Source organism: Phyllobates terribilis, unplaced genomic scaffold (assembly GCF_046119375.1).
Source record: "Phyllobates terribilis strain yellow unplaced genomic scaffold, ASM4611937v1 Scaffold_8__6_contigs__length_399053987, whole genome shotgun sequence".
Lineage (NCBI taxonomy): Eukaryota > Metazoa > Chordata > Amphibia > Anura > Dendrobatidae > Phyllobates > Phyllobates terribilis.
Window position 1 is genome coordinate 67,493,500 of NW_027362768.1, and position 72,089 is coordinate 67,565,588.

At 47.5% G+C, this 72,089-nt stretch overlaps 5 pseudogenes; all 5 read right to left on the reverse strand.

The window, feature by feature from the left end:
* Positions 1–22,095: 22,095 nt before the first annotated feature.
* Positions 22,096–22,266, reverse strand: LOC141160257 (U2 spliceosomal RNA; annotated as a pseudogene).
* Positions 22,267–23,132: 866 nt separating this feature from the next.
* On the reverse strand, positions 23,133–23,234 carry LOC141160378 (U2 spliceosomal RNA; annotated as a pseudogene).
* A 17,495-nt stretch (positions 23,235–40,729) lies between these two features.
* On the reverse strand, positions 40,730–40,835 carry LOC141160301 (U2 spliceosomal RNA; annotated as a pseudogene).
* A 10,699-nt stretch (positions 40,836–51,534) lies between these two features.
* On the reverse strand, positions 51,535–51,700 carry LOC141160308 (U2 spliceosomal RNA; annotated as a pseudogene).
* Positions 51,701–52,566: 866 nt separating this feature from the next.
* Positions 52,567–52,672, reverse strand: LOC141160310 (U2 spliceosomal RNA; annotated as a pseudogene).
* Positions 52,673–72,089: the final 19,417 nt, after the last annotated feature.

Sequence of the window (72,089 nt, forward strand, 5' to 3'; positions counted from 1 at the left end):
CCTGCAGAGATCCATCCCCTGCCCCTCCCCCCAACCCGCTGTACACTCAAACTGCGTATTAACATTAATTTTCATCATTACTGAGAAAAAATCCAGTTATGATTTTGGTGCACAAACAGTTATCGAACATAACCTCGAACAGCCGAATTTTTCTCAAAAGTTCGTGTTCGCCGGACGGCTCGAACACAGCCCAAAACAGCTCGAATTTGAGATTGGCGAACAGTTCGAGTAGAACAACGCTCATCTCTACTGGAGATCCTCTGCCTGATCGGAGGGGTGTAGAGACTCGGGGGTAACCTCTGCTTCGGAGAACACTAGGTCGGACTCACTGGATGAAGCGGGCGAGGTATCAGGTGCAGAGTATAGGGAAGTCTCTCTCCAATTGTCATCAAGTGGTATCACGGGGAATTCAGGAGGCAACAGGGGGTCCTCCGGTGTGGATTCTGGGTGGGCAGCAGTCTCTTCGGGCAGGAGAACTGTTGCACTACCCACGCACATTACCCGTTGGGGCTTCTCCGGGATACAGGGAGATGAAGCTTCAGTAGGAACTTCAAGGTTGGGGTCAGGAGGTCTTTGGGAGGACAGACCCTGGCGTGACGGCTTGCCTCTACGTCTAGCACGTCTGGACTGCCTCTTGAGGTTGGGAGAAGTATTCCGGAGAGAGTAGTCATCCAGAGAGGATTCTGGGTGGGCAGTAGTCTCATTGGGCTGGAGGACTATTGCGCTACCCACACACATTACCCATCGGGGCTGCTCCGGGATATTGGGAAGTGAAGCTTCAGTAGGAGCCTCCGGGTTAGGGTCATCGAAGACCATTAGAAAGGCCACCAGGAAGGCCATTATGTCCAGGACGATAGGATCCTGTGCGTCCCATAGGGGAATGATCCAATTCAAGGCATCACCCGCTAGGTAAGACATCATGAAACCCACCTTAGCCCGATCGGTGGGAAAACAGAGGGTAGAACTTGAAGTGTAGCATGCATTGCTCCACAAATGCACGACTCTGTCTTGGATCCCCATAATAACATGGCGGATCCGCAGGAACGAGTGCTGATAGATCCATCTGGACGGGTGCGTAATTCGCCTGGAACTCAGCAAAAGAAAAAAATATATATATATTTATTTATTTTTAATGCACGTATTCGCTGGAAAAAGTCTCAGAGAGCGAAGGCCGTGGGGCTCAACGGGAAACATGGCCTGAGCATGCTGTAATGCACACGCCCGGACTGACTGGCGTGTGCGTGTTTATGTAGTGATTCCACTGTGCCATGAACCGTAGAGTGCCTGGAGGGGCGTAACTAAGTATCTGCCCGATCCGACCAAGGTCGCACGACGGCATACGACGCCAGTGCACCAGGGAGGAACCAAGCAGAGGAACCAAGGTCTACTCCAGGTCAGACTCCGGACACGGCTGTTGACCCACACCGGAGAATACAGGAACAGACAGACTAGAGCGCAGGTTGGGTAGGGTCCAGTACAGACTGGGAGACAAATTCGAAACCGCAAACGCGGTGGACAGGGCAGAGCAAAGCGAAAACCACAGAAGCGGCGGACAGAGCAGAGCAAAGCGAAAACCGCAGACGCGGCGGACAGAGCTGAGCAAAGCGAAAGCCGCAGACGCGGCGGACAGAGCTGAGCAAAGCGAAAACCGCAGACGCGGCGGACAGAGCTGAGCAAAGCGAAAACCGCAGACGCGGCGGACAGAGCTGAGCAAAGCGAAAACCGCAGACGCGGCGGACAGAGCTGAGCAAAGCGAAAAAAACGCAGATGCGGCGGACAGAGCTGAGCAAAGCGAAAACCGCAGACGCGGCGGACAGAGCTGAGCAAAGCGAAAACCGCAGATGCGGCGGACAGAGCTGAGCAAAGCGAAAACCGCAGACGCGGCGGACAGAGCTGAGCAAAGCGAAAACCGCAGACGCGGCGAACAGAGCTGAGCAAAGCAAAAACCGCAGTCGCGGCGGACAGAGCTGAGCAAACCGAAAACCGCAGACGCGGCGGACAGAGCTGAGCAAAGCGAAAACCGCAGACGCGGAGGACAGAGCTGAGCAAAGCGAAAACCGCAGACGCGGCGGACAGAGCTGAGCAAAGCGAAAACCGCAGACGCGGCGGACAGAGCTGAGCAAAGCGAAAACCGCAGACGTGGCGGACAGAGCTAAGCAAAGCGAAAACCGCAGACGCGGCGGACAGAGCTGAGCAAAGCGAAAACCGCAGACGCGGCGGACAGAGCTGAGCAAAGCGAAAACCGCAGACGCGGCGGACAGAGCTGAGCAAAGCGAAAACCGCAGACGCGGCGGACAGAGCTGAGCAATGCGAAAACCGCAGACGCGGCGGACAGAGCTGAGCAAAGCGAAAACCGCAGACGCGGCGGACAGTGCTGAGCAAAGCGAAAACCGCAGACGCGGCGGACAGAGCTGGGCAAAGCGAAAACCGCAGACGCGGCGGACAGAGCTGAGCAAAGCGAAAACTGCAGACGCGGCGGACAGAGCTGAGCAAAGCGAAAACTGCAGACGCGGCGGACAGAGCTGAGCAAAGCGAAAACCGCAGACGCGGCAGACAGAGCTGAGCAAAGCGAAAACTGCAGACGCAGCGGACAGAGTTGAGCAAAGCGAAAACCGCAGACGCGGTAGAGACAGGGCTCTCTACACACGCAACAGACTAGAAGGGAAAGGCAGAACCAGATACCCACAGGGTACTTACAGAGAAGTAGCGAGTGGACCACAAACTCACAAACGGAAGTACAGTGACAACGAGCAGGAGTTAGGTACGAGATCAGACTCTGCAGAAAAAGGGAAAGTATGGACATAGAGAAAAACAAAAACAGGCTAGGAGAGTATTCAGACAAGAACAGACACAGCAGCAAGATACAGGAGCGGGTCTAGGTGAGCGGCCCATAGAAGGCGGAACAAACAGGCAGGAGCGAGTTCACACAGTCCTGGAAATACAGCCTCCAGGATAGGCAGAAGACAACAGGCTAGAAGATAATACAGACAGGACACAGTTCAGACACGGGAACTGATACCAAAGGCAGGAAACATAAACGGGACCTGGCATATCAGTAACCAAAGGCCAACTGACAGAACACAATGCTCAGGCCGGGATTCATTGGAGCAGCTGGGTTAAATACCAGATGGCAGACAGCAATAGGCTGAGGACGCACAAGGGGTGTGTCTGCAGCAGTCACAAAAACCAGGAAGTGATCGGGCGCCGCCCTTAAGCAGCAGACACAGAGGCAAACAGACAGCATGGAGGGAAGCCAGGCTAGCAGACTGGACTGGAGATCAAGTGCGCGCTCTTGCACAGTGGGAGATGGACCACTATGCAAGGACGCCGCCAGGTATGTTACAGTACCCCCCCTTACGCCCCCTCTTCAGGCCTGCCAGAATGTTCCGCAGGGAATTCGAGGGCCAATCCTTCACTTCAAGGAGATCACTTCCACTGTCCACAGGAAAAACTGGTCTCATCTGGGTAACTAGGATGCTACCTCCTATCCAGCCATCCTCAGCAACAGACGAAACGGGTGGAGTACCAGGAACAGCACACAAGGAAGTCTCTCTCCACTTATTATCAGGTAGCACCCCAGAGGGTTCAGGAGACAACTGGAAGTCCTCCGCCGGGTTGGAGGGGTGCAGAGACTCGGGGGTAACCTCTGCTTCGGGGTACCTCTTGTCAAGCTCACAGGATGAAATGGGCGAAGTATCAGGCACAAGGTGTAGAAAAGTCACTGTCTCTTGGTTATCTGGTGGGACCCCGGAGGATTCAGGAAACATCTGGGGGTCCTCCACCGGGTCGGAAGAGTGCAGAGACTCGGGGGCAACCTCTGCTTCGGAGTACACTAGATCGAACTCGCTGGAAGAAGCGGGCGAGGTATCAGGTACCGAGTATAGGAGAGTACCTATCCATTCGCTAACAGGTAGCACCCCGAAGGGTTCTGGAGACAACTGGAGGTCCTCCGACTGGTCGGAGGGATGTAGAAACTCGGGGATAACCTCTGCTTCGGAGTACACTAGGTCAGACTCACTGGAAGAAGAGGTCGAGGTATCAGGTACCGAGTATAGGAGAGTCTCTGTCCATTTGCTATCAGGTAGCACCCCAAAGGGTTCAGGAGACAACTGGAGGTCCTCCACCTGGTCGGAGGGGTGTAGAGACTCGAGAATAACCTCTGCTTCGGAGTACACTAGGTTAGACTCACTAGGCGAAGCGAGCGAGGTATCAGATCCAGGATATAGGAAAGTCTCTGTCCATTCACCACCAGGTGGCACCCCGAAGGGTTCTGGAGACAACTGGAGGTCCTCCGCCTGGTTGGAGGGGTGTAGAGACTCGGGAGTAACCTCTGCTTCAGAGTACACTAGGTTGGACTCACTGGACGAAGCAAGAGAGGTATCAGGTACAGAGTATCGGAGAATCTCTGTCCTTTCGCTTCCAGGTAGCACCCAGAAGGGTTCAGGAGACAACTGGAGGTCTTCCGCCAGGTCGGAGGGGTGAAGAGACTCATGGGTAACCTCTGCTTCAGAGTACACTAGGTCGGACTCACTGGATGAAGCAGCCGAGATATCAGGTACCAAGTATAGGAAAGTCTCTGTCCATTCGCTACCAGGTAACACCCCGAAGGGTTCAGGAGACAACTGGAGATCCTCCGCCTGATCGGAGGGGTGTAGAGACTCGGGGGTAACCTCTGCTTCGGAGAACACTAGGTCGGACTCACTGTATGAAGCGGGCGAGGTATCAGGTGCAGAGTATAGGGAAGTCTCTCTCCAATTGTCATCAAGTGGTATCCCGGGGAATTCAGGAGGCAACAGGGGGTCCTCCGGTGTGGATTCTGGGTGGGCAGCAGTCTCTTCGGGCAGGAGAACTGTTGCACTACCCACGCACATTACCCGTTGGGGCTTCTCCGGGATAAGGGAGATAAAGCTTCAGTAGGAACTTCAAGGTTGGGGTCAGGAGGTCTTTGGGAGGACAGACCCTGGCGTGACGGCTTGCCTCTACGTCTAGCACGTCTGGACTGCCTCTTGAGGTTGGGAGAAGTATTCCGGAGAGAGTAGTCATCCAGAGAGGATTCTGGGTGGGCAGTAGTCTCATTGGGCTGGAGGACTATTGCGCTACCCACACACATTACCCATCGGGGCCGCTCCGGGATATTGGGAAGTGAAGCTTCAGTAGGAGCCTCCGGGTTAGGGTCATCGAAGACCATTAGAAAGGCCACCAGGAAGGCCATTATGTCCAGGACGATAGGATCCTGTGCGTCCCATAGGGGAGTGATCCAATTCAAGGCATCACCCGCTAGGTAAGACATCATGAAACCCACCTTAGCCCGATCGGTGGGAAAACAGAGGGTAGAACTTGAAGTGTAGCATGCATTGCTCCACAAATGCACGACTCTGTCTTGGATCCCCATAATAACGTGGCGGATCCGCAGGAACGAGTGCTGATAGATCCATCTGGACGGGTGCGTAATTCGCCTGGAACTCAGCAAAAGAAAAAAATATATATATATTTATTTATTTTTAATGCACGTATTCGCTGGAAAAAGTCTCAGAGAGCGAAGGCCGTGGGGCTCAACGGGAACCATGGCCTGAGCATGCTGTAATGCACACGCCCGGACTGACTGGCGTGTGCGTGTTTATGTAGTGATTCCACTGTGCCATGAACCGGAGAGTGCCTGGAGAAGCGTAACTAAGTATCTGCCCGATCCGACCAAGGTCGCACGACGGCATACGACGCCAGTGCACCAGGGAGGAACCGAACAGAGGAACCAGGGTCTACTCCAGGTCAGACTCCGGACACGGCTGTTTACCCACACCGGGGAATACAGGAACAGACAGACTAGAGCGCAGGTTGGGTAGGGTCCAGTACAGACTGGGAGACAAATTCGAAACCGCAAACGCGGTGGACAGGGCAGAGCAAAGCGAAAACCGCAGACGCGGCGGACAGAGCTGAGCAAAGCGAAAACCGCAGACGCCGTGGACAGGGCAGAGCAAAGCGAAAACCGCAGACGCGGCGGACAGAGCAGAGCAAAGCGAAAACCGCAGACGCGGCGGACAGAGCTGAGCAAAGCAAAAACCGCAGACGCGGCGGACAGAGCTGAGCAAAGCGAAAACCGCAGACGCAGCGGACAGAGCTGAGCAAAGCGAAAACCGCAGACGCGGCGGACAGAGCTGAGCAAAGCGAAAACCGCAGACGCGGCGGACAGAGCTGAGCAAAGCGAAAACCGCAGACGCGGCGGACAGAGCTGAGCAAAGCTAAAACCGCAGTCGCGGCAGACAGAGCTGAGCAAAGCGAAAACCGCAGACGTGGCAGACAGAGCTGAGCAAAGTGAAAACCGCAGACGCGGCGGACAGAGCTGAGCAAAGCGAAAACCGCAGACGCGGCGGACAGAGCTGAGCAAAGCGAAAACCGCAGACGCGGCGGACAGAGCTGAGCAAAGCGAAAACCACAGACGCGGTAGAGACAGGGCTCTGTACACACGGAACAGACAAGAAGGGAAAGGCAGAACCAGATACCCACAGGGTACTTACAGAGATGTAGCAAGTGGACCACAAACTCACAAACGGAAGTACAGTGACAACGAGCAGGGGTTAGGAACGAGATCAGACTCTGCAGAAAAAGGGAAAGTACGGACATAGAGAAAAACAAAAACAGGCTAGGAGAGTATTCAGACAAGAACAGACACAGCAGCAAGATACAGGAGCGGGTCTAGGAAAGGGGCCCATAGAAGGCGGAACGAACAGGCAGGAGCGAGTTCACACAGGCCTGGAAATACAGCCTCCAGGATAGGCAGAAGACAACAGGCTAGAAGATAATACAGACAGGACACAGTTCAGACACGGGTACTGATACCGAAGGCAGGAAACATAAACGGGACCTGGCATATCAGTGACCAAAGGCCAACTGACAGAACGCAATGCTCAGGCCGGGATTCATTGGAGCAGCTGGGTTAAATACCAGATGGCAGACAGCAATAGGCTGAGGACGCACAAGGGGTGTGTCTGCAGCAGGTACAAAAAGCAGGAAGTGATCGGGCGCCGCCCTTAAGCAGCAGACACAGAGGCAAACAGACAGCATGGAGGGAAGCCAGGCTAGCAGACTGCACTGGAGATCAAGTGCGCGCTCTTGCACAGTGGGAGATGGACCACTATGCAAGGACGCCGCCAGGTATGTTACACTTTGCAATCTATATGGATAATTGCGTGATTGGGCAGAGGATGAGTGATGATATCTGACATCTTTCACTGTTACAAAATTAATAATTGCTAGATCTGTGCCAATCTATGCATATACATCAATCAGGTGGTGAATAGTCGTGCCCCAAGGCAGACTTATACATGATAGTGGAATATTTTGCTATTACAGCAACTAACTTCATATATCGTATTGGATTTGCACAATTGATCCACCTGACATCCATACTGAGGCTATTACAATATATGGGGATATCACATACAATCGACCTCGGTCCTATATTAGAGGGACTGGACTGAGGTGTCCTAAATTTGCCCTACACTACATTAAGCCGGATTTATTAGTGGGTGTAACGGGTCTGGGAGGCGGAACCTCTGAGCTACTATACAAGGGGGCGGCCCTTGTAAGGGAGCGGGTGGCAGTCTCTGGATGAACGGACAGGGAGATACGGCAAGTGATCAGGGCAGTCTCTGGGTAAAGGGTAGGTACGACCTGTGATGGCAGAGCCTCCGGGTAGGCTAGCAGGCAGATGGTAGATGTGTGCTCCCAGGTGAGCAAGCGAGAGTCTCTGGAATAACAGGTGGTCACGGCACGTGACGGCGGAACCTCCGGGCTGGCAAGCAGGTAGGTAACGGAGAAGCGCTCCCAGGTGAGCGGGCAAGAGTCTCTGGAATAGCTGGAGGTCACCGCACGTGACAACGGGACCTCCGGGCTGGCAAGCAGGCAGGTAACGGAGATGCGCTCCCAGGTGAGCGGGCAAGAGTCTCTGAGATAGCTGGTGGTCACAGCACGTGACAACGGAGCCTCCGGGCTGGCAAGCAGGCAGATAACGGAGAAGCGCTCCCAGGTGAGCGGGCAAGCTGGTCCATAGACAGACTGACCGGAGTAGTAAGGCAGACCGTCGGACCTCAGGCAAGCAGGCAGGTAGCTGATATGTGCTCCCAGGTGAGCGGGCAGGCTGGTCCTTTAGACAGACTGACAGGAGTAGTAAGGCAGACCGTCGGACCTCAGACTGGCAGACAGGTAACAAGTATTCAGGCAGGAATCAGGCAGGTAACTGGCAGGTAACTGGCAGGTAACTGGCAGGTAACTGGCAACGGGACCTGAGGGCTGAAGCACAGGTGAGACACAGGTGCAAACAACATTGCTCGGGCACCTCCATTTTGGAGGAGGTGCCTTAAATATGATGAAGTCCTCCGGCCATTGGCCGGGGACTCTTTAGGGCGGCGCGCGCGGCCCCTTTAAGAGGAGGGGAGCGCGCGCGCGCGCGCCCTAAGCACAGGGGCCGGGAAGGAGCGCGCGCTGAGAGCAGAGCAGGAGGAGGACGCCGGGACGGAGCGCGCGCTGACAGCAGAGCGGGGGGAGGAAGCCGGGCACGGAGCAGAGCGGTGAGGGGAGCAGCGTCCCTGCCTAGCAGAGGGCAGGGACGCCGGCACTACAGTGGGTACCATCTTTATACCGAATAAATGGTTACCTTATATGCATCTATAGATGCATGAGCAATTTTATATTTAAAGGATTTTAATAAATTAATAAAGTTTTTGAATTTTAAAAATTTATTTATATCCACACTTTTCCTCTTTTCCCCTTCCCCTACCTAACTTGACCTAGGGCCCGCAATCCTTGGCGTCGGGAGGACGTGTTCCATCCCAAGGTCTGACTGGGTCCCGGCTTCCATTTTGTTAACCTAGTGTTCTGTCAGCGAGATGCACCATCCCTGCCCACAAACACTTGTCCACGTGTCCGTTTGACGGAGAAAAAAGAGTTTTAAATACCTGGCCTGTAGGTAAGTAGTTTGAACAGCAAACTGCGGTGAATTGCTTCAATGACACACTAAAGGAAATTTTTAATGGAGGCCAGAAATGGCAGTATTTTCTGACAACGTATATGTGATCCGTTTGACGGAGAAAACACAGTTTTAAATAGCTGGATTTCTAGCGCTGTAATATGGAAAGGACCTGGCTGTATTCTGCAGAGCCAACAAGCAAATGGCACAGAAAAAGTGGTGTTCTCTGGATTGCTTTTTAAGCAAATAATGAGGATTAAGATCCAAAGAAAAGTATTCCTGGTCCCTGAGACCTGGGCCTTTGTATAGAAATATCTAACAGCAGCAGAAGGCAAAATTGGAATGGAGCCTCTTGTGCTATAGGCATTGCAGTCTGCTCTATAAACTGCCTGCCTATACACCCTGCCTGCCTGATATCTCTGCAGATGGATTAGTCCTCAGAAGGACTGTTTGTAAGATGGATAAGTGTAATGTATGGTTTTTCTCCCTAAACTACCTAATACACAATCAAATCTGTCCCTGACGCAGCAGCAGCTCTCCCTACACTGTCTGATACGGAGTGACTGTGACGAGCATGGCAGCGCCAGGTCTGATATAGACCTGATGACGCTGTGCGGCCAGCCAGACACTGTAATGCCCACAACCAACATGGCTATAGCATTACAGTGCATGGCAGGCAATCCCTGCATGTTCATTGGCTCTCTAAAGAGCGCCAAACATGCAGGGAGGGGACCCGAGTTCCCGCACGAGCACCCCGGAAATACTCGGCTAGCGCTGAGCATCTCAAGCAGTGAGATGCTCGGGCGAGCACCGAGCAGTAGCGAGCATTCTCGCTCATCACTAACAGACACCTTAATACCCACAACTTTACTGCTTGTCGCATTTCTAATATGCATAAGTCTGCCTATTTTCACACATTCGCCCCCCCCCCGCTGTCCCACGCGCCTCAAGACAAGGGGATGGAGAGAGGATAACTAATTAGTGAACAAACAAGCAGTGGTCCACCTTCTTCCTAGTCTGCAGGCTCCCTGCAGACTGAAGCTAACGGCAGCAGCACAGCCAGATAAAGGCCAGGAGCCCATTATGACACGTGCAATGATGTTCCATTCTTCCATTCTTCCATTATTCCATTGTCCCATTCTCTTGCATTATTCCATTGTTCCATTCACTCATTACATCTATTGCAAGTAATCTATCTGCCTGGGAGAAAACCAATAGGATGCTCTGATTGACAGGCATAGGCAACACTTTAAAACAACATCTCAGACCAAACTTTTTTATTCTTTTTTTTCATCCACAGATAGAAAATTAAAGAAGTCAGTGCTCCACCAGAGGGAGCCAGAATTTCACGAAAGAAATAGTAGCTGCCCTCAATTTTTTTTTTACATGTGTGGTACTCAGCAACACCCAACTGATGGGACTGTTGAGTTAAAAGAGCAGCAGCTGATAACAAGGCCACTGACTAGGTATATGGTGTGTGTGCAACAGTGTAGCAAAGGACAAATGCATTATTGCAGCTTTTCTCAGGAAGGATGGGATAGATAGATAGATAGATAGATAGATAGATAGATAGATAGATAGATAGATAGATAGATAGATAGATAGATAGATAGATAAAATTAGAATTAGTGTTGAGCGAGCACCGTGACCAACGAGCCCAAGGTTAGTCTATGGGAGACATGAGCATTTTTGCTGCGGCACCCCCGGCAGTCTGTAGAAAGCCTAAAAAGTGCCCAAAATGATAGTGACAATGCTCAAATGACATAGGGACAGCATGGGGATCTCTCCAGGAAGCATTTCTGACCCCCAGATCACTGCTGTCAACAACGTGGTCAGAGGTATTAAGCCACTTTTACGGGCTCACAATAAAACGTTCAAAAACAAAACTGAAACTGTTTTCCTGTGAAATATGCTAAAGAACATCCTTTACAGGGTAAAGACTTGTGTATAAGGTAAAATAAATAACCAAAACCAAAAATACTCCTCCACATCTTGTGCTATGTTCCCAAGCATCATTTTTTTATGCAATTTTGCACTTTTGTATTGCTTTCAACAGTGACAAATGCATTCACCGGGAAATGTCATTTTAACATTTTACAACCTGGCTATGTGCTGTGTGACACATGCATACAGTGCTGAAAAGACATGAGAACAGCATGAGGAAGACCCCTGGAAGCATCTCTGACACCCAGGTCACTGCCTAAAAGTGTGCCCATCAGAAGTGATCCTTGCCGCATCAGAAGATGCAGACTTGCAACTATCCCCGTGCAAGTCCTTGTCCCAGGACAGTGTTCAATTGTACATCCCCCATTACTTGCAATGCAAGCGCAAGTATGCAGCCTGTCACCCACCCGCCCCCAGGCTGCAATACCATACTGCTTGCTTGCTTGCACTTGAAATTGGGCCTTTTAGGCATGTGGAGGCAGAATCTGGCCACCACATCATGGCTGCGTCGTCGGCCTGGCATCCATACTCAGTCCCCAGCCGCCCAGCGGCCGGGTGTCCACGCTTGGTCCCCAGCCGCATGGGGGCGGCCAGATGTCCATAAACGGTCCCCAGCCACCCCTATTTGTCCCTGTGCACCTTATACACAAGCACACATACCAAAACATTACCTGTGTCCTCCCCAGTGCATTTATTGGGGAGGACAGACTAACCACAAACACGTGGACAAGTGAATGTGGCCAGGGATGGTCCATCTCACTGACGCCTTCACACTGGGTCAATATTGTGGAAGCCGGGACACAGTTGGACACTGGGATGCAACACGTCCTCCAGACATAGAGGATTGCGGGTCCTGGGTCAATCAGGCTTCAACACAAAGTTAGGAAGGTAGACAGCAGCAGTGGTCGGCCTCCTACACAACGAGTAAATTATTCATGATCATGAGGCCATCCATCTCCTTAGCTTTCTGTTCCTTGGAATGCAAGCACATGTATATAGTAGCGGCTAGGTCTGAGGTGGTCAGCGTTTTGGCGCATATTCTACCTCCTCCGAAGATTGCTGGATGTTTTCCTGCTACTATCCCAGTTCTATGACTCCCGTTAAAACAAAGCTTCAGGTGATGAATGATGGATGAGGTGGTGGCAAAGGAGAAAGAGCAGGAGGAACAGGGACCAATCACATCAAAATCAGGCCAGTCAACCACACATGTTTTGTAGGATATGTTTCTGTACCAAAAGGAGCGGTTGGGCTACACAGTTATGGGGCATACAGTGAGTGCAATGCCTACCAAAAATTTTGAGTGCAATGCCCCTTGGAAGTGACATGGAGGTCAGAGGGCCCTAACGAAAACCCTTTTTTCCATTTATAGCAACTGGGTATCCTGTACACTGTTGGCCTCAGCAGTGAATGGAAGTCTTTCCAAAAATTATGAGGAACTGCAATGCCCCTTGAAACAGACGTGGATTACAGAGTACTAAAAACCAAATGACATAGGAACAGCATGGGGATCGCCCCAGGAAGCATTTCTGACCCCCAGGTCACTGCTGTCAACAACGTGGTCAGAGGTATTAAGCCACTTTTACGGGCTCACAATAAAACGTTCAAAAACAAAACTGAAACTGTTTTCCTGTGAAATATGCTAAGGAACATCCTTTCCAGGGTAAAGACTTGTGTATAAGGTAAAATAAATAACCAAAAACAAAAATACTTCTCCACATCTTGGGCTATGTTCCCAAGCATCATTTTTTATGCAATTTTGCACTTTTGTATTGCTTTCAACAGAAAGTGCAATGCCCCTTGGAAGTGACATGGAGGTCAGAGGGCCCTAACGAAAACCCTTTTTTCCATTTATAGCAACTGGGTCTCCTGTACACTGTTGGCCTAAGCAGTGAATGGAAGGCATTCCAAAAATTATGAGGAACTGCAATGCCCCTTGAAACAGACGTGGATTACAGCGTACTAAAAACCTTCTACCCATTATTGGGGAGTGGGTCTCCCTTAGTGTTCGCCTGTGCATTGAAAAGCAAAAGCTGACTAAAATTAGGAGGAAATGCAATGCCCGTTGGAAGAGTCGTGGAGGTTGTAGGTAATTAAAAACAACATTTCAATGCCCCTTGGAAGAGCTGTGGAGTTCAGAGTGGTTTAATGAGACGGTTTTAATGCCCCTTGGAAGAGACGTGGAGGTCACAGTAGCTTAACAAGACAGTTTTAATGCCCCTTGGAAGAGTGGTGCAGGTTACAGTGGAATAAAAAGACAATATCAATGCCCCTTGGCAGAATGGTGGAGGTTAGAGTGGAATAAAAAGACAATATCAATGCCCCGGGGAAGAGACTTGGAGGTCACAGTAGCTTAACAAGAAGGTTTTAATGCCCCTTGGAAGAGCTGTGGAGTTCAGAGTGGTTTAACAAGACGCTTTTAATGCCCCTTGGAAGAGTAGTGGAGGTCACAGTAGCTTAACAAGATGTTTTTAATGCCCCTTGGAAGAGTGGTAGAGGTCGCAGTGGAATAAAAAGACAATATTAATGCCCCTTGGAAGAGTTGTGGAGGTCGCAGTGGAACAAAAAGACAATATCAATGCCCCTTGGAAGAGTGGTGGAGTTTGCAGTGGAATAAAAAGACAATATCAATGCCCCTTGGAAGAGTGGTGGAGGTTACAGTGGAATAAAAAGACAATATCAACGCCCTGTGGAAGAGACGTGGAGGTCACAGTAGCTTAACAAGACGCTTTTAATGCCCCTTGGAAGAGTGGTGGAGGTCGCAGTGGAATAAAAAGACAATATTAACGACCCTTGGAAGAGACGTGGAGGTGACAGTAGCTTAACAAAATGATTTTAATGCCCCTTACAAGAGCCATGCAGTACAGCATATTAAAAACATTATTCCCATTATTGGGGAGTGGGTCTCCCATAGTCTTTGCCTATGCCTTCCAAGCAAAAGCTGCCAAAAATTTAGACGGAGGAACATGCAATGCTGGCAACACGGACCACGGTCACCCTGGTGGTATAGTGGTGGTGGAGGCTGAGAATAAGGAGAAGAGCAAAAATCAGCTGAAATGAGGAAGCGTATACCCATGTGTGGGTGTGAAGCGGTGCATGGGAATACACCTCCCGAAATAATACAGGGGATTTGACTTTATGTTACTCTGCTGTCATTTGGTGGTGATGAGAAGTCTGGCTCAATCCAGCCCTTGTTCATTTTGATAAGGGTCAGCTTATCAGCATTGTCAGTTGACAGGTGAGTGCGCTTATCAGTTATAATTCCCCCAGCGGCACTAAAAACACACTCCGATAACACGTTAGCAGCAGGGCAGGCCAGGACCTCCAAGGCGTACAGAGCGAGTTCATTCCAAGTGTCCAGCTTGGATACCCAATAATTAAAAGGCACAGAGGAATCACGGAGGACGCTGGTACAGTCGGTTAGGTACTCGCTCACCATCTTTTGAAACTTTCCACTCCTTGTGAGAATACCCCGCGCCTCAGGGCCTGTAAGCTGAGCGGGTCTCAGAAAACTGTCCCAGAATGTTGACAGTGTTCCCCTGCCTCTGCTGGATTGGAGTTGTGTCTCTCTCGCCTGTACGCCTTGGTTGGGCAATGAACTGTGACCTCTGCCTCTAGCGTGTTCAGATGGAAATTTTTTTAACAATTCTGCAGCAAGGGCCTTCTGGTACTGCCCCAATTTTGTAGCCCTCTCCACCTCAGGAATAAGAGAGTGAAAGTTCTCTTTGTAGTGGAGGTCTAACAGTATCACCAACCAGTAATGACTGTCACAAAAATTTTTGACAACGCGAGGGTCACGGTTAAGGCAGAGTAACATAAAGTCAGCCATGCGTGCCAGACTGGTAGCGGGCAAGACTTCCGTGTCCTCACCAAGATGACGACTGACCATGCTCTCCTCCTCCTCCTCCTACCCCCTGTTCTCAGGCCACCCACGCTGAACAGACGGTATGACAGTGGAACAGGTACTAGCGTCTACAGCGCATGATAACAGCTCCTGTTCTTCCTCCTCCTCCTCTCCCTCATTGTCCCCAAATGCACGTTGGGATGAGATGAGGCTGGGCTGTGTGTAATCGCCCGCTCCGGCTTCTTGATCCATCTCATCATACTCTGATTGCAATGCCTCCTCTTTAATTCTCTGCATAGAGCTTTGCAAAAGACAGACAAGTGGGATGCTGATGCTAATGATGGCGTCATCGCCACTCATCTTTGTCAGGATGGTACATATGTCAGACATCCAGGTCCACTCATGAGGTCTTATGTGTGGAGTCTGACCTGAATATCGACGGCCTTGTTGCAGCTCGTACTACACAACTGCTCTCTTCTGCTCACGAATACTTTGCAACATGTGGAGGGTAGAGTTCCAATGTGTGGGGACATCACACATCAGTACATGTGTGATCTCGCCTCGCCTCAGAGCCTCCACCAGGTTACGGCCATTGTCACACACACCATGCCTGGATGTAGGTTCAGCAGTCTCAGTCACAGATCTGCCTGCTCTTTCACAGCTGTCCACAACTCACAAGCAGTGTGAGGTTTATCACCTAAGATTATGAGTATCAGCACAGCCTGTTGTCGCATGGCTGAGGCAGTACTGCAGTGCTTCCTGCTTGTAGACTGAAAAAAGATAATTAGCTCATATCACCTGATACTCACAGGAATCCCAGGCTCACGGATTAGTGTCCAGCATACACTTGCAAGGATATATAAAGAAGGTAAAATGCGGTGCCACATGCGATAAATCCTTTTATTCCAAAATTAAAAATCACAACATGTGCCTAGGAGGGGAACAACTGACGAATAAGGGGCTGTGTCCTCGAAACACGTCCAGTTGTTCCCCTCCTAGGGACATGTTGTGATTTGTAATTTTGGAATAAAAGGATTTATCGCATGTGGCACCGGATTTTACCTTCCAGCTTGTAACTAATGTGGTGATATCTGAGATGGAGGCTGAACATGAGGAGGAGGAGGATGATGCGCAGGAGCTGTACACTGTGGGGGCAACTCTGACTGACATAGGGCCCGCAATCCTCAGTGTGGGGAGGATGTGTTCCGTCCCAAGGTCCGACTGGGTCCCGGCTTCCACTATGTTTAACCAGTGTGCCGTCAGGGAGATGTACCGTCCCTGGCCACAAGCACTTGTCCACGTGTCCGTTGTCAGGTGAACTCTCCCAGTAACTGCGTTGTTGAGGGCACGGCATATGTTTTGGGACACGTGCTTTTGTAGTGCGGGGATGGCACACCGGGAAAAATAGTGTCGGCTGGGGAATGAGTACCGAGGGACGGCCACCGCCATAAGGTTGTGGAAGGATTCCGTCTCCACCAGCCTAAAAGCAGTCATGAAATGTGCGAATTTAGGACTGTGGCCTGTGGGATGTTGGCTGCGAATTTGCACTTTCGTTCAAAAAGTCTGGGATATGGACAATTGAACACTGAGGTGGGACCTGGAAGTGGACGTTGATGTTGTTTCTTGAGAAACTGCCATAACAAGTGAAGACTGAGAGGAGGGGGCATCTTTTCATGCAGTATGGACAGGGGATTGCCTTGCACGCAAACAGGGGGTTCTATTACATGCACAACAGCGGAAGAAGCAGTGGTGACACCCGCAGACACTGGTCGTTGACCCTAGGGTTCACCCCACAAAGTCGGGTGCTTTGCTGACATGTGCCTGATCATGCTGGTGGTGGTCAGGCTGGTAGTTTTGTCACCCCTGCTGATGCTGGCCTGGCAGGTGGTACAAATGGCCTTTTTGGTGTTGTCAGCAGAGTCTTTAAAAAAATTCCAGACTCTGGAAGACCTACCGTTTGTACTGGCAAATTCCCTCCTGTTGGTGTTAGGGGGAACGGTTGCCCACCTTCTGTCGGCGGCCACCCCACTGCTTCTTCCTGCCTGTTGGGGTACTCTGCCTCCCTCCCCCTGTGTGCTGCTGGCCTCGCTCTGTGTGTCCTCCTGCCACGTTGGGTCAGTTACTAGATCATCCACCACCTCCTCCTTTTCCACTTCCGCACCACGATCCTCCTCCTCACTTCGTGGGAATTGTGTCTCGTCATCGTCAACCTCTTGTGACAAATTGCCAGAGTCACCTTCCTGAAGCCATAGCTGTTCAAATATTTGGCCATCGCTACATGGGATCTCCTCTTCCACCACTTCAAGTGGAGCAGTCGAGAGGCCCAAATATGGAAATGGACCAGTGAACAGCTCTTCAGAATGTCAAACTGTGGGATCAGTTGCTGTCTGAGGACACTCAGCCTGGTTGAAGGAAGGAGCATCAGGGTGAGGAGGAGAATGCGGTCAAGACTCACGGCTACTAAGACTTGACCGTGTGGAAGACAGACCGGAGGTGGTGGTGCCCAGGTAACTGGAAGTATTATCTGCTATCCAATTAATAACTTGTTCACACTGATCAGTTCGCAATACTGGTGTTGTTGTGTGCTTCCCTAGTAATTCGGTCAAGAACTGGGAGCGAGTAGATGTGGCTGTTGGTTGTGGCACATTTTCACCTAGGCCACGGCCCCGTCCTCTGCATGCACCATCACCAGAATGTCCAGTTCCACGTCCTTTGCCACGCGCCTTGCCCATTGTAAATGAAGTAAAATATCTTACACTCGCACTATCAATGGCAAAAGAGTAATAGAAAGGAGATTAGAACCGTGGAAGAGGAAAACCACAGTTCTATTTCCCTGGCCTGCACCAGAATCTTATAAACAGATATATTTGTGTCTGAACAGTCAGCGAGACACTCAAACTGTTTTTTTTTTATGGAAAAAAGGCAAAAAAGTGGATAATACAGAGATTTGAACCATGGAACTGCAAAACCACAGTTCTTACATAGTTACATATTTACATAGTTAATAAGGCCGAAAAAAGACCAGCGTCCATCCAGTTCAGCCTATTTCTTGTGCACTGGATCTATTCCGCAGCGTTGATTCAGGGGAAGGCAAAAAAAACCCATGCGGTATAGGCCAATTTACATCATTGAGGAAAAATTCACTACCCGACTCCAATCTGGCAGTCAGATTAAATCCCTGGATTAATTAACTATCACTAAGCATAAGATGTAATTTTATTGTTCTCAAGAAAGGCGTCCAGGCCTCTCTTGGACTCATTAAGTGAGTTGGACATCACCACTTCCTCTCCCAGAGAGTTCCAGAGTCTCACGGCTCTGACCATAAAGAATCCCCTTCTATGCTGGTGCAGGAACCTCCTTTCCTCCAGACGCATAGTGTGCCCCCTCGTCTTTGTCACCATCCTTGGTATAAACAGGTCATGGGAGAGATCTCTGTACTGCCCCCTGATGTATTTATACATGTTTATGAGGTCTCCCCTAAGCCTTCTCTTTTCCAACGTAAATAGGCCTAATTTTGATAACCTCTCTGGGTATTCTAGTCCCTCCATTCCCTTTATTACCTTAGTCGCCCTCATTTGTATCCTCTCTAGCTCCAATATGTCTTTCCTGAGCACCAGAGCCCAGAACTGTGCACAATATTCTAAGTGCGGCCTTACCAGCGCTTTATACAGAGGAAGAACAATGTTCTCATCATATGCCCCTATTCCTCTTCTGATGCATGCCATGACTCTATTTGCCTTCGCAGCTGCTGCCTGACACTGGGCACTCCAATTTAATTTGCTGTTAACCAAGACGCCCAGGTCCTTCTCCATGTCAGATTTCCCCAACGGTTTCCCATTTAATATGTATGGGTGACTGCTGTTTTTCTTTCCCATGTGCATGACCTTACAATTATCGGCATTGAACCCCATTTGCCATTTTTTGGCCCAACTCCCCAATTTATCTAAATCCTCCTGTAGCTGTGCCCTATCCTCATCTGTATTAACTACTTTACAAAGCTTAGCATCATCAGCAAATATTGCTATTTTACTATGCAACCCTTCCACTAGATCATTAATAAATATATTAAATAATATAGGGCCCAAGACAGACCCTTGAGGCACCCCGCAAGTAACCCTGACACACCCTGAGCTTACTCCAGTGATAACCACCATCTGCTTTCTATCACTCAGCCAGCTATTAACCCACTTGCACACATTATCCCCCAGACCAAGCATTCTCATTTTATATACCAACCTTTTGTGTGGCACGGTATCAAACGCTTTGGAGAAGTCAAGGTATACAACATCCACTGACTCTCCCCGGTCCAGCTGTGAGCTCACCTCCTCGTAGAAGGCGATCTGGTTTGTTTGGCAGGAGCGATCCCTCATGAATCCATGTTGATATGGAGTTAGACAGTTATTATCATTAAGATATTCTACAATAGCATCTCTAAGAAATCCTTCAAACAATTTACCCACAACAGACGTTAAGCTTACTGGTCTATAGTTCCCAGGGTCACTTTTAGACCCCTTTTTGAATATTGGTACCACATTTGCTTGGCGCCAGTCTAGTGGGACAGTCCCTGTCCATAAAGAGTGCTTGAATATAAGATACAGCGGTCTGTCTATCACATTACTTAATTCTTTTAGTACCCGGGGGTGTATGTCATCTGGGCCTGGTGACTTGTCTATTTTGATATTATTTAGGCGTTTCTGAACTTCCTCCTGGGTTAGGTGGGTGATATTTAGCGGAGGGTTTACTTTATCACTCTGCATTTCCTCTGATAAATTGTTTTCTTTTGTGAAAACAGTGGAGAAGAAGCTATTGAGTAGGTTTGCTTTACCCTCATCGCTCTCTATGATTTTACCAAGGTTATTTTTCAATGGGCCAACTCCATCAGTTTTAATCCTTTTACTGTTTATATAGTTAAAGAACAGTTTGGGATTTGTTTTACTTTCCTTGGCAATTAGTCTCTCTGTCTCCTCTTTTGCTATTCTTATTTGTTTCTTACAGATAAGATATTAGCGCTTCCTCGCTGCCTTCATGTTTAAATTTACTGAAAGCCCTTTTTTTGTTTTTCATTGCCCTCTTGACTTCCTTATTTAGCCACATTGGCTTCCTCCTATTCCTAGCCCTTTTATTCCCATAAGGTATGTACCTTCTACAGTGACTATGTAGGACTGTTTTGAAAATTTCCCATTTTCTATCCGTGCTTTTATTACTGAAGATACTATCCCAGTCTATAAGGGGAAGAGCATCTCTTAGCTGATCAAACGTTGCCCTCCTGAAGTTCAGTGTTTTTGTGACTCCCTTGCTGGGCACCCTACTGAAGCACATGTGGAATTGTATAATGTTGTGGTCACTATTTCCCAGGTGCCCCCCGACCAGCACCTCAGTTATTCTGTCTGGCCTGTTAGTTAATATTAAGTCTAAAAGGGCCGTCCCTCTAGTTGGTTCCTGCACAAGTTGTGACAAATAATTGATAATTGACAGAAACCTGTTTCCTTTCTGAGATCTACAGCTTCCGGTTTCCCAGTCTATATCGGGGTAGTTGAAGTCCCCCATAATAATCACCTCAATATTTTTTGCTACTTCGTCTATTTGTCTCATTAATAGACTTTCCGTGGCTTCTGCTATATTTGGTGGTTTATAACAGACTCCTATGATAATTTTATTATTGTTTTTTGCCCCATGTATCTCCACCCATAAGGACTCGACCTCCTTATTTCCCTCCCATACATCCTCCCGTATTGTAGGCTTTAGACACGTCTTTACATATAGACAGACTCCACCCCCTTTCCGATTTCTTCGATTCCTTCTAAACAGTTCTAATTTCCTGGCGTTAACCAGACTTTTTAAAATAGATATATTTGTGTCTGAACAGTCAGCGAGACACTCAAACTGTTTTTTTTTTATGTAAAAAAGGCAAAAAGGTGGATAATACAGAGATTTGAACCGTGGAACTGCAAAACCACAGTTCTAGTTTCCTGGCGTATACCAGACTTTTTAAAAATAGACATATTTGTGTCTGAACAGTCAGCGGGACACTCAAACTGTTTTTTTTAATGGAAAAAAGGCAAAAAGGTGGATAACACCCAGATTTGAACCGAGAAAGAGGAAAACCACAGTTCTATTTCTCTGGCCTACACCAGAATCTTTTAAACAGATATATTTGTGTCTGAACAGGTCAGTGAGAAGCTCAAACTGTTTTTTTTTATGGAAAAAAGGTGGATAACACCCAAATTTGAACCGTGGAAGAGGAAAACCACAGTTCTAATTTCCAGGCATATACCAGACTTTTTTAAATAGATATATTTGTGTCTGAACAGTTACCGAGACACTCAAACTGTTTTTTTTTTGTGAAAAAAAGGCAAAAAAGTGGATAATACAGAGATTTGGACCGTGGAACTGCAAAACCACAGTTCTAATTTCCTGGAGTATACCAGTCTTTTTAAAATAGATATATTTGTGTCTGAACAGTCAGCGAGACACTCAAACTGTTTTTTTATGGAAAAAAGGCAAAAAGGTGGATAATACAGAGATTTGAACCGTGGAACTGCAAAACCATAGTTCTAATTTCCTCACGTATACCAGACTTTTTAAAACAGATATATTTGTGTCTGAGCAGTCAGCAAGACACTCAAACTGTTTTTTTATGGAAAAAAGGCAAAAAAGTGGATAATACAGAGATTTGAACCGTGGAACTGCAAAACCACAGTTCTAGTTATCTGACCGAAACCAGACTCTTTTAAACAGATATATTTGTGTCTGAACAATCACAGACACACTCAATTTTTTTTTTTAGGGGGGGGGAAATACCAAAATGTTAATAAGACTGGTATTTGTACAGTCTGACTTAGAAAGAAAAAAAGAGGATTTAGATGAAAAAAAAAGGATTTTTCCTGGCCCCTGAGACCTGGGGCTAAGTCTGGCAATTTGAGCAAAAGCAGCACACAGGACTGTAATGCAGTGTTTGTTGGTATAACCAACATCTGCATCTCCTATACAGCCTGCCTGCCTGCCTGATATCTGGGATGGATATTAGTCCTCAGAAGGACTGTTTGTTTGATTTGGCAGGCTTTAGAGACCCTACACTATCTATTTTGCAGTATAAATCTCTCAATAACTCAGCAGCACTGTCCCTACACTGTCTGAACCGGAGCGACTGTGTCCAAGATGGCAGCGCCCGGCTTTAAATACTCACGGTGACGCTGTGCGGCCAGTCAATCACTGTAATACCCATGACCAACATGGCTTCGGCATTACAGTGACTGGCTGGCAATCCCTGCATGTTCATTGGCTCTGTAAAGAGCGCCAAACATGCAGGACGGAAACCCGAGCTCCCGCCCGAGTAACCCGAAAATGCTCGGTGCTCACCGAACATCGCGAGTAGTGAGATGCTTGGGCGAGTACCGAGCAGTGTCGAGCATGCTCGCTCAACACTAATTACAATACAATATATTGGTATAAGCAATGCACATATGCTAAATGAGAACAGATACTACACTTGATGTTAGCCAAAAGGCCGAGAAGCGATAACCTGAATTGGTTTTGGCCTATGACTGCACCCTGGCTTCAAGAAGGCATCCATTGTAGGAATGGGGACAAAGACTCCCCCTAGAAAGACATGTTGTTCATCAATAGACACCTTAAAACCCACAACTTTACTGCTTGTTGCAGCTGCAGCCCACGCACGCATTTTTAATCTGCATAAGTCTGCCTATTTTCTCACATTCTCCCCGCCCCCCCGCTGTTCCATGCACCTCAAGACAAGGTGATGGGGAGAGGAAAACTAATTGGTGAACAAACAAGCAGCAGTCCACTTTCTTCCTAGTCTGCAGGCTTCCTGCAGACTGAAGCTGACTGCAGCAGCACAGCCAGATAAAGGCCAGGAGCTCATTATGACACGTGCAATGATTTTCCATTCTTCCATTCTTGCATTATTTCATTGTTCCATTGTCCCATTCTCTTGCACTATTCCATTGTTCCATTCACTCATTGCATCTATTGCAAGCAATCTATCTGCCTGGGTGAAAACCAATAGGATATTCTGATTGACAGACATAGGTAGCACTTTAAAACAACATCTCAGATCAAACTTTTTTATATATTTTTTCATCCACAGAAAGAAAATTAAAGAAGTCAGTGCTCCACCAGAGGAAGCCAGAATTTCACTAAAGAAATCGTAGCGGCCCCCAAATTTTTTTTAAATGCGTGGTACTCAGCAACACCCAACTGATGGGACAGTTGAGTTAAAAGAGTAGCAGCTGATAACAAGGCCACTGACTAGGTATATAGTGTGTGTGCAACAGCGTAGCAAAGGACAAATGCATTATTGCAGCTTATCTCAGGAAGGAAGGATAGATAGATAGATAGATAGATAGATAGATAGATAGATAGATAGATAGATAACATTACAATACAATATATTGGTAAAAGCAAAGCACATATACTAAATGAGAACAGATACTACACTTGATGTTAGCCAAAATGCCGAGAAGCGATAACCTGAATTGGTTTTGGCCTATAAATGCACCCAGGCTTCAAGAAGGCACACATTGTAGGAATGGGGACAAAGACTCCCCCTAGGAAGACATGTTGTTCATCAATAGACACCTTAAAACCCACAACTTTCCTGCTTGTTGCAGCTGCAGCCCACACACGCATTTTTAATCTGCATAAGTCTGCCTATTTTCACACATTCTCCCCTCCCCCCCACTGTTCCATGCACCTCAAGACAAGGGGATGGGGAGAGGAAAACTAATTAATGAACAAACAAGCAGCAGTCCACCTTCTTCCTAGTCTGCAGGCTCCCTGCAGACTGAAGCTGACTGCAGCAGCACAGCCAGATAAAGGCCAGGAGCTCATTATGACACGTGCAATGATGTTCCATTCTTCCATTCTTGCATTATTCCATTAGTTCCATTGTCCCATTCTCTTGCATTATTCCATTGTTCCATTCAATCATTACATCTATTGCAAGTAATCTATCTGCCTGGGTGAAAATCAATAGGATGCTCTGATTGACAGACATAGGTAGCACTTTAAAATAACATCTCAGACCAAACGTTTCTATATCTCTTTTTCCATCCACAGATAGAAAATTAAAGAAGTCAGTGCTCCACCAGAGGGAGCCAGCATTTTACTAAAGAAATCGTAGCGGCTCCCCAATTTTTTTTAAATGGGTGGTACTCAGCAACACCTAACTGATGGGACAGTTGAGTTGAAAGAGTAGCAGCTGATGACAAGGACACTGACTAGGTATAAGGTGTGTGTGCAACGGTGTAGCAAAGGACAAATGAAATATTGCAAGTTATCTCAGGAAGGAAGGGATAAATAGATAGATAGAAAGAAAGATAAATAGATAGATAGAGAGAAGGCTAGATAGATATATGAGTAGATAACATTACAATACAATATATTGGTAAAAGCAAAGCACATGCACTATAAAGTGTTGAGCCACCCCCGTAGTGTTCGAGTTCGGTTCGGTTCGTCGAACACCCGTGTGTTCGCCGAACTGTTCGTCGAACTGTTCGTCGAACACCTTCGAACACCGTTAAAACCAATGGCAGGCAAACAAAAACACATAGAAACACATAGAAAACACCTTCAAAGGTGTCCAAAACCTGACAAACTGCTCAGAAGACATAACTAACACATGGAAAAGTGACAAGTACATATAGTCATGCGAAAAGAAAACAGGTGGAGGAGTAAAAGGAGGGGGAGACACAGATATAGGCATGTCATGCCCTTCTAAAATCCAAAAAGTGAGAAGCCGACACGGCCAGTCAGTTCCTGCCCGTGCCACCTCCGTGTCGCCAGGTTTGTGCCAGAGCCGCGGTGGACCCTGACGGCCAGCACCCCTCTCCCAATACTGGTGCCTGTCCGCTGGTGGGTCGAGCGAGCCCCCTGTGGTGGAGGCAGCTCTAAGCTTTTTAATTTAAATTGTCTCTAATTTGAATGAATACACTTTTACAAGGATCTATTGGAGGGCAAGTCTCATGCCAGCAGCTGCGTAATTCCAGCTCCAGTAGCGTCCACTAAAGCTGCTGCAGTTAAAAAGCTTTTATAAGGATCGAGCTCGGCTGTCCACCTCAAGGCATCCTACCGTCAGTCCCAGCCCCTATGCCTTGGGGTGCCTCCTGATGCTCTTCACTGAGTATCCCGTGGTCCCGAAGTATTTCCTTTGAAAAAATTAAGTGTCCAAACTACAGGTGGTGTAGCTTGCTTAACAGCCGGGATAATCCGCTGACTAGCAGACACTGCTACAAGGCACAAAGTATTTCCTGGGCTGGATGCAGTTAAAAATTTGTAATTAGATACTCTCGTTGGATGCTGAGAAAGCATTCCATAGAGTCTCCTGGCACGCCATATATTATTCTCTTAAAAAGCTTGGGGTAGGGGTCTAGGGGACCATTTTATAGCCAAAATCACGGCCCTGTATCGCAATAAGTCACCTAGGCTGAAGATAAATGGAACTGTAGCACCCTGAGGGCTCGGTTGCTACAGAGGTATTGCACCTCACCCAGAGGTGTGATATCTCACTCTCAGGTAAGGATGGAGTGTGAATCAGGACCCGACACCTGCATGCATTATACCACATTGCCGTGGGGCAGGGCGACCAATATGCCCCTGAGATGGGCACGACAGTCGCTGTCCCTGGCTGGAGTGGGGGGAGGGAACACTGAGGAAGGGGAACCCTGTAGTGCAGGAGCAGGGAGGAAGCAGTTCCTGAGTGCATTGAGAAGGGAGTATAAAAGGTGGGCACCATCTTAGTTCAGTGCAGAGAAGTCTGAGCAGAAGAGACAGGGAGCAGGGGTTCTGCATGAGCTCTGCTCTCGAGGCGGGCCTAGTAACAGAGGCCCAGGCCTGGAAGAGGGAGAAGGAAGGAAGAGGCGCGGAGAAGGCTCCAGGAACGAGGAACGAAGGGATCCCAGGGGTGTGGACAGCGAGTCACCACCGCATGCCCGAATCCACCTGTGTGGAGGGGACAGGCCAAAGGGGGAGACCGGTCCCCGAAACTAGTGGAGGCAGGAAACGACCCTCAGCTAGAAACCGGAGGCTGTGACATTTTATGTGGCCCAGCCCCTCGCTACACCCGCTAGGAAGGCACCACATAGGGTCAGGGAAACTGGCGCCAAGTTTACCAAGAGGAGGCCCGAGGCAGCCGGACAGAAGGGTTGGTAAGAAAGGCCAGACAAAGGACACACAAAGGGGGTCCTGTGAAGCGCTCCAAAGTTATCTGGGAGTTGTCTGAGCCCCTCACCTGGTGAGCACAGTACGACGTGGGCAGCCGTTACCTACAGAAGTGGTCTGAATAAAAAGAACTGTGAGTAAAGGCCCTGGACTGCATCACTGACTCCGTGTCGAAACTGCTGCTGCCCTGCACCATCACCCCCATCCTCCGCATACACTGACCTGAGGCTATACTCCTCCTGTGGGGAGTTATGCTACGCTCTGCTGCACCCACAACACCAGCCTCAGAGGTCTGCCCTGCAGCGGCGGTTCACTCTGACCGCAATCCACGGGTGGCGTAGTCGGACATTTAAACATCAAAACCACATAAATAGTTCCGCCACTGGTTTGACCGACCTGAGCTACGGAACCGGGTCGCCGCCACGGAGACTACAACCACCAGCATCCACCAAAAGGGGTCCGGCTCCGGGTGTCCCAAGGTCCAGGGGGCACATCAGAACATTTTCATCACCTTTCATAATCACCAATGGGACAAGGCAGGGAAGTCCTCTGTCCCCTCTCTTATACATCCTAGTGACGGAGCACCTGCTCTCATCAATTCGCCATAACCCCAATATTAGGTGGATTGAGGTGGGAGGCACCGAGTACAAGTGCTCTCTATTTGCTGATGATGTCCTAGTATATATCACTCAATCACATATATCCATCCCTGCTGTTATGGCTGAAATAGATCACTTTGTTACATGGTCAAATTTTAAAATCAATGCAGCGAAGTCTGAGGCCCTCGATGTCTCCCTCCCCAAATCCATACAGGATTCCATCCAGTCCAACTTTCCCTTTGCCTGGCCCTCACAGGGTATCAAATACTTAGGAATTCCTATTCATAGAGACCTCTCCCGTCTATGTTATCTTAATTTTGAGCCCTTTATTGAACAACTTCATACAGACCACGGTTGGCAAGTTAGAACTGTAACATTCACTATGTGAACCACTGGTGTTTTGTGGAAAAGCACATGTACACTGTGTTCCAAATTATTATGCAAAAAGTGTTTAGGAGTGATAAGGGAAGAATTTGTTTGTTAGTCAGTTAAACTCATTGATGGTGATGTGTGTCAGGGCTCTTTATATCACTGTAAGCAATTGCAGACACCTGTGCTAATTAGTTTGGAAGGTGTGTCCAATGAAAGGCAAGACTACTTAAGAAGGCTGTCCCACATTATTAAGCAGCCTACATTTTCTGCCAAAATGGGAAAGAAAAAGGATGCCTCGGCTGCTGAGAAGCTACAAATTGTGGGGTGGTTAGGTCAAGGCATGACTACAATCAACATTGTGCGATGATCAGGATGAAGTGTCTTGGCAATCAAGAAGTATGTAGCTGATTCACAGTACACACGTGTGCGTGCTGATAAGGGCAAATTGAGGACTCTTTCCTACAGGCAATTACGTCAGGTTAAAAGAGCAGCTGCAAAAAAGCCTTGTCATAGCAGCAGACCCAGTTTTTGAAGCTGCTGGTGCCTCCAATGTCCCCCGAACAACAAGATGCAGGGTCTTTCAGAGGTTTGCAGCTGTGCGTACGCCATCCTGTCGACCACCTCTATCCACTGCACACAAGCAGAAACGGCTCCAGTGGGCCAAACAATACATGAAGACTGATTTCAAAACTGTTTTGTTCACGGATGAGTGCCGTGCAACGCTCGATGGTCCAGATGGATGGAGTGGAGGATGGCTGGTTGATGGACACCCCACGCAAACACGGCTACAGCGCCAACAAGGAGGAGGTGGAGTAATGTTTTGGGCTGGAATCATGGGGAGAGAGATTGTCGGCCCCTTTAGGATCCCTGAAGGGGTAAAGATGAACTCCATAATGTATGTGGATTTTCTCAAACAGCACTTCCTGCCATGGTTCAAGAAGAAGAACCGTGTATTCCACAACAAGATCATTTTCATGCATGATAATGCACCATCTCATGCTGCACATAACACATCTGCATCTCTGGCTGATATGGGCATAAAAGGGGACAAAGTTATGGTGTGATCCCCATGCTCCCCTGACCTCTACCCCATTCAGAACCTCTGGGCATCAATAAAAGGAGTGTCTATGATGGCGGGAGGCAGTTCACATCTAAGCAACAAATCTGGGAGGGTATTCTGTCCTCATGCAAAACAATTGAAGCAGAAACCATCCAAAACCTGACAAATTCAATGGACGAGAGAGTTCAGAAGCTCCTTTCGAACAAGGGGTCCTATGTGCAAATGTAACATCACCTAGAATAAAGTTTTGAGTTGAAAACTGTTTGATTTCAGTTTCTAATAACCTGCTAATGCTTATAATTTCAAAAATGACCATATTTATTAAAATGAAAAAGTTGATCGAAGAGTGTGGGGGATCTAAGAGTGTGGCAACCCAGTAGTCAGGATTACTTCGAATTCTGACAATCTGAGGGTCATGTTGCAGGTAGTGAAGCAAGAAGGCACTTATGTGTCTTGCGCATCTCGGAGCCCCAAAATTATTTTCCGGGCTAGACGCAGCTAAAAATTATTATTAATTTTAAATCTGGTGGAGCTTAGTATAGATGGCCTAATAGAATCAGTACTGCACACTGCTACAAAGCCCAAATTATTTTCCAGCCAAGATACAGATAAACATGATTAGTAATTTTAAATCTGGTGGAGCTTAGTATAGATGGCCTATTAGAATCAGTGCTGCACACTGCTACAAAGCCCAAATTATTTTCCCGCCAAGATACAGATAAACATGATTAGTAATTTGAAAGCTTAAAACGGTTGGTGAGGTGATTTTAACCAATCATCAAGCTTTTACTCTCCCCAGGATGACACAGGGGTACAAAAGTCGTTTCGGATCCATTATTTGTTCATCTTTATGAACGTGAGTCTGTCTACATTATCAGTGGAGGGCTGCGTGCGCTTATCTGTCAGCACACCACCAACAGCGCTGAACACACGTTCAGACAGAATGCTGGCTGCGGGGCATGACAAGATCTCCAAGGCGTAAGTGTTAGAACCTTGCTGTTAGGTTTTTTTTCCTTTGCTGGTCACATGACTTTGTTGGCCTATTTAATCCTGCTCCGCCCTTCTGGCTTTGCTGGACTTCATTGTATATCTACTTTCTAGCTAGCCTGTGCTCTGTATCTAACTCTGTTAGTTTGCTTGGTCTACGGACCTCTATGTTCTATCTATTTTGTTTGTTCGTCTGTCTGCTACTATTTCTGTTAGGAGGTGTCCCATATTCCTCCCAGTCCTTAGTACTTGTAGGGATTCCCTCCCCACATCTATAGGTCTGATCGCAGGATCAGGTTCCCTGTTACATCGTAGGGGTTCAGCTGAGTCTTATAGTAGGGACAGATCTCCTCTCTTTCCTTAGCTTTGGTAGCAGAACATAACAGTAAGTCCAGCCTGCAAATTCTCTAAGGAAAGATTTTTCTGTTCCATCATGGTGTCGGTTCAGGATTTGGCTCATCGCCTGCAGGGACTCTCTCTGGAGGTGGCCGAACTCTGTCAGCACGTGAGTAACTGTCCTGGAGCACATTTCTTGGAGCCTAAGGTATGTTTGCCGGATTTATTTTTTGGTGAACACCGAGAATTTTTTTCATTTAAAAATGCTTGCTTATTGTATTTTCGTTTGAGACCTAAGTCCTCTGGGGATGAATCCCAGCGCGTAGGGTTCATAATGTCACTTTTGCGCAAAGAGCCTCAGGAGTGGGCCTTTTCTTTGCAACCTAGTGATTCATGCTTCAGATCAGTGGATAGTTTTTTTTCTGCTTTGGGACTATTATATGATGATCCTGACCGTGTCGCATCAGCTGAGCCTGAGTTGAGACGTCTAAAACAAGGATCGGGTAATGTGGAAAAATATTGTACACATTTTCGTCGTTGGTCCACTCAAACAGGGTGGAACGATTCTGCTCTGAAAAGTCTATATCTTGCTGGGCTCAGTGAAAGGGTTAAAGACCTGCTAATTGCTTATCCTACACCTGAGGATTTGCAACAGGCTATGCAATTAGCTATACGGGTGGATAGAAGACTGCGTGCTAGGGTTAATGAGAGCAAATCCTCTGCTATGTCAGTTTCTGGTTATGATAATGTGTGTACTAACAGTGGTGAACCGATGGAGATTGGATCGGTGGCACCTCGCTCTCAAGAAAAAGACCGTCGTTTTTCGGAAGGCTTGTGCTTGTATTGTGGAAAATCTGGTCATTTGATTAAAGGCTGTGAGCTTCGGATGAAGAAAGAAAAAAAAATGGTCAGTCACGCCCGTATTGCCTGTTTAAATTCCAAGGGTATATTTTTAGCTGCTTCCACGATTGCTCAGAAAAAATTAATGGAATTTCGGGTGTTTGTTGATTGCGGGTCTACACTGAATGTAATTGATGGGGGATTCGTGGAAAAACTCAATTTAAAACCTGAACCTTTATCATCCCCCATTGCTGTGGTTTCTGTGGATGGCTCCCCTTTGAAGAATATTACTCTCAAGGTCAGTGAATTTCCTCTCACTATTAATGGTGTTCACCATGAGAAATTGGATTTGGTAGTGTTGAATAACTTGCCTTCTCCAGTAATATTGGGTTTGCCCTGGTTAAAATTTCACAATCCTGTACTGGATTGGTCTACCAGTGAAATTAAATCCTGGAGCCATAAATGTTATGACAAGTGTTGTAATGGGCGTATTGCAGCTTTGGATAGGGGAGAATTGCCTGTTCCTATTCAGGATTTTTGGAGAGTTTTTTCTGAGAAGGAATCGCAGGTTTTGCCTCCCCATAGAGACTATGATTGTTCTATTGAATTTGTCCCTGGAGCGACTCTTCCTAAAAGTCGTTTATTTAACCTTACTATTCCTGAGAGGAAGGCTTTGGAGGAATACATACAGACAAGTTTGGCCGCCGGTCACATTAGGCCCTCTAAGTCTCCTGTGGCGGTTGGATTTTTTTTTGTAAAAAAAAAGGACGGCGGTTTACGTCCTTGTCTGGATTTTCGTGAGATTAACAAAATTACGGTACGCAATCCTTACCCACTGCCATTGATTCCTGATCTGTTTAACCAGTTATTGGGGGCCAAGTGGTTCTCTAAAATTGACCTTAAGGGGGCATACAATCTGTTGCGCATGAAGGAGGGTGATGAATGGAAGACTGCTTTTAACACTCCTGTGGGTCATTTTGAGAATCTGGTTATGCCTTTTGGTCTTACTAATGCTCCTGCATTTTTTCAGAATCTGATTAATGACATCCTTAGACCTTTGATCGGTAAAAATGTGGTTGTGTATTTGGATGACATTTTGATTTATTCGCCAGATCTGGAGTCTCATTGGCGGAGCGTGCGTGAGGTATTACAGTTATTAATGGACAATTCGCTTTTTGCTAAGCTGGAGAAATGTGAGTTCGCTGTACAGAGAATTAGTTTTTTGGGCTACATTATCTCCAGCAAAGGTTTTGAGATGGATCCGGTTAAGGTTCAGGCTGTGCAGGAATGGCCTAGGCCTATTGGTTTGAAATCGATACAGAGGTTTTTGGGTTTCGCCAATTACTACAGAAAATTCATAAAAAATTTTTCTAGTATTGTCAAACCTCTGACTGATCTCACCAGGAAAGGTGCTGATGCGGTTCAGTGGTCTTCTGAGGCCATTGAAGCTTTTGTGTATCTCAAGGAGAGGTTCACCTCTGCTCCCATCCTTATGCAGCCTGATGTTACTAGGCCGTTTTTGGTTGAGGTTGATGCTTCCTCTGTGGGGGTTGGCGCAGTATTGTCTCAGGATAACGGGGATGGATTACATCCCTGTGCCTTTTTTTCAAAAAAATTTTTGGAGACTGAACTGAATTACGATATTGGTAATCGGGAATTATTGGCTATTAAACTCGCATTTGAACACTGGCGCCACTTCTTGGAAGGTGCGGAATTTCCCATTCAGGTTCTTACGGATCATAAAAATCTGATATATCTTGATGCTGCCAAGCGCCTGAATGCCCGTCAGGCTAGGTGGGCACTGTTTTTCTCGCGGTTTAATTTCTCCGTTACTTACATCCCTGGTACTAAGAATGTTAAGGCGGATGCCTTATCTCGCAGTTTTTCTCCCATAGTCGGTGCTGAGAAAGAGGAAAACATTTTACAAGAAGGTGTTGTGATAGCTGCTTTAGACTCCGTTTTGGAAGATGAGATTCTTAAAGCTCAGGAGAATGCCCCATCTAACACTCCTCATGGGAGGTTGTTTGTGCCTGGGACCTTTAGGAGAGATTTGTTTGTTGAGTGTCACGAATCTCGGTTGGCAGGTCATCCCGGAATCTCTGAGACCAAGAGACTGGTGGGTCGCAGTTTTTGGTGGCCTGGATGGCAGAAGGAAGTCATTAAGTGGGTGCGCCAATGTACTATATGTGCTAGATCTAAGTCCTCACATACTCCTGCTGCGGGGTTGCTTTGTCCTTTGGAGGTCCCCAGTGCTCCTTGGACACATTTGGCTATGGACTTTATAACTGACCTTCCCCCCTCTGAGGGTTTTACTGTCATCTGGGTGGTCGTGGACCGTTTTAGCAAGATGTGTCACTTGGTTCCCTTCGTCAAACTGCCCTGCGCTAAAACTCTCGCTAAGGCCTTTGTCAAGGAAATTGTCAGACTTCATGGCGTTCCTACTGACATTGTTTCTGATAGGGGTCCTCAGTTCGTGGCTCGTTTTTGGCGTGCCTTTTGTGACAGGTTGGGAATTCATTTGTCGTTTTCGTCCGGATATCATCCTGAATCTAATGGCCAGACAGAAAGGAAAAACCAGGATGTTGAGCAGTTCTTGCGTTGTTTTGTGGCAGACAATCAAGAGGGGTGGTCTGAGTTTCTGCCACTTGCCGAATTTGCTCTGAACAATCATATATCTTCTTCTGCTGGTTGTTCGCCTTTTTTTTGTTGTTCTGGGAGACATCCGTCGTTTGGGTCGTTCTCCAAGTTGGGATCTGCCGTGCCTGAGGAGGAGAATTTTTCTGGTGATTTGGAAAGAGTTTGGACGGATGTGCGTGGTAATCTTCAGGAGGCCAACAGAAAATCTAAAGACTACTTTGATAGGAAACGACAGGAGGTTTTGTTCGCTGTTGGTGACATGGTTTGGTTGTCCTCTAGGAATCTGCGGTTGAGGATTCCTTCTAAGAAATTGGGTCCCAAGTTTGTAGGGCCCTTTAAGGTGCTTCAGGTTGTCAACCAATCTGCTGTTAGGTTGGAGGTTCCTACCTCCTGGAGAATTAATCCGGTCTTTCATGTCTCTCTGTTAAAAAAAGCTGTTGTGTCGGATGGTGACGCCTCTGCCTCTGTTCCTCCGGTGGTGGAGGACGGGGAATATGAAATTTCTCGCATCCTTGACTCTAGACGGTATAGAGGTAGTTTGCAGTATCTTGTGGCCTGGAAAGGTTTCGGACCCGAGGATAACTCTTGGGTGAGGTCAGATGATGTTTCCGCGTCCAGACTTATCAGAGCGTTTCACAGGAGATTTCCTGATAAGCCTGGTCCTAGGGGATCCAGAGGATCCTCTTAGAAGGGGGGGTACTGTTAGAACCTTGCTGTTAGGTTTTTTTTCCTTTGCTGGTCACATGACTTTGTTGGCCTATTTAATCCTGCTCCGCCCTTCTGGCTTTGCTGGACTTCATTGTATATCTACTTTCTAGCTAGCCTGTGCTCTGTATCTAACTCTGTTAGTTTGCTTGGTCTACGGACCTCTATGTTCTATCTATTTTGTTTGTTCGTCTGTCTGCTACTATTTCTGTTAGGAGGTGTCCCATATTCCTCCCAGTCCTTAGTACTTGTAGGGATTCCCTCCCCACATCTATAGGTCTTCGTACAGACTAGATTAGGACTTTAGCAGGTCTGATCGCAGGATCAGGTTCCCTGTTACATCGTAGGGATTCAGCTGAGTCTTATAGTAGGGACAGATCTCCTCTCTTTCCTTAGCTTTGGTAGCAGAACATAACAGTAAGTGGCTAGCTCCGGCCATTTATCCAGATTGGAAGCCCAAAAAGAGCAAGGGTCCAGTGACACAGTCATGGCTTCAATGTTTACTTGGAGATACTCCTGTACCATCGTCTCTAGGCGTTAACTATGTGTCAGACTTCTTGTCTCCTGTGGCCTTGCAAAGGATGGGCTAAAAGAGTGGTGAAATGATTCCGCAAAATTGATGTTACCAGCAGATACTGTGTTTCTGTTACGGTTTGAGTGCTGAACACTCGACGGTCCCACGGTTGGCAAGTTGGAACTGTGAGATTCACTACGTGCACCGGGGATCTAACAGTGTGGCAATCCAGTAGTCAGGATTATTTCTAATTCTCACAATTCGAGGGTCATGTTGCAGGTAGTGCAGCAAGAAGGCACTCATGTGTCTTGCGCATCCAGGAGCACCAAGTCCCTGTTGTGTTGGTGGTGAGGTAACAATTATGCTTCCTTCCTCTGTCCTCTCCCCCCAACCTCGCACAACAGAAATGTGATCAAGGTCTCCCTCATCTGATGAGTCTTCCATCAGTTCGTCCTCCACTTCTTCCTGGGATCCTGCACCTTCCTCACTAGTTTGGCTGCTACCATGCGCCCTGGTAAAACCATCTCCCCCACCCTCACATACCTGCCGCCTTGGTGCTGCCGACCATCTGGACCTTGCAGATGTTAGCCCTTCCGCATACAACTCCTCCTCCTCTACTTCCTCCACCTGCTCTTGTGCCACCACCTGACTCCGAATTCTGTTTAACATGTGCTCCAGCATGTAAATCACCGGAATAGTCATGCTGATAATGGCATCGTCAGCACTAAACATCTTCGTCGCCATTTCAAAACTGTGCAGAAGAGTGCATAGGTCCCTGATCTGAGACCACTCCTCCAGCGTGATTTGCCCCATCTCTGGATCTCGTTGGCCCAGGATATACGTCAGAACGTATTGCACCAGGGCTTGTCGGTGCTGCCACAGTCGCTGCAACATGTGCAGAGTTGAATACCACCGAGTAGGCACATCGCATTTTAGCCAGTGAAGTGACAGGCCCAACGACTTCTGTAGTGATGTAAGTCGCTGAGCTGCGGGATGCGAACGGCGGAAGTGAGCACACAGCGACCGTGCCCTCTGCAGAAGGCCATCTAGTCCGGGATAGTGGGCTAAAAATTGCTGAACAACCAGGTTCAACACGTGAGCCATACAAGGCACGTGTGTGACATTGCCCCGGCGAAGGGCCGCACCCAGGTTTGCAGCATTGTCGCACACAGCCTTCCTGGTTTCAGGTCCAGTGGAAACAACCATTCATGAAATTGGTTCTCCAGAGCTGACCACAACTCATCAGCTGTGTGACTCACATTTCCCAGACATTTCAAAGTAAAAACCGCCTGATGACGTTGAGCCCTACTGCCAGCATAGTAAGGAGGTGTGCAGGATCCCTTCTGCGCAGTTAGAAAGCTTGTGGCATGACCAGACAGGCTTTGGGTGCATGTGGAGGACCGAGAGGAGGTTGAGGAGGCAGAAGCAGTGGAGGAACTTTGAGATAAAGAGGATTGACGCACAACTCGTGGGGACAGCAAGACTTGGACAGCAGCCCCTTGTCCTGCTGTCACCATAGTTACCCAGTGCCCAGTCAGCGACATGTAACGCCCCTGTCAATGCCTACTCGTCCAAGTGGTGTCTGTGGTGAAATGCACCCTGTCACACACAGAGTTTCTCAAAGATGCGGTGATGTTGTGTGCGACATGCTGGTGGAGCGCAGGCACACCTTTCTTTGAGAAGTAGTGCCGACTGGGCATCTGGTACTGGGGCACTGCGACGGACATAAGGTCTCGAAAATCCTCTGTGTCCACCAGGCGGAAAGGCAGCATTTCTGTAGCCAAGAGCTTGCAGATGGTGAAATTCAACCTCTTAGCTTTCTCATGGCTAGGAGGAAATGGTATTTTACTTGTCCACATCTGAGGGACCGAGGGCTGGCTATTGTGCTTAGACGGGGTTGACAAGGGTGTCCCCAGCAACCTGCCGGTCTGTGAGGAAGATGCAGGCGGACATGTTAGGTTGCCTTGATCCAAAGGTGGTGCTATCGATGTCGGACTGCGCTCAACATCAGCTGGTGTTACCACCTCCAAAGAAAATGATGACCTGACAATCATGCTGGCTGTTGCGGGTAAAGAGGTTGCAGGTCTGCGTCCCAAAACAGGTGTGACTGCTGTCCCCCCAGTCACAGAGGATGAAGAGGCTGCGGATGCACAAGATATGGCAGACGGTGGTTGGCCCGGCTGGCTAGGCCGCATTGTAGCACAGTGAGCTTCCCACTGCAACTTATGCTTCATGTCCATGTGCCGGTTCATGCATGAAGTACTCAAACTATGTATTTTTTGGCATCTACTTAGCTTTTGCTGACAAATGTTACAGATAACACGAGTTGGGTCATCTTTATTGATCTGAAAAAATGCCCAGGCTATGCAAGGCTTAGCACCCATGCGACCTGAAGAGCCACCACGACTTGTGGTGAGAGGCAGAGTTGTGTTTGAGGATGCAGTTGTTGACGTGCTTCCAGTACTACGTCTCTGTCCAGGAAGGCGCAACCTGACCTCGTCGTCACTAGCATTCTCCTCCACCTCCTCTGCTGACCTCATCTCTTGGCTGACTGTGGGTTGACAGTAAGTGGGATCTCCAACCTCATCATCATCACCCTGTGCGTTATCACACCCGTCGTCCTCAGAGCCAACCTGTTCCTGCCCTGACAAAAAACTAAAGTTGACGCTCCAATCAGGTATTTGAGTCTCATCATCGTCTTCCTCATTGTCTCCACCAACAGGAGTTACAGTTTGGGAATGAGGGTCTACATTATGGTCAGAACCTTCAGCGTCTGGTCCTGGATCCGACTCATAAAGATTCTGGGCATCAGTGCAGATCATTTCCTCGTCTGGATTCACAGAAGCGCTGGAGCCGACCTCTGATTCCCAGGCTATAGTATGAGTAAACAGCTCTGTAGACAGGCAGCTGGAGATTTGGGAGCTGTGAGTAAGCAAGTGCGATTGGGGTGACACCTTTTAGGACTGGAGTATTTGTGATGTTGAAGTTGATGTGGAGGAGAGCCCACTTAAAGGAGCACTTGATATCCGTTGAAGCACCTGCTGTTTTTGTGCCTCATCTGGAATTTGTAGCGATTGGCGTGGCCGTAAGAAAGGGATCTTATCACATTGTCCGCTAAAAGAAGTAGACATTTTAGTTTGGCTGGAAGATGGTCTTTCTTCTGCAGATGTTACTTTTGCTTTAACACCTACCCCACGGACACAACCTTTTTTCCCCTTCCCAACACGCCTATTCCCCTTTCCACCAGCAGCAGGCCTTTTTCCACTCATTTTGGTGGTTAACCAATTCAGTTGTTTGCACAAAAAAACAATGGATGGGAACCGAGCAGAGCTGAGTGGCCAAACTGTGGTATTAGGCGAAAAACCATTGGCTGGGTTAGATGCAGAAAAAAATTATATTCAATTTGCAACCTGATGGAGGTCAGTATAGATGGACTAATAGACCAAGTCCCACACACTGCTAGAAGCCCAAATATTTTTTCAGAGCTAGATGCAGAAAAAAATTATATTCAATTTGCAACCTGATGGAGGTCAGTATACATGGCCTAATAGAACAAGTCCCACACACTGCTAGAAGCCCAAATATTTTTTCAGAGCTAGATGCAGAAAAAAATTATTTTTAATTTGCAACCTGATGGAGGTCAGTATAAATGGACTAATAGACCAAGTCCCACACACTGCTAGAAGCCCAAATATTTTTTCAGAGCTAGATGCAGAAAAAATTTATATTCAATTTGCAACCTGATGGAGGTCAGTATAGATGGACTAATAGACCAAGTCCCACACACTACTAGAAATCCAAATATTTTTTCAGAGCTAGATGCAGAAAAAAATTATATTCAATTTGCAACCTGATGGAGGTCAGTATAGATGGACTAATAGAACAAGTCCCACACACTGCTAGAAGCCCAAATATTTTTTCAGAGCTAGATGAAGAAAAAAATAATTTTTAATTTGCAACCTGATGGAGGTCAGTATAGATGGACTAATAGACCAAGTCCCACACACTGCTAGAGGCCCAAATATTTTTTCAGAGCTAGATGCAGAAAAAAATTATATTGAATTTGCAACCTGATGGAGGTCAGTATAGATGATCTAATAGACCAAGTCCCACACACTGCTAGAAGCCCAAATATTTTTTCAGAGCTAGATGCAGAAAAAAGTTATTTTTAATTTGCAAGCTGATGGAGGTCAGTATAGATTGACTAATAGACCAAGTCCCACACACTGCTAGAAGCCCAAATATTTTTTCAGAGCTAGATGCAGAAAAAAATTATTTTTAATTTGCAACCTGATGGAGGTCAGTATAGATGGACTAATAGACCAAGTCCCACACACCGCTAGAAGCCCAAATATTTTTTCAGAGCTAGATGCAGAAAAAATTATATTCAATTTGCAACCTGATGAAGGTCAGTATAGATGGACTAATAGACCAAGTCCCACACACTGCTAGAAGCCCAAATGTTTTTTCAGAGCTAGATGCAGAAAAAAATTATATTCAATTTGCAACCTGATGGAGGTTAGTATAGATGGAATAATAGAACAAGTCCCACACACTGCTAGAAGGCCAAATATTTTTTCAGAGCTAGATGCAGAAAAAAATTATATTCAATTTGCAACCTGATGGAGGTCAGTATAGATGGACTAATAGAACAAGTCGCACACACTGCTAGAAGCCCAAATATTTTTTCAGAGCTAGATGCAGAAAAAAAATATTTTTAATTTGCAACCTGATGGAGGTCAGTATACATGGACTAATAGACCAAGTCCCACACACTGCTAGAAGTCCAAATATTTTTTCAGAGCTAGATGCAGAAAAAAATTATATTCAATTTGCAACCTGATGGAGGTCAGTATAGATGGACTAATAGAACAAGTCCCACACAGTGCTAGAAGCCCAAATATTTTTTCAGAGCTAGATGCAGAAAAAAATTATATTCAATTTGCAACCTGATGGAGGTCAGTATAGATGGACTAATAGAATTATGCTATGCCCAAAAGGTTTTACTTCACTAGGTGCAGTAAAAAAATTGGTATTCTATACACAGGTGGTGTAGCTTGCAACACAGATAGGCTACTCCACTGACTAACACACTCTGCAATTGCCCAGAAAGGATTAGCTTTGCTAGATTTAGCCAAATGCTGTGAAAAAAACTTGCACAGCACTGGCACAGACCTGCCTGGCAAAAACTGATAGGAACTGATGTAACTTAGTCCTGAAAAGGACTGCAATTACAATTAGTCTTTACTCCCAACCTATCTATTTAAGAGCATAGACCTGCCTGATAAAAGTCGTAGGAAATGCTGTAACCTAGTCCTTAAAAGGACTGCAATCACAACTATTCCCTACTCCCAAGCTATCTGTAGATTTGTGCGAAAATTGGCTTGAAATTAACAAGGTATAGCGCACACAGCAACAGCGGTGCCGTCTAACACGCAGCTGCAGCAGTGAGAAAATGGTGGCGACGGGGAAAATGGCTGGGTCTTATAGGGCAAGGACATGTGACATACACTGCCAATGACACATGCCCTTGCTTGTATGAAAAAAAGCACTTCGCTCCGTGTGTGCGCTGCTGATAGGCTGACAGATTGCACCTCCCCACTGTAAATGCGGGAAAGAGAAAAAAAAATGGAGATCTTCATTATTCCTGCAGAGATCCATCCCCTGCCCCTCCCCCCACCCCACTGTACACTCAAACTGCGTATTAACATTAATTTTCATCATTACTGAGAAAATATCCAGTTATGATTTTGGTGCACAAACAGTTATCGAACATAACCTCGAACAGCCGAATTTTTTTCAAATCGTTCGTGTTCGCCGAACGGCTCGAACACCGCCCAAAACAGCTCGAATTTGAGATTGGCGAACAGTTCGAGTCGAACAACGCTCATCTCTAGTACTAAATGAGAACAGATACTGCACTTGCTGTTAGCCCAAAGGCCGAGAAGCGATTTTCTGTATTGGTTTTGGCCTATGACTGCACCCTGGCTTCAAGAAGGCACCGATTGTAGGGATAGGGACAAAGACTCCCGTTAGGAAGACATGTTGTTCATCAATAGACACCTTAAAACCCACAACTTTCCTGCTTGTTGCAGCTGCAGCCCACGCATGCATTTTTAATCTGCACAAGTCTACCTATTTTCACACATTCTCCCCTCCCCCTGTTGTCCTACGTGCCTCAAGACAAGGGGATGGGGAGAGGATAACTTATTAGTGAACAAAAAAGCAGCGGTCCACCTTCTTACTAGTCTGTATGCTCCCTGCAGACTGAAGCTGACTGCAGCTTGCATTATTCCATTGTTCCATTATCCCATTATCTTGCATTATTCCATTGTTCCATTCACTCATTACATCTATTGCAAGCAATCTATCTGCCTGGGTGAAAACCAATAGGATGCTCTGATTGACAGACATAGGTAGCACTTTAAAACAACATCTCAGACCAAACATTTTTATATCTTTTTTTTCATCCACAGATAGAACATTAAAGAAGTCAGTGCTCCACGAGAGGGAGCCAGGATTTCACTAAAGAAATCATAGCGGCACCCAATTTTTTTTAAATGCGTGGTATTCAGCAACACCCAAGTGATGGGACAGTTGAGTTAAAAGAGTAGCAGCTGATAACAAGGCCACTGACTAGGTATATGGTGTGTGTGCAACGGTGTAGAAAATGACAAATGCATTTTTGCAGGTTATCACAGGAAGGAAGGGATAAATAGATAGATAGATAGATAGATAGATAGATAGATAGATAGATAGATAGATAACATTACAATACAATATACTGGTAAAAGCAAAGCACATATACTAAATGAGAACAGATACTACACTTGATGTTAGCCAAAAGGCCGAGAAGCGATAACCTGAATTGGTTTTGGCCTATGACTGCACACTGGCTTCAAGAAGGCACCCATTGTAGCTATAGGGACAAAGACTCCCATTAGGAAGACATGTTGTTCATCAATAGACACCTTAAAACCCTTAACTTTACTGCTTGTTGCAACTGCAGCCCACGCAAGCATTTTTAATCTGCATAAGTCTGCCTATTTTCACACATTCTCCCCTCCTCCCCACTGTCCCCCGCGCCTCAAGACAAGGGGATGGGGAGAGGATAACTAATTAGTGAACAAACAAGCAGCGGTCCACCTTCTTCCTAGTCTGCAGGCTCCCTGCAGACTGAAGCTGACTGCAGCAGCACAGCCAGATAAAGGCCAGGAGCCCATTATGACACATGCAATGATGTTCCATTCTTCCATTCGTGCATTATTCCATTGTTCCATTGTCACATTCTCTTGCATTATTCTATTGTTCCATACACTCATTACATCTATTGCAAGCAATCTAACTGTCTGTGTGAAAACCAGTAGGATGCTCTGATTGACAGACATAGGCAGCACTTTAAAACAACATCTCAGACCAAAGTTTTTTATATATTTTTTTCATCCACAGAGAGAAAATTAAAGAAGTCAGAGCTCCACCAGAGGGAGCCAGCATTTCACTAAAGAAATTGTAGCGGCCCCCAAATTTATTTTAAATGCTGGTACTCAGCAACACCCAACTGATGGGATAGTTGAGTTAAAAGAGTAGCAGCTGATAACAAGGCCACTGACTAGGTATATGGCATGTGTGCAACGGTGAAGCTAAGGACAAATGCATTATTGCAGCTCATCTCAGGAAGACGAGATAGATAGATAGATAGATAGATAGATAGATAGATAACATTACAACTAGTGTTGAGCATTCCGATACTGAAATATCGGGTATCGGCCGATATTCGCGGTATCGGAATTCCGATACTTAATTCCGATACTTTTGCAATATCGTATACCGGAATCGGAAGTTCCCATAATGCAATGAGACATTTTAATTTTATTCAGCCAATGAGGATCCTAAGAAGTGTGGGCACATCCTGTTAGGCATGTAGGCATCTTAACTAATGGCATGGCTGTGATTGGCTGCTGAAATGATGTCATGATGCACTATAAAAGCCGCCACCGCCATTTTGAGCTCACTCTGCTGTGAATTCAGTTAGGGATAGGACGCTGTTGTTCTGAGGGACAGTTTTAGCTACCTATTTGGTCTATTCTGCTTTACCCAAGCTACTTTATAAATCGCTGTGCCTTGCAGTGCTAGTGCACAGTTCTCTGAGCTGTTCACCGCTGTCTGCAAGGTCTCTGTGTGTGAGTGCAGCTCACCCTGCAGTGTGTGCTTCAACCACGTCTGGTTGTAGTGCACTCAGTGTGTGTCACTGCCTCATACATTGTCCTTTTTTGCCAATTCATAATTTTTCCTGATATCTCCTATTAGTGTGGTGGTTCCATCCGTATTCAGCTAAATTGGTTCCAAACACACTATATAGGAGTAGATAGAGAAATTTTTTTGGTCTTGCAGCGCTAGTGCACAGTGCTCTGCATCTGTACTGTTCACCGCTGTCTGCAAGGTCTGGTGTGTGAGTGCAGCTCACCCTGTAGTGTGTGCTTCAACCACGTCTGGTTGTAGTGCTCTCAGTGTGTGTCACTGCCTCATACATTGTCGTTTTTTGCCAATTCATAATTTTTCCTGATATCTCCTATTAGTGTGGTGGTTCCATCCGTATTCAGCTAAATTGGTTCCAAACACACTATATAGGAGTAGATAGAGAAATTCTTTTGGTCTTGCAGCGCTAGTGCACAGTGCTCTGCATCTGTACTGTTCACCGCTGTCTGCAAGGTCTGTGTGTGTGAGTGCAGCTCACCCTGTAGTGTGTACTTCAGCCACGTCTTGCTGTAGTGCACTCAGTGTGTGTCACTGCCTCATGCATTGTCCTTTTTTGCCAATACATAATTTTTCCTGATATCTCCTATTAGTGTGGTGGTTCCATCCGTATTCAGCTAAATTGGTTCCAAACACACTATATAGGAGTAGATAGAGAAATTCTTTTGGTCTTGCAGCGCTAGTGCACAGTGCTCTGCATCTGTACTGTTCACCGCTGTCTGCAAGGTCTGGTGTGTGAGTGCAGCTCACCCTGTAGTGTGTACTTCAGCCACGTCTTGCTGTAGTGCACTCAGTGTGTGTCACTGCCTCATGCATTGTCCTTTTTTGCCAATACATAATTTTTCCTGATATCTCCTATTAGTGTGGTGGTTCCATCCGTATTCAGCTAAATTGGTTCCAAACACACTATATAGGAGTAGATAGAGAAATTTTTTTGGTCTTGCAGCGCTAGTGCACAGTGCTCTGCATCTGCACTGTTCACCGCTGTCTGCAAGGTCTGTGTGTGTGAGTGCAGCTCATCCTGTAGTGTGTGCTTCAGCCACGTCTGGTTGTAGTGCACTCAGTGTGTGTCACTGCCTCATACATTATCCTTTTTTGCCAATTCATAATTTTTCCTGATTTCTCCTATTAGTGTGGTGGTTCCATCCGTATTCAGCTAAATTGGTTCCAAACACACTATATAGGAGTAGTTAGAGGAGCCTTTCTGCAGCATTGGGCCCTGCAGCCCCAGCCAGATTAGTATTAGCCTATTTTTTGTAGCCTCATCTATTGCATTGTAGGTTACCTTCCTACATTGTAATAGCTACAAAAAGTTTGTGATACTATCGTTATTACATCTTTAGGCACATCCAGTGTCTTTTTGTGACAAAAAAAAACCTAAATAAAGTTCACCAAACACTCCACTTTACAGTTGTGTAGGCCACATTAGCTCATATTAAAGTCTAGTCCACACTTTATAAAATTAGTGTTTCTTATACCTGTTAGCAGCTGTTCAGGAATAAGCACACTAAGCCCTTAGTACTTTTCTGCCTATCTTTATCAGTCTACCAAGATGAAGAAGGCAGGGAGTAAGGCATGTGGTCGTGGGCGTGGGCGTGGAGTTTCTGCAGGGAGAGGACGTGAGGATTCTGTGCCTGCAGGGAGAGGACATGGGGATTCTGTGCCTGCTGCGGGCACCAGTGACTCAGCATCCCCCAGTTTTACCAGGGAACAGTCCTTTATGCGCAGCTTTGTAGGAGCTAGCCGTACCCCACTGCTGCGGGAGGACCAAATTGAAGCCGTTGTCGGATGGATGGCAGCTAACGCATCGACTTCAATTAGTTCCAGATCCTCTCAGGTCCTGAGCACTGAAGAGCACCCATCTGTCTCTTCAACACCTGCCAAATTGCCCAGGCAGTCAGAGATCCCTGGACAGGAGCCATCTCTACTTCTGTTCTCTGAATCTCTTGGCTTGGAAAGAGGGGGCCAGCCAAGCAGAATTCGAGAATTTGAAGAAGAGGTAGTATGCAGTGATGCGCAACCGTTTTGTCTCTCTGAATCTGAAGAGGCGGGTGGGCCAGTGCCTATGGTCAGCAGCACACCTCAGTACGCATCTGATGATGAGACTCAGGTGCCACTTTCTGGTGCGTACTGTGCTGTCGAGACTACCCAGGAGAAGCAGTTGTTTGAAGAGGGTGGTGTAGATGATGAGGTCCTTGACCCATCATGGCGTGAGGGACAGGAAGGTGGTGGGTGCAGTGTAATTCCACCCACAGCACCACTTTCCCAGTCATCCTCACACTCCCAGGCCAGTCTACAGCCATCGTTAGCACAGGCATGGGAGAAAAGGCGCCCATACTCGGCAAACCACCCCCGAGCACAGGCTCTGAATGCTGGCATTGCTAAACTACTGGCCCTTGAAATGCTATCATTCAGGCTGGTGGAGACTGACACATTCCGTAACTTTATGGCATTGGCAGTCCCACAATACAACGTGCCCAGCCGCTTTTATTTCAGCAGGCAAGCAGTCCCTGCCTTGCAACATCATGTGGAGGGAAAAATTAAACATGCGCTACAAAACGCCGTCAGTAGCAAGGTCCACCTCACCACCGATGCGTGGACCAGTAAGCATGGACAGGGATGATACCTTTCCCTCACTGCCCATTGGGTAAATGTTGTGGAGCCGGGTACAGATCTTGAGAGTGGCGCTGTACGTGTTCTGCCAACTCCAAGGATTGCAGGAATCCAGTCTGTACACATTGACTCCTCCTCATACTCCAGTTCCTCTGAATCAGCGCTGCAGGAGCCGTCACGGTCTACCTCCACATCGACCCGTGAACGGTTACCTGTTATGATGACCGATATGAGCACAGCCGTGGCCAAACGTCAACAGGCCGTATTAAAATTAATTTCTTTGGGGAATCGAAGCCACACAGCGCAGGAGCTCTGGAATGCCATCAAGCAGCAGAGCGACGTGTGGTTTGTGCCAGCGAATCTCCAGCCAGGCATGGTAGTGTGTGACAATGGCCGAAATCTGGTGGCAGCTCTGGGCCTAGGCAAACTCACTCACATCCCATGTCTGGCACATGTGCTCAACTTGGTCGTGCAGAGTTTTTTGAGGGACTATCCGGATCTTGATGCACTGCTTCACAAGGTCCGCAAGATCACGCATTGCAGCTCTGCAGTGCCGATTACGTCTTCCGGAACATCGCATCATATGTGACCTACCCACCAGGTGGAATTCAACGTTACATATGTTGGAGAGGTTGCGTGAGCAGCAGGCAGCAGAAATGGAGTACCAGCTGCAGCAGGCGCAAACAAGTCGCAGTGCGCGCCGTTCACACTTCACCACCACTGAGTGGGCCTCTATGAAGGACATTTGCCACGTTTTGCGTGCCTTCGATTATTCCACGCGGATGGCGAGTGCAGATGATGCACTAGTCAGCATGACTATCCCCCTTATCTGCCTGCTTGAAAAAACACTGCAAGCACTAAGGGACGAGGTTTTGGAAGAGGTGGAGGATGAGGAGTCACAAATGCCATCTGCTTCTCTACAGTCTGCGCAACGTGGTTCCTCACAAAGGCCTAGGCAGGGGACACTTTGTGAGGAGGATGAGGAGGAGTCAATGGATGAGGAAGACATCTGTCCAGAGGAGGGAGGTACACAATGCTCTTGTAGTCAGTATCTAGAGCGAGGGTGGGGTGATGCAGAGCAGGCAGAGATCACGCCTCAAGCAGGGGACAGCGTTTCTTGGCCAGTTGGCAGTCTGCAGCACATGGTTGATTTCATGCTGCAGTGCCTGAGAAATGACCACCGCATCGCCCACATTCTCAACACGGCTGATTATTGGGTGTCCACCCTCCTAGATCCTCGCTACCGGGACAACTTACAAAGCCTCATAACACCGTTGAACCAGGAGCGTAAAATGCGGGAGTACCAAGACGCACTGGTGCATTCCATCATGTTCTCCATTCCAACCGAGAGCAGTGCTGCTAGTGCTTTACAAAGAAGCTCAGTGCGTCGAGGCAGTGGAGGAAGCTCTACACAAAGAGGGAGCAGAAGCAGCGCCTCAGCACAAGGCAAGACCAGTATTGCCGAAATGTGGCAAAGTTTTGTGTACCCGCCGCCACAAATGTCTACACCATCACAGACGGCTCCAGTTAGCAGGAGACAACGTTTCCGTCAGATGGTGACAGACTACCTGTCTTGCCCTCTTAGTGTACTCCCAGACGGCTCTTCTCCCTTCAAGTTTTGGGTCTGTAAGCTGGATACATGGCCAGAGCTTAGTCAGTATGCATTGGAGGTGCTAGCTTGCCCTGCTGCTAGTGTATTATCGGAACGCGTCTTTAGTGCCGCAGGTGGTGTACTAACAGACCATCGCATGCGACTATTCTCCGATAACGTTGACCGGCTTACTTTTCTCAAAATGAACAAGGCCTGGATCTCTCATGAATTTGCCAGTCCTCTTCCAGAATAAATAATTGGTTGGCAACAGTATCCAGGTCTCCTGTTGTGTTCATGTTTCTACCACCTGAACTGTAATCCCTGAGCTCCAACACCGCCAGTTGGCGCTCGGAAGTGCCGTCTGCACAGTCAACACTTGCTGCCGTGTTATTGGGGTTCAGTAACGTCAGCTGTTCCCCTGCTGTGCGGACGGCAATTTCTCCTGCTCTGTCCACATTCTCACTACTACAAATTTTAAAGTTGCTCCAATTACACCTCTGGCTCCTCTGTTTTCAGTATTATCCCTGAGCTCCAACACCGCCAGTTGGCGCTCGGAAGTGCCGTCTGCACAGTCAACACTTGCTGCCGTGTTATTGGGGTTCAGTAACGTCAGCTGTTCCCCTGTTGTGCGGACGGCAATTTCTCCTGCTCTGTCCACATTCTCACTACTACAGATTTTAAAGTTGCTCCAATTACACCTCTGGCTCCTCTGTTTTCAGTATTATCCCTGAGCTCCAACACCGCCAGTTGGCGCTCGGAAGTGCCGTCTGCACAGTCAACACTTGCTGCCGTGTTATTGGGGTTCAATAACGTCAGCTGTTCCCCTGCTGTGCGGACGGCAATTTCTCCTGCTCTGTCCACATTCTCACTACTACAGATTTTAAAGTTGCTCCAATTACACCTCTGGCTCCTCTGTTTTCAGTATTATCCCTGAGCTCCAACACCGCCAGTTGGCGCTCGGAAGTGTCGTCTGCACAGTCAACACTTGCTGCCGTGTTATTGGGGTTCAGTAATGTCAGCTGTTCCCCTGCTGTGTGGATGGCAATTTCTCCAGCTCTGTCCACATTCTCACTACTACAGATTTTAAAGTTGCTCCAATTACACCTCTGGCTCCTCTGTTTTCAGTATTATCCCTGAGGTCCAACACCGCCAGTTGGCGCTCGGAAGTGCTGTCTGCACAGTCAACACTTGCTGCCGTGTTATTGGGGTTCAGTAACGTCAGCTGTTCCCCTGCTGTGCGGACGGCAATTTCTCCTGCTCTGTCCACATTCTCACTACTACAGATTTTAAAGTTGCTCCAATTGCACCTCTGGCTCCTCTGTTTTCAGTATTATCCCTGAGCTCCAACACCGCCAGTTGGCGCTCGGAAGTGCCATCTGCACAGTCAACACTTGCTGCCGTGTTATTGGGGTACAGTAACGTCAGCTGTTCCCCTGCTGTGCGTACGGCAATTTCTCCTGCTCTGTCCACATTCTCACTACTACAGATTTTAAAGTTGCTCCAATTACACCTCTGGCTCCTCTGTTTTCAGTATTATCCCTGAGCTCCAACACCACCAGTTGGCGCTCGGAAGTGCCGTCTGCACAGTTAACACTTGCTGCCGTGTTATTGGGGTTCAGTAACGTCAGCTGATCCCCAGCTGTGTGTCCGGCAAATTCTTCTGCTTTGTCCACATCCACTGTACTACTGATTTAAAACCTCCTCCAAATACACCTCTAGCTCCTCTGTTTTTAGTATTTACCCTGGGCTCCAATACCGCTAGTTGCTGATCAGAAGTGCCATCTGCACAGTCAACGCTTGCTCCAGTGTTATTGGGGCTCAGTAACGTCAGCTGATCCCCAGCTGTGTGTCCGGCAAATTCTCCTGCTTTGTCCACATCCACTGTGCTACTGATTTAAAACCTCCTCCAAATACACCTCTGGCTCCTCTGTTTTTAGTATTTACCCTGGGCTTCAATACCGCTAGTTGCTGCTCAGAAGTGCCGTCTGCACAGTCAACCCTTGCTCCAGTGTTATTGGGGTTCAGTAACATCAGCTGATCCCCAGCTGTGTGTCCGGCAAATTCTCCTGCTTTGTCCACATCCACTGTACTACTGATTTAAAACCTCCTCCAAATACACCTCTGGCTCCTTTGTTTTTAGTATTTACCCTGGGCTCCAATACCGCTAGTTGCTGCTCAGAAGTGCCATCTGCACAGTCAATGCTTGCTCCAGTGTTATTGGGGTTCAGTAACGTCAGCTGATCCCCAGCTGTGTGTCCGGCAAATTCTCCTGCTTTGTCCACATCCACTGTACTACTGATTTAAAACCTCCTCCAAATACACCTCTGGCTCCTCTGTTTTTAGTATTTACCCTGGGCTCCAATACCGCTAGTTGCTGCTCAGAAGTGCCGTCTGCACAATCAACGCTTGCTCCAGTGTTATTGGGGTTCAGTAATGTCAGCTGATCCCCATCTGTGTGTCCGGCAAATTCTCCTGCTTTGTCCACATCCACTGTACTACTGATTTAAAACCTCCTCCAAATACACCTCTGGCTCCACTCTGTTTTTAGCATTTACCCTGGGTTCCAGCACCGCCAGCTGTTTCCCCGCAGTGTCTTTGGCATGGGTACTCCCTCCTGCCCAGCCTGGTTCCAGCTGTTTCCGGGTAGTGTCAACGTCACTTTGCCTCCAATTTAGGTGACTCCTATGTGGGCTGCGGGATCTGGCAATGAAGGCTGGTTCCATAGTGCCAATAGGACAAGCACCCCCTGTAGGACTGTGGGTTTTGGTAACTGCGGCCGGCTCGCGGCCTTGAAACTTTTTTTTACATGGGTACCTTCTACTACCCATGCGGGTTCCAGTACCGTCAGCTGGTTCTCGGCAGTGCCTTTGGATTAGGTGCCTCCTTCTCGGTATCCAAGTTCCACCAACGTCTGCTGGTCCTTGGTAGTGCTTTCTGGCATAGGTACCTCCTGCTTAGTAACCGAGTTCCAGTACCGTCAGCTGGTCCTCGGCAGTTCCATTGGCTCTTGTACCTTCTGCTACCCATCCGGGTTCCAGTACCGTCAGCTGGTCCTCGGTAGTTCCATTTGCTCTTGTACCTTCTACTACCCATCCGGGTTCCAGTACCGTCAGCTGGTTCTCGGCAGTGTCTTTGGCACGGGTACTCCCTCCTGCCCAGCCTGGTTCCAGCACGCCAGCTGTTTCCGGGTAGTGTCAACGTCACTTTGCCTCCAATGCGTTGTCCTGTCGTGTTGCGGTCGGGTTAGCTGACTCTATGGTGCCTGCAGTTTAGGTGACTCCTATGTGGGCTGCGGGATCTGGCAATGAAGGATGGTTCCATAGTGCCAATAGGACAAGCACCCCCTGTAGGACTGTGGGTTTTGGTAACTGCGGCCGGCTCACGGCCTTGAAACTTTTTTTTACATGGGTACCTTCTACTACCCATCCGGGTTCCAGTACCTTCAGCTGGTTCTCGGCAGTGCCTTTGGATTAGGTGCCTCCTTCTCGGTATCCAAGTTCCACCAACGTCTGCTGGTCCTTGGTAGTGCTTTCTGGCACAGGTACCTCCTGCTTAGTAACCGAGTTCCAGTACCGTCAGCTAGTCCTCGGCAGTTCCATTGGCTCTTGTACCTTCTGCTAGCCATCCGGGTTCCAGTACCATCAGCTGGTCCTCGGTAGTTCCATTTGCTCTTGTACCTTCTACTACCCATCCGGGTTCCAGTACCGTCAGCTGGTTCTCGGCAGTGCCTTTGGATTAGGTGCCTCCTTCTCGGTATCCAAGTTCCACCAACGTCTGCTGGTCCTTGGTAGTGCTTTCTGGCACAGGTACCTCCTGCTTAGTAACCGAGTTCCAGTACCGTCAGCTGGTCTTCGGCAGTTCCATTGGCTCTTGTACCTTCTGCTACCCATCCGGGTTCCAGTAGCGTCAGCTGGTCCTCGGTAGTTCCTCAGCCTTCTTGTACCTTCTGCTACATTTCCAAGTTCAAGCTTTTTGAAATGGTTCTTGGTAAGCACTCTGGATCTCCCTGACGAGGACCCTGAAGACGAGGACCCTGAAGACCAACCCGAAGAAGACGAGGACCCCGAAGACGACGACCCTGAAGACGACGACCCTGAAGACCACCCCGAAGAAGACGAGGACCCTGAAGACCACCCCGAAGAAGACGAGGACCCTGAAGACCACCCCGAAGAAGACGAGGACCCAGAGGACCAACCCGAAGAAAACGAGGACCCCGAAGACGACGACCCCCGAAGACGACGACCCTGAAAACCACCCCGAAGAAGGCCAAGAAGATGACCCTGAAGAGGTTGACCAAGAGAACAAAGAAGAGAAGACAAGCACCAAGATACAGAAGAACAAGAGACAGAAAACCAAGAAGCAGAAATACAAGAAGCTGCAGAACAAAAAGCGGAAGAACTTTAAGCATAAGACTAAAAATCAGAGCAAAAGATAATATCTAAATTATAAGCAGAAGATGACTAAGCAGTGTATGGGGGTGAGTCCGTTCCTCCTCGTGGTGCCCCTGGAAAAGACCTGCTGCTGCAGGCCAAACTGAACGCGGACAAATCCTGTTGTAAATCTTTTGTGACGGGCAGAACGAAAGGTGTAATGTCCAACCTTTTATAGATAACAACTACAGGAATGCCTGTCACGAAGAAGAATATGAAGAAGATGAAGAAGTAGAATATGAAGAATGTAAAGAAAAAGAATAATACGAAGAAGGTGAAGAAGAAGAAGATGAAGAAAGTGAACAAGAAGTGGATGAAAAAGATGCTGAGGATGATGAAGGAGAAAGTGTGGGAGAAGTAAAAAAGAAGGTGAAGAGCATGGAAGTAGTGAAACATAAATATCTGACAAAATATAAAAATACTTAACATAGTCAATATTTCCGTAACTCAGAACGTCTTAAAAAAAATATTAATTCCTGCTATTCCATTTGATTGGGCTAAACCTCTATGCCTTTATTGTCTCCCCCACCTCCCCCAATACATTCTACATTATTCTTAGTTGTTTTCCTTCATGTAGAATTAACCTACAAGGAAAGAAAGGGTTTATTTTCATTCCGATATTTCTGTCCCATTGACTTGCATTGGTTTCCGGTATCGGAATCGGCAATATCCGATACTTTTTCGGTATCGGTCCGATCCAATCCGATCCGATATTTCCCGATATCGGAAGGTATCGCTCAACACTAATTACAACACAATATACTGGTAAAAGCAAAGCATATATGCTAAATGAGAACAGATACTACACTTGATGTTAGCCCAAAGGCCGAGAAGCGATAACCTGAATTGGTTTTGTAGTATGAATGCACCCTGGCTTCAAGAAGGCACCCATTGTAGTGATAGGGACAAAGACTTTCCTTAGTAAGACATGTTGTTCATCAATAGACACCTTAAAACCCACAACTTTACTGCTTGTTGCAACTGCAGCCCACGCACGCATTTTTAATCTGCATAAGTCTGCCTATTTTCACACATTCTCCCCTCACCCCCCCCCCCCCCCGCTGTCCCACGCGCCTCAAGACAATGGGATGGGGAGAGGATAACTAAATAGTGAACAAACAAGCAGCAGTCCAACTTCTTCCTAGTCTGCACGCTCCCTGCAGACTGAAGCTGACTGCAGCATCACAGCCAGATAAAGGCCAGGAGCCCATTATGACACGTGCAATGATGTTCCATTCTTCCATTCTTGCATAATTCCATTGATCCATTGTCCCATTCTCTTGCATTATTCCATTGTTCCATTCACTCTTTACATCTATTGCAAGCAATCTATCTGCCTGTGTGAAAACCAATAGGATGCTCTGATTGACAGACATAGGTAGCACTTTAAAACAACAACTCAGACCAAACTTTTTTATATCTTTTTTTCATCCACAGTTAGAACATTAAAGAAGTCAGTGCTCCACCAGAGGGAGACAGCATTTCACTAAAGAAATCGTAGCGGCCCCCAAATTTTTTTAAAATGTGTGGTACTCAGCAACACCAAAGTGATGGGACAGTTGAGTTAAAAGAGTAGCAGTTGATAACAAGGCCCCTGACTAGGTATACGGTGTGTGTGCAACAATGTAGCAAATGACAAATGCATTTTTGCAGGTTATCACCGGAAGGAAGGAATAGATAGATAGATAGATAGATAGATAGATAGATAGATAGATAACATTACAATACAATATACTGGTAAAAGCAAAGCACATATACTAAATGAGAACAGATACTACACTTGATGTTAGCCAAAAGGCCAAGAAGCGATAACCTGAATTGGTTTTGGCCTATGACTGCACCCTGGCTTCAAGAAGTCACCCATTGTAGGTATAGGGACAAAGACTCCCATTAGGAAGACATGTTGTTCATCAATAGACACCTTAAAACCCATAACTTTACTGCTTGTTGCAACTGCAGCCCACGCAAGCATTTTTAATCTGCATAAGTCTGCCTATTTTCACACATTCTCCCCTCCCCCCCACTATCCCCCGCGCCTCAAGACAAGGGGATGGGGAGAGGATAACTAATTAGTGAACAAACAAGCAGCGGTCCACCTTCTTCCTAGTCTGCAGGCTCCCTGCAGACTGAAGCTGACTGCAGCAGCACAGCCAGATAAAGGCCAGAAGCCCATTATGACATGTGCAATGATGTTCCATTGTTCCATTCTTGCATTATTACATTGTTCCATTGTCCCATTCTCTTGCATTATTCCATTGCTCCATTCACTCATTACATCTATTGCAAGCAATCTATCTGCCTGTGTGAAAACCAATAGGATGATCTGATTGACAGACATAGGAAGCTGTTTAAAGCAACATCTCAGACCAAACTTTTTTATATCTTTTTTTTCATCCACAGATAGAAAATTAAAGAAGTCAGTGCTCCACCAGAGGGAGCCAGCATTTCACTAAAGAAATCGCAGCGTCCCCCATTTTTTTTTTAAATGCGTGGTACTCAGCAACACCCAAGTGATGTGACAGTTGAGTTAAAAGAGTAGCAGCTGATAACAAGGCCACTGACTAGGTATATGATGTGTGTGCAACGGTGTAGCAAAGGACAAATGCATTATTGCATCTTATCTCAGGAAGTAACGATAGATAGAAAGATAGATTGATAGATAGATAGATAGATAACATTACAATACAATATATTGGTAAAAGCAGGGCACATATACTAAATGAGAACAGATAATACACTTGATGTTACCCAAAAGGCCGAGAAGCGATAACCTGAATTTGTTTTGGCCTATGAATGCACCATGGCTTCAAGAAGGCACCCATGGAGGGCGTGGTCTGGATCCTGTGCTGTGAGGATGTGTTCCACATCAGCTCCTGCAGCTTTGTCCTCCCTTGGGGCTTTTAAACCCCCCAAAGCCCAAAAAAAGGAGAACCTGCGGCCCTTGGTTCCACCTCAACCCGCTGGATGTGACTGCGGTCATCCCAACTGCCCGAAGACCGAAGAAAAGTAACGGAACCCCGGCTGGGGCCTAGTTGCATCGGTGCCAGTGTGGTCTGTGGACTACTTTTTCACCTCTCCTCACTCCCACTCTTCTCCCTCCAATCCCCTCTTCCCCCTCTGAACCCACCAAACAACTTACCATCTGCGGTGCCAGGGGAGAGCAGGACTCAGCCGGTGCCCGTGGACTGGGAGATCACAGCGGCTGAGCCAGGAGAGTGTTGGGTGAGTGGTGTGTGCGGCGGTTATGGACTGGAGGAGGGATACTGCCGCATCCACGGAGGTCTTGCTGCCTTCCCCGCTCCTACCTCGGATCCACCGAGTGGCCAGCAGCCAGGTAGACTTCAGGAGAGGAGAGAGGAGACCACGGGACAACTGGGAACGAGGGACCCAATGTTGCGGTCGGGCTCCGGAGGACCAACCAGCGGAGGGATCTGACCGCTACTGCTCCGCCGCTGCACTGCTGCTGCACTGCCGCTTCGTGCCCCTGCTCCGGCTCGGACCCGCTGGGAGCCCTACGCCTGGAGGTACCGGGTGTGAGAAGGGACCGCTGGGCCCCCAGATCTGTGAGGTACGCCGATGCGCCCAGGGCCCGGAGAACCGGTGAGTGAGAGAGCTCATGGTGGTTAGGCTGAGGGATCCAGCAACAAACACGGTGGCCATCTTACATCCCTTGCTACAGGTCTGCGCATCACTGGCCCAGCATGGCAACCTGCAGACTTTGCTATGCCCACAGATTTTACTGGACTACTCCTGTGTATTGGACCCTGGTCCCTATTGTTGTCTGGACCTCTCAGCACCTTGCTATATTTATACAGTCTAATTGGGATTAAAGAGGGAGCCCTCTACTTTTACGATTTTTTTTTGCTTTATTATAAGTGAGGAGAGGAGAGAGAGATACTGACTGTTAACATATACTACCCTCACTCTCTGCTACATCCAGCATTAACCCTTCAATACACAGATCCCTCCCATCTCTCCTAAATAGTCCAAGGGAGACACCTAGTGGTCACTCCATGAACTTTACAAAAATCTATATTCCTGAACGAAACACAAAGCCCCTACCTTGCAAAGGTAGGGGGAATCTTTTCATAAGATATCAAACTTAAAGATGTAACAACCCCCCCATCATCTACACTTTGGGGAGCGTGACTGGTGTCATGTTTTTATTTCTTCAAAACTAAATTGAATATTTCATGATGGTCAAAATTGGCAATAAAGCTTCGGAAGCAACCTCTGGGACAAATGCTTCTCTCACTCAAATTGACTTGAACAAATATCTCAAAAAACAGCAAGCTAAATCTACTACATCTAAACCTAAGTCCAAGCAACCTTCAGATTTAAATTCTCAATACGACTCTGATTCTGAACCAGAAAGTGATGCAGATGACTGCGGATCAACAAATGAACATCCAGTATCTCGCTCCTTCATTAAAAGGATACTTGCCAAATCCTTAGAACATCTCATGAAAGACAACACCGACATAAAGCAAGAAATCACACAAATAGGTCAGAGAGTAGATTCGCTAGAAATTACCCGTTCTACTCTAATCCAACAATCTAATGATTCATTAACCTGCATTCAAAATGAAGAAGGCCAAATTAACCAAATATACTCCATCCTAGAAGATCACGAAAATAGAGAAAGATGAAATAATCTTTGCACGCATAAAAGGCCTCCCTGAATCGGTAGCAACTGAAGCAATAACCCCAACTCTCATAGAAATATTTCTCAAAATTTTGAATTCTGACAATCCTCCCAACATTGAAATAGTGAGAGCACATAGAGCCCTGAGGCCCAGACCCAAGCCAGGAGATCCACCACGTGACATCATTTGTCGATTCTTGGACTTTCGCATCAAAGATCTATTATTAAAAAGAGCTAGAGAAACAGAAACCATCTCATTTCAAGACATGCCGATCTTAATTTTTCAAGACTTAGCCTCTTCTACACTCAACAAGAGACGCCTACTGAAACCATTCACCGATGCTCTTCGCCTTAAGCAGTATCAATATCGCTGGTTCTACCCCTTCGGTATTGCAATATCCACTAAAGGACAAGCGAATACAAGCTAGGACCTCGGCTGAGATCCAAGATGCTTGTAAAGAATTCGGAATCACTTTTGAAAAGTACCCGGATCTGGAAGCATCCAACTCAACATCTTCTTTGAATCCCCTACCTCCACCCACACCTTGGAGTTTCTTTTCGTCTTCCAAGTCGCAACAATCCAAACGTAAACTAACGAAGCATTCTTCTATCTCTAAGGACAGCGAAGCCACATGAACAAAAGTTCTTCTTGCCAGACTTATTCTGTCCTCAGTTATTAATACTTATGCTTTGGATCTCTATAATTGGTTGATTGTTCAAACTTATGGACCTTTTACTCCTTTACCCATTACTCTTATGCTGAATAGGGTGCAACTTGCAATGTTTTTTTTCCCTGCATCCTAGCATTATGAGTCAAAAGACTGTTATGCTAGTTCTCAGTAATGTGTTGCTTATTTAAGTTCAAGGATTATTTTTCCTCTCTATTTCTACTTCCCTGTTGAGTGAGGCGCAATTGGTGAGATATCCACTGCCAATTGACATCTTATGCTAAAAGAACCACCTTACTTGTTCTTTAGGCTTTGTGTGTTAGCTCCAGTTGGAGTTGTCTACAACGGGTCTCTCCCTGCATCTTTTATGTTACCCTTAACTTTAGGTGCAGCGACAGGCTCGCCTTTATGAAATCATATGCGAATGATCACACACAGAGCTTATTGCACTGACACCATCACACCCCCTTCCTACTGTTCGTTATACAATACTATACTTTATAGTACTGTTATTTGTATCCACAAATCTTTTTTGTACCTCTCTTGTTGATACTGTTCCTGTTGTTCTAATGACACTATATCTCTACAGTTTCCCATCTCTCCTATCCCTTCTCTTTCCCAGGTCCATCTCTAATACTTCTAAGGATAAACATCCATGTTCCAATACCGCCCCACCACCTCGTCTTCCACTTCCGCACCCTGGTCCTCTTCCTGACTTTCTGGCAATTGTGTCTCATCATCTTCCACCTCTTACAACAGTAATTGCACTTTTCCACCATCGCCTTCATGTGATGCTTCAATATTTGGGCATTGCTACATACGTTCTCCTCTTGACTCGCTTGAAGCTGGCCGGGCAAGAGGACCGAATCTACAAATTGAAAAATGAACAGCTCTTCTGAGTGTCCAAGTGTGGGATCAGTTGTCTCCGGGCACTCGGCATGATGGGAGGAAGGAGGATCAGGGTGAGGAATATGTGGTCCAGACTCATGGCTACTGAGACTTGACCATTTGGAAGACAGGATGGAGGTGGCAAAGTGATTGGAAGCATTATCCGCTATTCAACCAACAACCTTTTGACACTGCTCTGGGTTTAATAGTGGTGTGCTGCGGTCCCCTAGTAATTGGGACAGGAAGGTCGAGCAGCAAGATGTGGGTGTTTTTTGTGTCACAATTTCAGCTTGCCCACAGTCACGGCCTCGGCCTCTGTATGCACCATCACATCCACTTACCCGTCCCTTGCCACGCACCTTGCCCACTTTAAATGGAGGACAATATTTTCCATGTTCATTAGAAATGGCTGATTTTGGAGCGCAGTTATATGTGATACATTTGACAGAAAACCACTTTTTTAAATAGCGGACCTGTAGTTTACTAATACTATTCTTCAGAAAGACTTCATGTGAAAAAGCTTGACTGACACACAGCAACAAAATGGAAATAAAAGCCAGAAATGGATGATTTTGGAACGTTTTTATATGTAATACGTCTGACAGATAACCACGGTTTTAAATAGCAGGCCTGTAGTTTACTAATACTATTCTTCACAGATACCTTGTGTGAATAGCTTGATCGACACACTGCAACAAAATGGAAATGGAAGCTAGAAATGGATGATTTTGGAACGCAGTTATATGTGAGATATGACTGACGGAGAACCACGGTTTTAAATAGCAGGCCTGTCGTTTACTAATATGTATTAGTTTACTCACGCTTATTCGTTCCTCACCCAATCGCCTCCAAGACTTCTCCCGAATATCTCCCATCCCCTGGAATTCTGTGCCCCAACACGTCCGACTATCCACCACACTCAGATCCTTCAGATGGAACATGAATACCCATCTCTTCAAGAAAGCCTACAGCCTGCCATGACCCCGCTGCCTTCTCAACATCACTGGAGCTGCTGCCAACACCGGACCTGTTCCTCACCAACACTGAAGCTGCTGCAACCGCCCACCTACTGTCTCCTTCCCCATCATCCTGTAAAATATAAGCCCGCAAGGGCAGGGTCCTCTTCCCTCTGTACCAGTCTATCGTTGTTTATTTGTTTCTGAAAGTGATATCTTTATTTTGTATGTAACCCATTCTCATGTACAGCACCACACCATGGAATCAATGCTACTATATAAATAATAATAATAATAATGCTATTCTTCATAGAGACCTCGTGTGAATAGCTTGACTGACACACTGCAACAAAATAGAAAGGAGGCCAATATTTTCCATGTTCAGTTCAAATTTCTGGATTTTTATCGCTGAAATATGGAAAAGATCTTGCTGTATTCTGCAGTGCTAACAAGCAAATGAAGCAGAAAAATGGTGTACTCTGGATTGCTTTTTAAGCAAATAATCAGGATTAATATAAAAAAATAAATTATCCCTGGCCCCTGATATTTGGGGCTATGTCTACAAATATCTGTAAGAATAGCAGCTGCAGACAGGATGTTCAATGGACCTTCTTGCACTATATGCACTGCAGTCTGCCACATACACTGCCTGCCTGCCTAACTCCTGCTATCACCACTGAATATATACAGCTGGAGTAGTCCTCAGAAGGACTGTTAGTTCAGATGTTTTTTTATATATGTTGTGGAATACCTATACTAACTATAAACAAGCAAATCTCTCCCTGATTCAGCAGCAGCTATACCTACTCTGCCTGTTTTCGGGGTAGACTGTGACGAGCATGGCGGCACCAAGTCTTATATAGATCTGATGATGCTGTGTGGCCAGCCAATCACTGTAATGCCCACAACCAACATGGCTACGGCATTACAGTGCATGGCAAGAAATCCCTCCATGTTAATTGGCTCCCTAAAGAGCGCCAAACATGCAGTGCGGGGAACAGAGTTCCTGGCTGAGCAACCCGGAAATACTCGCCGAGCTTGTCGAGCACCGTGATGCTCGGGCGAGTACCGAGTAGTGGCGAGCACATTCACTCATCACTAGTCCCTACCCTAGTCCTTGGAACACAAGCGCAAATACACAGCCACCCACCTACAGGCCACAATACTAAACTGCCACATTTCTTGACTGCTTTCACTTGAAATGTTGCCTTTTTGGATTGTGGAGATGGAAGCTTTCCAAAGCCTCCTGGTGGCGGCTGTCCCTTGGTACTTGGTCCCCATCCGCCACTATTTCTCCTGGTTTGCCATCCCTTCCTTACACGAGCACGTGTCCCAGTACATTACCTGTGCCGTCACCAATGAAGTTACTGAGAAGGTCCACTTAACCACAGACACGTGAACAAGTGCTTGTGGCCAGGGATTGTACATTTCACTGATAGCACACTGGGTTAATATTGTGGAAGCCGGGGCCCAGTCGGACCCTGGGAGGGAACATGTCCTTCTGACGCCCAGGATTGCGGGCCCGGGATCAATCAGAGTTGCCCCCAGATTTTACAGCTCCTTCACCTCCTCCTCCTCCTCTTCAGCCTCCATCTCCGAAATGACCACATTAGTCACAAGCTGGAAGCACTGCAGCACTGCCTCGGCCAAATGGCAACAGGCTGTGCTGAAGCTTATCTGCTTAGCTAACGAACCGCACACCGCTGCAGAGTTGTTGAAAGCTGTAACAGAGCAGGCAGATCTGTGGCTCTCACTACTGAACTTACAGCCATGCATGGTCTTGTGTGACAATGGCTGGAACCTGGTGGTGGCTCTGAAGCTTGGTGAACTAGCACAAGTACCATGCCTGGCCCATGTGCTCAAATTAGTGGTTCAGCGGTTTCTAAAAACCTACCCAGATCTGCCTGAGCTACTTGTGATAGTATGCCACGTGTTTGCCCATTTCTGAAAGTCAGCTATAGCTTCCGCGCCCTTGGCAGTGCTTCAGGAGGACGAGGAGGAACAGGAGCTGGTTTCCAGCGCTACAGACGGTACTACCCACACCACATTCATACCGTCTGTTCAGTGTGGATGGCCTGAAGAGAGGGTGGACAAGGAGGAGGATCAGGAGGAGGAGAACATGGACAGTTGGGAGGATCAGGAGGAGGAGAACATGGACAGTTGTCCTCTTGGTGGGAACAGGGAAGTCTCGGCTATCGGCAGTCTAGCACACATGGCTGACTATGTTCCACTGCCTTTCCCGTGACCTCGCATTATACGCATTTTGGGCAACAGTAATTACTGGTTTGTCACACTTTTAGACCCACGTTACAATGAGAACTTTCTAATATCTCTCCTTCCCGTAGTGGACAGGTCTAATAAAATGTTGCAGTTCCAGAAGGTACTTGTTGAAGAATTATTAAAAATATTCTCAGCTGACAACGCTGATGGCAGAGGTTATAGTTACTTGGACAACCAAGGAGTACAAGCAAGGTAGACACAAACCAGATGCAGCAGATGCATGTGAACACTGTCAAAGGTCTAGGATAGTTTTCTCAGACCCTCCCAGCACCCAGGCTCTGATGTGCGGGGTACTCTGGCAAAGAGGGAAACGTTTTTGGAAGATTCTGAAGGAGTACCTTGCTGACCATACAAGTGTCCTCCGTGATTTCTCTGTGCCTTACAACTATTCGCTATCCAAGCTGAAAACATGGCATGAACTGTCTCTGTATGCCTTGGAGATCCTAGCCTGCCTGGCGCTTGTCAAAGAGGGTTTTTAGTGCCACTGGAGGTATTATAACTGAAATGCGCATTTGGATGTCAACTGAAAATGTTGACAGACTGACTCTTATCAAAATGAACAAGTTCTGGATTGGACCAGACTTCTCGACACCACCGGATGATAGCAGCAGAACATAAATCCCGTGGTTTTTTTGGAGGGTCTATTCCCATGCACCCCTTTACACCCAAACATGGGTATATGCTTCTGGATTTCGACTATTTTATGTCATCCTCCTCCTTCTCCTCCACCACCATATCAGGGTGACCATCATGCAACATCCACATAATTTTTTTAAGTGTGTTTATGATGCCTATAGGAACTATTTTTAGAGGCCTACCTCTAACATTCTATATAATATACTCTGCTCAAAAAATAAAGGGAACACTTAAGCAACAGAATATAACTCCAAGTACATCAAACTTCTGTGAAATCAAACTCTCCACTTAGGAAGCAACACTGATTGACAATCAATTTCACAAGCTGTTGTGCAAATGGAATAGACAATAGATGGAAATTATTGGCAATTATCAAGACACACTCAATAAAGGAGTGTTTCTGCAGTTGAGGACCACAGACCACATCTCAGTACCAATGCTTTCTGGCTGATGTTTTGGTCACTTTTGAATGATGGTTGTGCTTTCACACTCATGGTAGCATGAGACGGACTCTACAACCCACAGAAGTTGCTCAGATAGTGCAGCTCATCCAGGATGGCACATCAATTCGAGCTATGGCAAGAAGGTTTGCTGTGTCTGCCAGCGTAGTGTCCAGAGGCTGGAGGCGCTACCAGGAGACAGGCCAGTACACCAGGAGATGTGGAGGGGACCGTAGGAGGGCAACAACCCAGCAGCAGGACCTCTACCTCCGCCTTTGTGCAAGGAGGAACAGGAGGAGCACTGCCAGAGCCCTGCAAAATGACCTCCAGCAGGCCACAAATGTGCATGTGTCTGCACAAACGGTTACAAACCGATTCCATGAGGGTGGTATGAGGGCCCGACGTCCACAGATGGGGGTTGTGCTCACAACCCAACACCGTGCAGGACGCTTGGCATTTGCCACAGAACACCAGGATTGGCAAAGTCGCCACTGGCGCCCTGGCTCTTCACAGAAGAAAGCAGGTTCACACTGAGCACATGTGACAGACGTGACAGAGTCTGGAGATGCCGTGGAGAGTGATCTGCTGCCTGCAACATCCTTCAGCATGATCGGTTTGGCAGTGGGTCAGTAATGGTGTGGGGTGGCATTTCTTTGGAGGGCTGCACAGCCCTCCATGTGCTCGCCAGAGGTAGCCTGACTGCCATTAGGTACCGAGATGAGATCCTCAGACCCCTTGTGAGACCATATGCTGGTGCGGTTGGCCCTGGGTTCCTCCTAATGCAGGACAATGCCAGACCTCATGTGGCTGGATTGTGTCAGCAGTTCCTGCAAGATGAAGGCATTGAAGCTATGGACTGGCCTGCTCGTTCCCTAGATCTGAATCCGATTGAGCACATCTGGGACATCATATCTCGCTCCATCCACCAACGTCACGTTGCACCACAGACTGTCCAGAAGTTGGCGGATGCTTCAGTCCAGGTCTGGGAGGAGATCCCACAGGACACCATCTACAACCTCATCAGGAGCATGCCCAGGCATTGTAGGGAGGTCATACAGGCACATGGAGGCCACACATAATACTGAGCCTCATTGTGACTTGTTTTAAGGACATTACATCAAAGTTGGATCAGCCTGAAGTGTGTCTTTCCACTTTAATTTTGGGGGTGACTCCAAATCCAGGCCTCCATTGGTTAATAAATGTGATTTCCATTGATGATTTTTGTGTGATTTTGGTGTCAGCACATTCAACTTTGTACAGCACAAAGTATTCAATGAGAATATTTCATTCATTCAGATCTAGGATGTGTTATTTGAGTGTTCCCTTTATTTTTTTGAGCAGTGTATATGAATAATAGTGTTGAGCGAGCACTAAAATGCTCGGGTGCTCGAAGCTCGGGCCGAGCTCGCCGTGATACTCGGGTGCTCGACCCGAGCAACGAGCCCAATGTTAGTCTATGGGAGACTCGAGCATTTTTGCGGTGGCACCCCCGGCAGTCTTTTAAAAGCCTAACAAGTGCCCAAAACGATAGTGACAGTGCTCAAATGACATGGGGACAGCATGGGGATCGCCCCAGGAAGCATTTCTGACCCCCAGGTCACTGCTGTCAACAACGTGGTCAGAGGTATTAAGCCACTTTTACAGGCTCACAATAAAACATTCAAAAACGAAAGTGAAAGTGCTTTCCTGTGAAATATGTTAACCCCTTAACGACCATGGGTCTTTCTGTTTTTGTGTTTTCCTTTTTTGCTCCCCTTCTTCCCAGAGCCAGAACTTTTTTAATTTTCGTTCAATATGGCCATGTGAGGGCTTATTTTTTGCGGGACGAGTTGTACTTTTAAACACCATCACTGGTTTTACCATATCATGTGCTGGAAAATGGGAAAAAAAATCCAAGTGCAGTGAAACTGCAAAAAAAATGCAATTCCACAGTTGTTTTTTGTGTCCTTTTTTTACCACGTTCACAGATTGCTAAAACTGACCTGCCATCATTATTTTCCAGGTCGTTTCGAGTTCATAGACACCAAACATGTATAGGTTCTTTTTTATTTAAGTGGTGAAAAAAAAATCCAAAGCTTGCTAAAAAAACAAAGAAATGACGCCATTTTCCGAGACCCTTAGCTTCTCCATTTTTCGGGATCTGGGGCCAGGTGAGGGCTTATTTTTTGCATGCCGGGCTGACGTTTTTATTGATACCATTTTGGGGTAGATCCGATGTTTTGATCGCCCGTTATTGCATTTTATTGCAAAGTTGTAGCGACCAAAAAAACGTAATTCTGGCGTTTAAAATTTTTTTCTCGTTACGCCGTTTACTGATTGTATTAATTCTTCTTTTATATTGATAGATCAGGCGATTCTGAACGCGGCGATACCAAATATGTGTATGTGTTTTTTTTTTATATATATATATATATATATATATATATATATATATTATTTTGAATGGGGCGAAAGGGGGGTGACTTAAACTTTTATATATTTTTTATTTTTTTTATTTTTTTTAAAACTTTTTTTTTACACTTTCTGCATGCTTCTATAGTCTCCAAAGGAGACTAGAAGCAGCAGTTGTCTGATTGCTTCTACTGCATACAAGCGATGAGCAGATCGCTTGTATGCAGGAGAAATGCTCACTTGCTAAGAGCGCTGACCACTAGGTGGCGCTCATAGCAATTGAGACATGACAACCACAGGCGTCTGCTGCAGACCCTGAGTTGTCATGCCCACCCATTGGTGACCCACGATCATGTGACGGGGTCACTGATGGGCGGGGCTTAGGACTCCCGGAAGCGCGAGTTAAATGCCACTGTCAGAGATTTAACATGTTAACAGCCGCGGGTGGATTGCGATTCCAATAATCAGCTGACATGTGCTCGCTTCAGTGCGGGCTCACCACCGGAGCCGCCGCTGAACCGGCCTTCCCGACCTGGTGCGTACTATTACTGACCAGGTCGGAAAGGGGTTAAGGAACATCCTTTCCAGGGTAAAGACTTGTGTATAAGGTAAAATAAATAACCAAAAACAAAAATACTCCTCCACACCTTGGGCTATGTTCACAAGCAGCATTTTTTATGCGTTTTTGCACGTTTGTATTGCTTTCAACCATGACAAATGCATTCACCGGGAAATGTCATTTTAACATTTTACAACTTTATCTGGCCATGTGCTGTGTGACACATGCATACAGTGCTAAAAAGACATGGTAACAGCATGGGGAAGACCCCTGGAAGCATCTCTGACACCCAGGTCACTGCCTAAAAGTGTGCCCATCAGAAGTGATCCTTGCCGCATCAGAAGATGCAGACTTGCAACTATCCCCGTGCAAGTCCTTGTCCCAGGGCAGTGTTCAATTGTACCTCCCCCATAACTTGCAATACAAGCGCAAGTATGCAGCCTGCCACCCACCCACCACCAGGCTGCAATACCATACTGCTAGCTTGCTTGCACATGAAATTGGGCCTTTTAGGCATGTGGAGGTGGAATCTGGCCACCACGTCATGGCTGCGTTGGTAGCCTGGTATTCATACTCATTCCCCAGCTGCCCGGCGGCCGGGTGTCCACGCTTGGTCCCCAGCCACCAGGGGGCGGCCGGGTGTCCATACTCAGTCCCCAGCCGCCCCGCGGCCGGGTGCCCACACACAGTCCCAAGCCGCGTGGGGGTGGCTGGGTGTCCATAAACGGTCCCCAGCCGCCCCTATTTGTCCCGGTGCGCCTTATTCACAAGCGCGCATACCAAAACATTACCTGTGACCTCCCCAGTGCATTTAGTGGGAAGGACAGCCTAACCACAAACACATGGACAAGTGAATGTGGCCAGGAATGGTCCATCTCACTGACGCCTTCACACTGGGTTAATATTGTGGAAGCCGGGACACAGTTGGACACTGGGATGCAACACGTCCTCCAGACATAGAGGATTGCGGGTCCTGGGTCAATCAGGCTTCAACAGAAAGTTCAGAAGGTAGACAGCAGCAGTGGTCGGCCTCCTACACAACAAGTAAATTATTCATGATCATGAGGCCATCCACCCCCTTAGCTTTCTGTTCCTTGGAAGGCAAGCGCATGTATGTAGTAGCAGCTAGGCCTGAGGTGGTCAGCGTTTTGGCGCATATTCTACCTCCTTCGAGGATTGCTGGATGTTTTCCTGCTACTATCCCAGTTCTATGACTCCTGTTAAAACAAAGCTTCAGGTGATGAATGATGGATGAGGTGGTAGCAAAGGAGAAAGAGCAGGAAGAACAGGGACCATTCACATCAATATCAGGCCAGCCAACCACACATGTCTTGTAGGATATGTTTCTGTACCAAAAGGAGCGGTTCAGCTACACAGTTATAAGGCATACAGTGAATGCAATGCCTACCAAATATTTCGAGGCACTCCAATGCCCCTTGGAAGTGACATGGAGGTCAGAGGGCCTTAACTAAACCGTTTTTTTCATTTATAGCAACTGGGTCTCCTGTACACTGTTGGCCTTAGCAGGGAATGGAAGGCTTTCCAAAAATTATTAGGCACTGCAATGCCCCTTGAAACAGACGTGGATTACAGCGTATTAAAAACCTTCTACCCATTATTGGGGAGTGGGTCTCCCTTAGTGTTCGCCTATGCATTGAAAAGCAAAAGCTGACAAAAATTAGGAGGAAATGCAATGCCCGTTGCAAGAGTCGTGGAGGTTAGAGGTAATTAAAAACAACATGTCAATGCCCCTTGGAAGAGCTGTGGAGTTCAGAGTGGTTTAACAAGACTGTTTTAATGCCCCTTAGAAGAGACGTGGAGTTCAGAGTGGTTTAACAAGACAGTTTTAATGCCCCTTGGAAGAGATCTGGAGGTCGCAGTAGCTTAACAAGATGGTTTTAATGCCCCTTGGAAGAGTGGTGGAGGTCGCAGTGGAATAAAAAGACAATATTAATGCCCCTTGGAAGAGTGGTGGAGGTTACAGTGGAATAAAAAGACAATATCAACGCCCTGTGGAAGAGACGTGGAGGTCACAGTAGCTTAACAAGACGCTTTTAATGCCCCTTGGAAGAGTGGTGGAGGTCGCAGTGGAATAAAAAGACAATATTAACGACCCTTGGAAGAGACGTGGAGGTCACAGTAGCTTAACAAGACGATTTTAATGCCCCTTACAAGAGCCATGCAGTACAGCATATTAAAAACATTATTACCATTATTGGGGAGTGGGTCTCCCATAGTCTTTGCCTATGCCTTCCAAGCAAAAGCTGCAAAAAATTAGGAAGGGGGAACTTGCAATGTCCCTTACAAGAGCCATGCAGTACAGCATATTAAAAACATTATTCCCATTATTAGGGAGTGGGTCTCCCATATTCTTTGCCTATGCCTTCCAAGGAAAAGCTGCCAAAAATTAGGACAGAGGAACTTGCAATGCTGGCAACATGGACCACGGTCACCCTGGTGGTATAGTGGTCGTGGAGGCTGAGGATAAGTAGAAGAGCAAAAAACAGCTGAAATGAGGAAGCGTATACCCATGTGTGGGTGTGAAGCGATGCATGGGAATACACCTCCCGAAATAACACAGTGGATTTGACTTTATGTTACTCTGCTGTCATTTGGTAGTGATGAGAAGTCTGGCCCAATCCAGCCCTTGTTCATTTTGATAAGGGTCAGCTTGTCAGCATTGTCAGTTGACAGGCGAGTGCGCTTATCAGTTATAATTCCCCCAGCGGCACTAAAAACACGCTCCGATAACACGCTAGCTGCAGGGCAGGCCAGGACCTCCAAGGCATATAGAGTGAGTTCATTCCAAGTGTCCAGCTTGGATACCCAATAATTAAAAGGCACAGAGGAATCACGGAGGACTCTGGTACTCCCTCACCATCTTTTGAAACTTTCCACTCCTTGTGAGAGTACCCTGCGCCTCAGGGCCTGTAAGCTGGGCAGGTCTCAGAAAACTGTCCTAGAACATTGACAGTGTTCCCCTGCCTCTGCTGGATTGGAGTTGCGTCTCTCTCGCCTGTATGCCTTAGTTGGGCAGCGAACTGTGACCTCTGCCGCTACCGTGTTCAGATGGGAATTTTTTTAATAGTTCTGCAGCAAGGGCCTTCTGGTACTGCCCCATTTTTGTAGACCTCTCCAACTCAGGAATAAGAGAGTGAAAGTTCTCCTTGTAGAGGGGGGTCTAAAAGTGTCATCAACCAGTAATGACTGTAGGATATGTTTCTGTAACAAAAGGAGCGGTTCGGCTACACAGTTATAGGGCATGCAGTGAGTGCAATGCCTACCAAAAATTTCGAGCCACTCCAATGCCCCTTGGAAATGACATGAAGGTCAGAGGGCGTTAACTAAACCTTTTTTTCGATTTATAGCAACTGGGTCTCCCGTGCACTGTTAGCCTAAGCAGTGAATGGAAGGCTTTCCAAAAATTATGAGGAACTGCAATGCCCCTTACAAGAGCCATGTGTGGCACCCCAGGGGTCTGGTCACCACAGTAATAGAGATATTACGTCGGAGAGCAAGTGGGAGGTTTCCTGGTCAGGATCCCTTAAATATGCAACATCCTCCTGCCCCAGTCCTGGGAGGGGAGAATTCTGCCCTTATAAACTGGATCTGGGGCGGGGTTGAGTGAGTCAGAGAACTGTCAGAGTCAGAGTGAGAGCAAGGGAAAGTAACAGCAATGAGCTCTGTAGGAGCTAGGAGCTAAAGACCAGGGGCTGGAAGCTGAGCAGAGCTCGCCCTGGCAGAAGACAATAGGAACCGGACACAGGAGTCCGAAGCTGTGAGGACTTATATATCCAGCAGCAGAAACCAGCCGGCAGGGGATTTCAGATCCTCTGGCCATAGAAGCCCGGAGGCTCAGTCACAAGCAAGGGACCAGCACCGCCGTCGTGGAGCGGAGGCTAACAGAAGGCCCCAAGTCACCAGCCATACGGGTGAGCACTACACGGTACACTCAGGGACGTGGGCTACTTCTACCCACTTACAGCAAGGTAGCCAGGAAGAGTGCAGACAGACGGGGAGGCCTACAACTCCACCTGGCCAGGGGAACTCCTGCTTGCTCACAGACTGACCAGGCCTCTTATGCTAGCCAGTACTCCCGGGAGGGTCTACCTTATAATCATCAGTAAAGACCCTGAACTGCACTGCAAAGACTCTGAGTCGTTCCTGCTGCGCTCGTGCACCATCACCCCCATCATCCACACTCACTGCCCTGAGGCTATACTCCTCCCGAGGGGCGTTATCCCATTCTATGCTGCACACACAACACCAGCCTCAGTGGTCTGCCTCGCAGCGGTGGTACTCCCTGACCGCAATCCACGGGTGGCGCAGTCGGACAATTAACCTCAAAACCTAAGAAAGATTGCCACTGGTTTGACCAGCCTGAACAACGGGACCGGGTCACTGCCACGGAGACTACAGACCCCCAGAGACCAGGCACCGGGTATCCCACACACGTGTACACACGGCCCAGGGGGCGCGTCACATGCAGTACAGCATATTACAAACATAAGTCCCATTATTGGGGAGTGGGTGTCCCATAGTATTTGCTTATGCCTTGCAAGCAAAAGCTGCCAAAAATTAGGACAGAGCAACTTGTAATGCCCCTTACAAGAGCCATGCAGTACAGCATATTACAAACATAAGTCCCATTATTGGGGAGTGGGTGTCCCATAGTATTTGCTTATGCCTTGCAAGCAAAAGCTGCCAAAAATTAGGACGGAGCAACTTGCAATGCCCCTTACAAGAGCCATGCAGTACAGCATATTACAAACATAAGTCCCATTATTGGGGAGTGGGTGTCCCATAGTATTTGCTTATGCCTTGCAAGCAAAAGCTGCCAAAAATTAGGACGGAGCAACTTGCAATGCCCCTTACAAGAGCCATGCAGTACAGCATATTACAAACATAAGTCCCATTATTGGGGAGTGGGTGTCCCATAGTATTTGCTTATACCTTGCAAGCAAAAGCTGCCAAAAATTAGGACGGAGCAAATTGCAATGCCCCTTACAAGAGCCATGCAGTACAGCATATTACAAACATAAGTCCCATTATTGGGGAGTGGGTCTCCCATAGTATTTGCTTATGCTTTCCCAGCAAAAGCTGCCAAAAATTAGGACGGAGCAACTTGCAATGCCCCTTACAAGAGCCATGCAGTACAGCATATTACAAACATAAGTCCCATTATTGGGGAGTGGGTGTCCCATGGTATTTGCTTATGCTTTCCCAGCAAAAGCTGCCAAAAATTAGGACGGAGGAACTTGCAATGCTGGCACCCTGGTGGTATAGTGGTGGTGGAGGCTGAGGATAAGGAGAAGAAGATTAAACAGCCGAAACGAGGAAGCGTATACCCATGTGTGGGTGTGAAGCGGTGCATGGGAATACACCTCCCGAAATAACATAGTGGATTTGACTTTATGTTACTCTGCTGTCATATGGTGGTGATGAGAAGTCTGGCCCAATCCAGCCCTTGTTCATTTTGATAAGGGTCAGCTTGTCAGCATTGTCAGTTGACAGGCGAGTGCGCTTATCAGTTATAATTCCCCCAGCGGCACTAAAAACACGCTCCGATAACACGCTAGTGGCAGGGCAGGCCAGGACCTCCGAGGCGTACAGAGCGAGTTCATTCCAAGTGTCCAGCTTGGATACCCAATAATTAAAAGGCACAGAGGAATCACGGAGGACGCTGGTACGATCGGCAAGGTACTCCCTCACCATCTTTTGAAACTTTCCACTCCTTGTGAGAGTACCCCGCGCCTCAGGGCCTGTAAGCTGGGCGGGTGTCAGAAAACTGTCCCAGAACGTTGACAGTGTTCCCCTGCCTCTGCTGGATTGGAGTTGCATCTCTCTCGCCTGTACGCCTTGGTTGGGCAACGAACTGTGACCTCTGCCGCTAGCGTGTTCAGATGGGAATTTTTTTAAGAGTTCTGCAGCAAGGGCCTTCTGGTATTGCCCCATTTTTGTAGACCTCTCCACCTCAGGAATAAGAGAGTGAAAGTTCTCCTTGTAGCGGGGGTCTACAAGTGTCACCAACCAGTAATGACTGTCACCAAACATTTTGACAACGCGAGGGTCACGGTTAAGGCAGCGTAACATAAAGTCAGCCATGCGTGCCAGACTAGTAATGGGCAAGTTTTCCGTGTCCTCACCAAGATGACGACTGACCATGCTCTCCTCCTCCTCTTCCTCCTCCCCCCTGTCCTCAGGCCACCCACGCTGAACCGACGGTATGACACTTGTACTACCGTCTACAACGCATGATAGCAGCTCCTGTTCTTGCTCCTCCTCCTCCTCCTCTCCCTCATTGTCCCCCAATGCACGTTGGGATGAGATGAGGCTGGACTGTGGGTAATCGCCCGCTACAGCTTCTTGATCCATCTCATCATACTCTGGCTGCAATGCCTCCTCTTTAATTCTCTGCACAGAGCGTTGCAAAAGACAGACAAGTGGGATGCTGACACTAATGATGGCGTCATCGTCACTCACCATCTTGGTGGCCTCCTCAAAGTTTGTCAGGATGGTACATATGTCAGACATCCAGGTCCACTCCTGAGGTCTTATGTGTGGAGTCTGACCTGAATATCGACGGCCTTGTTGCAGCTGGTACTCCACAACTGCTCTCTTCTGCTCACAAATCCTTTGCAACATGTGGAGGGTAGAGTTCCAATGTGTGGGGACATCACACACCAGTCGGTGTGCCGGAAGGTGCAAACGCTGCTGCAACACAGCAAGGGCGGCGGAAGCTGTAGCCGACTTGCGAAAATGAGCTGACAGGCGGCGTACTTTCACGAGCAGATCTGGTAACTCGGAGTACGATTTAAGAAACCGCTGAACCACGAGGTTAAGCACATGAGCCAGGCATGGTACGTGTGTGATCTCACCTCGCCTCAGAGCCGCCACCAGGTTACGGCCATTGTCACACACGACCATGCCGGGATGTAGGTTCAGCGGTCTCAGCCACAGATCTGCCTGCTCTTTCACAGCTGTCCACAGCTCACAAGCAGTGTGAGGTTTATCACCTAAGCTTATGAGTTTCAGCACAGCCTGTTGCCGCTTGGCGGAGGCAGTACTGCAATGCTTCCAGCTTGTAACTGATGTGGTGATATCTGAGATGGAGGCTGAACATGAGGAGGAGGAGGAGGAGGATGCGCAGGAGCTGTACACTGTGGGGGCAACTCTGGCTGACATAGGGCCCGCAATCCTCGGTGTGGGGAGGATGTGTTCCGTCCCAAGGTCCGACTGGGTCCCGGCTTCCACTATGTTTACCCAGTGTGCCGTCAGAGAGATGTACCATCCCTGGCCACAAGCACTTGTCCACGTGTCCGTTGTCAGGTGGACTCTCCCAGTAACTGCGTTGTTGAGGGCACGGCAGATGCTTTGGGACACGTGCTTGTGTAGTGCGGGGATGGCACACCGGGCAAAATAGTGTCAGCTGGGGACCGAGTACCGAGGGACGGCCACAGCCATAAGATTGCGGAAGGATTCCGTCTCCACCAGCCTAAAAGGCAGCATTTCCAATGCAAGCAGTCGTGAAATGTACGAATTTAGGACTGTGGCCTGTGGGGCGTTAGCTGCGAATTTCCGCTTTCGTTCAAAGGTCTGGGATATGGACAATTGAACGCTGCGGTGGGACGTGGACGTGGACGTTGATGCTGTTTCTTGAGAAACTGCCATAACAAGTGAAGACTGAGAGGAGGGGGCATCTTTACATGCAGTATGGACAGGGGATTGCCTTGCACACACAACAGGGGGTTCTATTGCGCTCAC